This window comes from Pleuronectes platessa, chromosome 1, assembly GCF_947347685.1.
Source record: "Pleuronectes platessa chromosome 1, fPlePla1.1, whole genome shotgun sequence".
NCBI lineage: Eukaryota > Metazoa > Chordata > Actinopteri > Pleuronectiformes > Pleuronectidae > Pleuronectes > Pleuronectes platessa.
Window position 1 is genome coordinate 28,362,837 of NC_070626.1, and position 72,089 is coordinate 28,434,925.

The window sequence follows — 72,089 nt, forward strand, 5'->3', positions numbered from 1 at the left end:
GTTCTACTGGAGTGTGTTTCCAGAGTGTGGTCACTGGTTGTCGCTGGTTGTCGGTGGTTAGGTTCAGGCATGAGAAGCACTTTGGTTGCGGGTCAGAGAGAGTTGTGGTTCTGGTTAGATATAAATGTGTCGTGTTTGAAAACCCTATGAACCATAATCCAAGTGCCTGAGCACAACCATAAGAAAAAAATAATTTAACAGTGCTGCAAGATCTTACTGATATGTTCATTATCCACGTGTTTGCATGTTTGTAACATGTATTTAAATCCATGAAGAGTCAATTTGTTTTTAAATTAAAAAAAGATGTGGACGATTCTGATTGTTGAATAACCTTGGTCACGGCAGATCCTCTTAAACTTTTATTTCCTCTGGTACAACTCCCCGCTGACAGATAATTCAAGTCAGATAATACAGAGTTTGTTTTCCCCAACTGAAATAAATCCGACCACACAGAGCCAGGACGATAATAAGAGGAGTGTTCCTTCTCACCTTCATATGAGGCGTATTCACACATTCGCTGAAACACACAGCTAAGAGAAAAAAGAAAAAAAGCCTCTGGATCCTGTCAAAGGAATCATTGTCTCGGCCGCATTAGTGGAAGGAAGGCAAAGAGTCAAGTTAGTGCTCAGGGTCCAGAGAGAGCAGCCATGGCCGCCCTCTAATGAAGCTGGTGCTTTTATTGCTGCGGCGCAGGGGTCTGCAGCGTGTAATTACACAAGAACACTTATTAGCCACAGGGAAAGGTCACAGATGGTGGGAGTCTGTGCTGAGAGCTTGAACCTGAACCTCCGACTGTTCACCTCCACCCGAGACGCTGCAGTCGTGCCTAATTGGAACATTAATACGTCTCTGAACTACAGCAGAAACAGTATCTGTGGTGAACTCCGCACATTTGTTTCTTCTGTTTTTCATCCCATTTTGGCTTATAGATAGATAGATAGATAGATAGATAGATAGATGGATAGATAGATAGATGGATGGATAGATGGATAGATAGATTGATAGATAGATGGATAGATAGATAGATAGATAGATAGATAGATAGATAGATGGATAGATAGATGGATGGATAGATGGATAGATGGATAGATAGATAGATGGATGGATAGATGGATAGATGGATAGATGGATAGATAGATAGATAGATAGATGGATAGATAGATAGATAGATGGATAGACAGATAGACAGATAGATGGATAGATAGATAGATAGATAGATAGATAGATAGATAGATAGATGGATAGATAGATAGATGGATAGATGGATAGATGGATAGATAGATAGATAGATAGATAGATAGATGGATAGATAGATAGATAGATGGATAGATAGATAGATAAATAGATAGATAGATAGATAGATAGATAGACAGATAGATAGATAGATAGATAGATAGATAGATAGATAGATAGATAGATAGATGGATAGATAATTTATTAATCCCCTGGAGAAATTTAGGTCATCCAGTAGCTTATACACTTATACACATAACCGACATACATACATAAAAAATACATATGAATGGGACGTGAATGGGTCTAACGCTATGGTACAGAATGCAATGATGTGATTGTGTCAGTGTCTAGAATGAAAGTGTTCTTGTGCTGCTGGAGTGGATAGTTCAAACAGATATATCTATAAATATTAAAACAACAATGTATAAATATAAATATATAAATATATAAGAATATGTAAGTGGTAAAAGTAAAAGTCTGTGCATGGGGCTAGTATCGCCAGTAAAGGGATGAAAAGTGGGTTGGTATATGAATAATAAGTAAACAATATGCAAAAAGGCCCTAATGTTGCTTCATCGCATCTTAAAGGGATGATTTAGAAAACCTCTCCCCAGACGATGATCTTAAAGGGAAGCGACGCCGCGTGTGAGCAGGATAATTGTTAAAACCGCTAATGAAACACAGACGTGACTGAAATGTTTTAATTGGATCTTTATATGAGCTGTGCAGCCTCACTGTATATACCGAGGCTTTAAAAAACCTTCCATTCCAACACAGCACAATGGAGGGTTTGAGTCCCTGCCACACGGTCACTTATTGGAGCTCAGCGTGCGTGCATGCTTTCCACATGCTGTAAGCATTTTGTGTGGTGGTTGGCACGGCGGCCCGAACCAGTGCGGTAATCTTTGGGCTACATGAATGGTGGCTGTGGATCTGTGGAGTATCCTGACTGTCTGTGTGGCTGCCAGCTAGACCACAGGAAGGAGCCCATCCCCGCCACTGTCTGTCACTGTTAATGCCCACATTGTACTGAGCAGACTCTGAAGGGTCTGTGCTGTGTGAAACTCTTCTCCTAACTTTGTTTAAAATAAACCAATTTTTTTGGGACAAAATTTTCTACAATTGAACAAGAATAACAATTATTTTAACTAGGGGTGCTGTGGCCTAGAGGGTAGAGTGGTTGTTCTCCAACAAAAAGGTTGCCGGTTCAAACCCCACTCTTCCCCATCTGCATGCCGAAGTGTCCTTGGCAAGATACTGAACCCCTAAATGGCCCCTCTTAAATGTTGAGTGTACTAATTTTAAGTTGCTTTGGACAAAAGCGTTAGCCAAATGACATGTAATTTAATATAATGTAACTATGCAGAAAGGTGCATGTCCTCAATGGACTGTAGGTGGCACTGTTTCTGTTTTACGATGTCCCATCACTACCTGAGATTCTCGTTATCTTGTTTTGCAAGTAGATAAAAAAACGAAAATATTTTGCTGAAATAACAAACTAAGCAATTGCAGGAAAGGAATTGAATTGTCATCTTGTTCCACCACAGCCCAGTCTGGATGCTAAAATAAGACACTTGGAAGAGTCCCGTAAGACGAGGACATTGTGTGTGATGGTTTCAGGACCCGGAATTCAACCACTGGTCCCAGACACGTAGGTGCAGTGAAGAATGTTGGATGTTTTACAGATGATCCGGTGTTCAGGCAGGCAAACAAGAAAAACACAAACTCAGAGAAACCATATCTCCAGATAACAGAGCAGGAGCACGAGGTGGGACGAGGACACAAAGAGACACACACAGGCTAAATACACAAGAGAGACGACGATAACGGCGACAAACAAGACAAAGGCAGGAAATAAACCCAAGATAACAGAGGAAATAATAACAGACATGGTTAAAGCAAAGAGTCACTTAGAGGCAGATATCACCAAAAAAAAGTGTGTTTCACTTTTTGGGTGAAGAGTAAAGTCGATAAACTTCACCTCATGTGCTACTGGAGGATTCCTCTAGAGGGCGCACCAGACCAGCTGGACCGTAGACTTTAAATTAAGACCATTACCCATCAATAAAGCCAAAACACACGGGATACGAGCACTGTCATCTTGCACATCTGAACCCAGAGTCTTTGTATTAGTGATGTGGGGGGGGGGGGGGGATTGAGCAGCAGTCGTCTCAGCTGTCAATGATCACGTGTCACCTCCACAAATTAAATCTAAACTTGCTGAAAAATTAACAACTGAACAAAGATCAGTGTGCTAAGAACCTAAAATGCCAGAAACCAAATTTATTTCCACTAACATGGAGGAGGGGGTGAAATTTAAAAAACATATACCGCAGCCAGCCACCAGGTGGAGATCCAGACACTTTGGCTTCACTTTTTGGAGCCGTCATGTCGTCCATCTTTTTATTCAGTCTACGCTTCCGACATCTCTCACTCACATCCTCATACTGCCCCTACTGTTCATATCAGATATCATGCACATAAATAAAAGCACATACATCTCCGGGCTAAATTATGAATTTCTCTAACAAGATTATTTATAAACTGCAGGTGTGTGAACTTTCCCAGATTCAATACAGAACAGATCAGAGCTACTAACTTTGGCGTGAAGTCTGAGAGAATCCAGGTCTGGAGAACACATGTGCTGACACACTGAGGTGGATGTGTTAGTCCGAAACAGACTTGTGTGTTTCTTCACACACGTAGAATCTGGTGTGACGGACACGCTAACAATCACAGATTACTTTAGATTAGATTAACCCACCGTGTAGAGGCCTTTCAGTGACAAACTCATTCTGTTCAAAGTCATTCTCTACACAAAGATGATTTTTAGAATGAATCTTCAAGTGAGACACATAATCCAGTTGAGGAGACGTGTCATTTTGGTTTTGTAAAGATTAATGAGACACCAACATCCAAACACTTCCAACGTCACCTTCATACAGCCGATCATGAGCGCCACTTCCAAACCTCACCGACCTCATTATGGCTGGTGAAGTATATATTATATAATGACTGTTTGGGTTGGGGGGGGGGGGGATGTTTAGGGAAGGGTCGGAGGTCAAAGAAGTATCCACTACGTCTCCATCCTCTCGTTTCATAAGATGGAAAAAGGCTGTGACAGTCTCCTGCTGTTATTTTCTACATTCCTCAGGACTTCAGCTCCATCCGGACGTTTGGCCATTAAGTGAGAAACACTTAACTTAACGTGTGTGTTGCAGCTCTCGAGACTTTCCTCCGAGGACACTTGAAAACATGCCCGACCGAGCACACACCTTGTAAAACCCGTTTTTTATAGAATAGAGACCTCGTACCTCACTCCTTTATATACTCTGCTTAAGTTTATATATCGTGGTTTTGGCTTTATTGATATTGTGGTTTTCCGGTTTTGCAATTATTTTTTTCTGATAATTTCTACTTTATTTCCTGAGGTAATTTCCTGAGGTTTGGTAAAGAGCTGAAGGAGAAATATATTTTGTAACCTTGGTTGTAAACGCTGGGTGTAAGTCGACTGGTGAATCACCGGCGAAGTGGAAAACGAGCACATGAGGTAAGTACTGTGGTTTTTTAATATCGTGAAACAAAGCTTCTCCAACTCTGTGTTCCCGTCACAAACGAGACCGGGAGCTGAATACACAACTTTTTCCATTTGTCACCGAAGCTGAGTAACGCTGAACAACTCCAGACCCTCGGATGAAACAACTCCCGACCTCACGTCAAACGGACTTTCATGGAAAAGGATTAAATCTACAGGAAAATGTTACCTCGAGGTGAACATTGAGGGATTGGGGAGTTGTGTCATACAGATGCTCAATTAATTGGAGATCTTTAATTTCAATATAGCATATACAATAGATATAAAATTAAGGTATGAGGCAAATTAGCGACATTAGGCATAATGGGGCATAACCTTAATTTAACAAATTTACCAGTCTCTGGTATGTAGATTATTATATTGATGCTGCTTTTGCTTGAAATTGAATACCAACATATGTTTCTGTACAATCATTGCTGTTCCATCATCACAGCATTTCAAATACAGCTTAATACCTCAAAATAACTTTGCTGCACAGTCCCAAGGGGCTAGTATGTATTTTCCACTCCGGCCACTAGATGGCAGCAGAGTGCTTCAAATACCTTCCTTGGTATGTGTAGTATCAGGCATTATCGTCTCCTCGGCAGCATGGGGTTTGAAGCAAATTATTGACATTCGTCCACAAGGGGTTAATAACCCTTCCTAAATATTCACATGGGCTCAAACTTTTCTTGTTTAACAGGCGAAATGTTGCTGTGGAGGCAAGTGACAGATTTCCTCCGACGCCCCGAAGCAGTAAACGTCTCTGGTAGCAAACACAGTAAACCGCAGAATGCCTTCACAATGTTATTATAGTATTAAAAGGGGTTGTTTGAATAAGCTTATTAAAGTATTAACTACATTCACACCACTTTTTTTACCCATCAGTAGTCTGCAGTGTTATATAACGTGCATCGGGCCAGTTTGTGTCAGATCATTAGACTGAGCTGTAATTCAGTTTGTGTATCTGGAGCCTGTGGTCGTATAATCTGAGTTCACAGCAATCACACCTGGGATTGATTCTCCTGAATCGACAGAGTCAGGGGAGGAAGATGAGGAAAGTGCAGCTCGTGATTCCACTTTGGAGAAACTGCTGAAAGAAATGTGACTTTTAATTTGGTCGGGAGTCGAGTTTTCAGGCGAGAGGCGAAGAAACTTTATTACTTCAGTCGGATTCTGGCTTCAGGTCACTCAGAGTCCCGTCTGGGCTGATTTGCAAGCTCATCAATTGCACGTGTAAAATACAATCACAGCATTAATTAGTGGGATTTTACTTTATTGCAAACAAAGACTAATTTGAATGGAACTGAATCTAGTCCACGTTAACAAGGTTTTTATTGCAACAAGGCTTTTATTGTTTTTGCAGGAGCAGAAGAGAACGGATTCTTCTGCTAAGGCCCAACGCAGAGGTGAGTCCTGTATTCTCTCATGTAACCAGCAGGGGTCGACTTCTTTTTCTATAGAAGATCATGAGAAAATGACTCTCCTCACTTGATTTACAACGTCAGTGAACATTTGCCTGAGGAGTTTTACGTCCTCATCTCTTCTTCAAAGTTTTCTTCAATGCAACACGATGGTTTTTATTGTAGATTTATGGAATTTCCAACTGCAGGGTTCAAAACCGCAGCTCACACACGATTGGGTGACGTCACAACGGGTTGTCGTGTGGTTAATGAAAGAAGTAAAAATCCTGGATCAGTTTATCTGGATCTGCTCAAACAAGTGATGGGTTCTTCTTTGGATGATTCGTCTTTTCAGGAGACAGACGGCTATTAAAATTTTCTATGCACAAAAATCTATATTTTCCATGTGCAGGAGGCGACAATCTACGTCTTAAACACATTGTACACACCATGCAGCTCTATAGAGACTTAAACAGGCTGCACAGGAGAAAGGAAGAGAAACTGGTTCACGCCACTTGAGTTGAAATGTTTTGCTGCCGACAGGATGACGTCTGTGAAGACTGTGAAAAATCTCCGGCTTTAAATCTCAGGCCTTCATCCAAGTGAAGCGTCTCCGGCTCAGATTGGACACACCGAGCGTCCAAGACGTGTCAGAGGGACAATGGAAAACGAATCCAACCGATTCCCTTTGTGCATCTTTCAAGATGTTTCTTCTCACAGGTCTTTCTCACTGTTTCCTCTATCGGTCTCGCTGTCTGGGTGAGTCTAGATCTCAGCTCATGACCAGATGGCGAAGTCACATCTGTGGAAGGCCTCAGTTTACGACTGTGTAGAGACGTATCACAGAGGAAAAAGGTCGAGGGTTTAACACCAATTCACCAAAAAAAATGCCTCGTCCTCTTTTACGTCTTCGGGTGTGTGGAGGTTTTGTGTGTTTTGTCGGGCTGAGATCTGGGACCGAGCTGGAACACAGTGTAATATTTCCTGGAGTCACTCGGAGAGTTGAGGCGCCGGGGCCGTGGCACAAAGAGCCGCTGTTACACGCAGTCACAAGAGGTGTTGGCAGAATCTGCTCTTCATCCTTCCACACACCGGACACACTCAGCTGCCGCGCTCATGCACTATTCATAACACTGTAGCATCGTCTTGTTCTTGGACTCGTCCCAAACCAAACACCGTGGATGAAAGAGCCTTTGTTATTCAGGGGCAACAACAAACACGAAATAATTGAGGAAAACAAGAGTGAGTTTTTATTCCCAGCGTGGAATTTTTGAGGGCACTTTATTCTGGATAATGGATTTTGGACTTTGTAGTTATAGAGATTGTTTTTTTCTTTAATTTAAAACACAGCCGTTGCTAAATCCATGTGTTTGTGTGTGTGTTTGTTTGTGTACAAAATAACTCAACAATGCACAATTTAATTTTCACCAAACTTTTGGACTGGACCAATGCAGCGTTGACTAACACCATGAACGCACGGCTTTGTTGTTGCTGCAACTTCTTGTCAAACTCTTGATTTACTTGTTGTTGTTTTGTTGTCGTCCTGAGTTTTACCCTCATACAACCTACACGGACTATGCACTGAATATGTTTGTAGGTTAACTGCTGTGTTGTGTTCACATGACTGTATCTGTATCTGTATCTGCTGATACTCTGCTTGTTTCCTGAGGACAGAGGAATTATAAATGTTAATCTCAATCTTCCTCTTGTCTCGATGCCAGTTTCACTTAAAGAACCAAACACATGGGAACCGCCTGCATTCTGATGTCAACAAACCTCCAGCGCAGCCATTTCCACTTTTCAAATTAAATTAAAGATTAGATCAAATCTAAGACTCAGGTTTTTTCAGACTTTTGGTAGTTTTCTTTTTACTCACAATTTCCTTGGGCCATTGAAACCCTAAACCTTATAAAACCCTAAAATTGATTTTTCTGGTCATTACTATCAAGATTGAACTTTATTTGTCTGTGTTCTCACATTTTCTTGATTTCTTCCATTGTAAATGTGAATCAATGCAAAATGTTAAGGTAAGAATCTCCTGTATTAGATCTTCTGTTGATATTTGTAGTTTTTAAGTCCATAAAAACCACATCTGTCAAAAAAGTATTTGTCACATATTTCTCTGTTCATCTTCAACATCATATCGTCGGTTAGGAAAACTCTCCTTTATTTTATTCATACTTTAATTCATTTTATTGTAGCACTGTTATGATGCAGTTTTATATCATAATTATACTTAGCTGTATGTCAAGTACAGTTTTCATTTCTTCTGATTCATAAACGCTGCTTCTCTACATAATAAAGCTGCTGCTGCTCCTTTGTCCATTCTGTATCTGTCTGTCCTGCAATACTCTTCCTCTCTTCTCACACTCTTCATCAGTCTTTGTCTTTATAAAATATATTTTTTTGTCGGCTGGATCAAAACCTCAGTAACTCACCCGGAGGCTTTAAAGGTCAGTGTGTCGTCATCATGGATCAACGCTCTGTGATCACAGGTGAAGCTGTTGGAGGATGCTGACATCTAGTGGCCGAACGTGCACCAGCAACATCTCATCACTGCTTGAGGAGGAAAAACAGGAAATAAACAAACCATCAGTCCGACGGGACGGGGGACATCTGGAGACACTGAGATGTCCTGCTGTGCCTGAAGTGGACATTCAGTCTCCTGTGACAGAGACGAGTCCACTCTGATCTCATGATTCACTGCAATGGGTCATTTTTCATCATCATCTGTGACAGTTGCTCAAGAAAATATATAATTTATTTGAAGGGTGTTTGCTTTTTTAAATTTTAATGAGAAATTACCAACAGAATAATAAACCTAACCAAGACATAATCTTGTATTTAACAAGTTTAATCTAAGTCATTAACCTCTGTTGATCTTCAGCACACTGTGTCTATTAGATAATACAAAGGCATTAATCATTAGAAACGTGGCACAAATACACTGATGTCTATTTTTACCTCTAAATTGGGATTCATTAAAAATTATATATATAATTTTATCTGCATAGCCCATATTCACAAATCCCAATTTGTCTCAGAGGACTTAACAAGCTGCGACATCATCTGTTCCTAAATAAAAAAGCCATAAATATAAATGATTTGTTTATGAGTTCAAACAATAAAAACGCTATGTGAAGTAAAACCTAAAGAAAAAGTCTCAATTCTCCATCTGTCACATGTTAATAACCTGAAAGCTGAAAAGTGACAGACCACTTTCAGTTTGTCCCTTTTTTAAAATTCCTCGGACGGCCTTTTGAAGAGGACACAACACAATTATGTCCACGGATCTGGACGTCATCTTGATGATTTGTCCTTTTTGAATTATGGTTCAAAACACATCCCCCCCCCCCTCCATCAGTCACCAAAACAAATCGTCCTAAACTCCCTTTAAATGGACCGTAGCCTTCAGAACTGGCGTCTGACGAGAGGATTCAAAGCTGTTACTATCGTCCCGGAGGAGAAAGAAAGGGACAAACAATCATCACAGAATATGGACGTGATGTTTATTTTAGCTGCTGTCACTCAGATGACTCATGAGGTAAATATCAGTTGTCCACATCGAGGCGTGTCTCGGCTTTGTTCGTCATCCGGCTTGTCTTTATTCACTCTCATGCACAGTCGTGATGTCAGTTGTATCAAATATTCAGAACATGCACAGACACACACACACACACACACACACACACACACACACACACACACACACACTCAGACACATGAAGGGTATCTGTGTTGAAGTGTAAAATTGTCTTTTAGTTTAATTCTCTCAGTTTATAGCGGAGGTTTTGCTGTGTGGATTAATATGATCCCTCGAAACCTTAATCTCAACCAATCACAAACTTCGCCCTCTGTGCTAAAAATAGAAACGGGAGAGGCCACGGTTAATAAAAAGCAGCAGCTCAACTCGTCAAACCCGGAGAAGATACAAAGTTAAACTTGACAAAAGGTGAAGTGCGTCATCCGGACTGTGGAACAATGCAACGTGATCGGGGAGAAGAAGAGCCATCGCCAGGGAGGAGCCAATCACCTGCTTCATGAGGCACACACCTGTCTGCATTCAGCAACACACACACACACAACAGATACATCACAAACAAAAGCTCTGCTGCTCCATCTGGCTGCTTTGGTTTCATGACACAATCACTGCATGGTTCAGTCAGTTTCATTTTGAAAATAGAACAGTGAAAGAAAACGTGCACATGGTGCCTTTCTGGCTCCAATGAGGAAAGTGGAGTCTGGATAAAGATCCGGATCTTTTAACCCAGAAGGAAAATCATCACTGCATTATAATAATAGTGATTTGTGATCCTAACTTTAGGATTCCTGATGTTTCCTTTGACGTTCCACTGGCCCTATGGTTCAGAGGAGAGAGCTCCAGGACTTGGGAGGGTTCATATCCAACGTTTGACTTGATGTGATGCATGCTGGACTTAACACAATGCATGGTGGACTTAACACAATGCATGCTGGACTTAACACAATGCATGCTAGACTTAACACAATGCATGCTGGACTTAACACAACGCATGCTGGACTTAACACAATGGAGGTTGGACTCAAAACAAAGCATGATCTATTCTACTGACTAACAAACAAACCAACAAATAAACAGAGAGGGTGAAAACATAACCTCCTTGGGGAAATGGAAGGTGTTTAGGATCAGATTCAAACCTGTGTTATTCACATAGTGAATGTTGCACCGTGTGAATCTGAGGGTTCAACCTATAGAAGATCTCCCGGCCGAGCCAATCAGTTTCCTCTCCTGCCTTCTGGGTCTCACTAGTTTCTGCCAGACACAAACCTGGAGAAGATAATTCAGCTCTGAAGGTGAAGTTTCCTTCACTCACACATGCATGCACAAACACACACACACAGATCACATGCTCTTTGTGGGTTTTAAGAAGGCATCATTAACGCTCTGTGAGCTGACACATGACGGTCAGACACACATACTGTAATGGAGCCCACAGAGAAGACTCAGAGCACAGGGATGTGTAGAAGAAACCAGAGTGTGAGGGAAAACAGCTTTAAACATTCATTTCCACGGTTAACCCCACGTTCTCCTTCAGAAGGCTCCGTCAGAAGCTTCCTGTTGATTTGAACCCCGACTCCTGGGCCTGTGTGCAGGGACGTGTCCGGGATCACTGCTCTTCACAGGATTACATCACATGTTGCTTTATGCAGGCGAACACATCTTTTAGAGATAGTTAACTTTTACGTTTCACTTTCACTGACTCCTCCCTCCTCCTCTCTGAGGAAACCACACAGGATTGGACTCGGTAGAAAAATGATGCACTTTCTTTTACGATCGGCTGAGGAAATAAGTGCGAGGGAGCGGAGTCTGAGTTTTTCATTATTCCTCTCCCAAGGTTTGCTAAAAGTGTTTCTGTAATCCACAGAATCTTTAGCAAGCAGAGAAAACACTCATCAAATGGAATGTTTATCTCGAGCATCGGAGCGATTCAGTTTTAAAAAAAGAAGAAAATCTGCAGAGAAGTTAATTTCAATTCCACGCATTGGAACTTTAATTGATAATCGTCATTATGGGATTGAAATGTAAATTAAAAACTGCTTGTAACAACATGAAAGCACTTTATTGTGAACATACAGACCACCGAGCAATATTCAGACCAATATTTGTTTCTGTGTTTGCAGCCGAGTGAACCTTAGACACATTAAGAGATCACATGAGGCTCCAAACACATCCAGATAAGTGCAGAGCCATTATCTGGTAGTTAGGTGTTCCCTCTCACAGGCCTCTCACATCGAAGCCAAGTCGACCTCAGATCTCTGGAGAAGACGAGTCCTCGTATTAGAATGTATGTAATAACTTTGTTATATGAGAAATAACTTAATGTTAATAAATATGATCACGAAAAATGATGTTTCTGAATCCTCAAACCCAGCAGGTTTCTGTTTTTCAGAAAATATTTTGGTGATTTTAAATCTCCCGTCTGCAAAGTTTTTTTTTTTTAAACATTGACAGTTAAGTCACAGTGTGTAGAAGCAGAGGAGTGACTTAACATAGTATTTATTACTGTACTCACGTATATTTTTCATTTATCTTTATTTTACTTAAGTAGATCTATTACAAAACACAACAGAAAACCAGAAAATACTGCGTTGTATTTTGTATTATGTACATAAAGTAATAAATAACGAGAAGGGAACTAGTTCAATGATCCATCAGAGCGAGCTGACAAACTAGCATATTCATAAGAAAGTACTTAAGTAAAATGTTTTACTTGAGTACATTTTTGTCTAATCATTTGTACTTTTACTTTTACTAAAGTAGAGTGTTAGCTGAAAAGTGAGGAAAATACTGCAAAGTGAACCTTTTCAATAGGTTTTTATATTTATGATTTTATGGGAGCTGGATTATTAATACACTGGGTATAATGGCCTTATAACACCTATTCTGTCTGACTCAGCTTTTTACACATATGTGTGCTTGTGTGACACCATTTTCCTCTGTGGCATGAAATAGAATCCATGAAAGAAACATGTCTGCACAGAAGAACGAGCGAGTTCCCTTCATACGTGTGAAGCATGAACGAGCAGCACACGTGAACGAATGAATGAATGAATGAACCACAAGTTATTTGAATCTGAAGGGGGGAAATCCTTTCTCCTTCCTCCGCTCTCATTATTCAAACTACGAGTGCTGAGCTCGACAGGTTTTCTTTTTTAATGAACGAGGCTCCGAACTGAATTCCTCCTCCTCTATGGAACGTGTCAGTCAAGATAAGAGCTGGTTGGATTCTCCAGATGGAGAAGATGGAGCTTCTCTGACTTTATCTGAGGAAACAGAAGCGTCCAGAGAAGATGTGACTGCAGGAGATGATTTCATTCTTTAATATGTTGTGGGAAATTCAAGAAACAGCTGGAAACATACTGGTTTCTGTGATTTTAAGTTATTTCCCATCACTGATACATTTTCGATTTAACGTTTAACTCTCTCATTCAGCTATCAAAACCCTCGAAGATTACAAAGGGGGAGAATGCAATTTGTTTCATGTTTATTTTCTATCATTCAATCATATACATCCTGATAATGGACCTGGTAAATTCTACTTCCTTCTGCCTCATCTCCGTTATGAAGCTCCTCACAAATGCATCCTGCCGTTTTACTTCTTCACGTCTTTTGTACTCTTCGGTTCTGCACTGAAGTTTGCTGCCTGTTTATCTCCTCTGTTTGAGATTTAGACGTTTTCTATTATTCACGTCCCTGATGAGGCTCGTGATCCCATTAGCCCCGGACGCCGGCGGGCAACGTGAGGTGTCGACGACAAGCTGCCTGCCAGGAACTCTGTGTGCTCTGGACAATAAGCCACTGCTTCACTGCAGCGCTGTTTCAAATCAGTGTCATGTGGTTTACGATAAAGAAAACAAACAGCTTAGTGCACGTGTGCGTCTGTACAGGGACGTGCACTGGTTTATAAAACAGCTCTGAAGATAAACATTAATGTAAAGCTTGAGAACTGAGTCGTCTCTATCGCTGCTCCCGTCCTCCTGTCCCCGAGGCAAACAGGAAGTCAAACTAAAACAGACTCTTACTTAGGTCAAACCCTACCTCCTCCATGTTAGCAGATGAAAAATGAACCACAGTAATAAGTCCAAATACACATCAAGTGATTTATCGACGCTCTAAGAAAGAGGTGAAACGTCATGTTAGACGACTCAGTCTGCAGGCGAGAGCTTCCATCTTTATCTAATCTCAGCCGATGAGTCATGCCGGAGTTCAGGGACCTTTACTGCAGGAGCATGACGGCCTGTAGTCAGGAGTCAGACTCAGCTGATGGAAGACGAGGCCCGGGCTCATGGGGAGTGAGTAAATCCTGGAAACACACAGGGTCATGGTTTGTTTTAGCTATTTGGGCCATCTTCTCCTTTCACCACGTGGGACTCTTTAGGCTTACGTCCATTTTGTTCTGGCCACAAGAAGACCACGTCAGTATCATTGGCTGACGTGGTCCACATCTGTATCTGGGAGAGGGACACCTCTGGAGAGAAACAATCTGTGAAGACGGCAGTGGCTAATGTATGTTTACACTTGGAATACAAGACTTTCTGCAATGCAATGTGCTGATGCCAAGAAATAAACAAATAAACATCTTTTTAAATTGTTGCGTTGTATGTGTGAATTGTGTTTTATTGTGTATTTTATCCTTTTTTGCTCTTATTCTTACTTTATTGCCATGTCAGTTCATGGCCGTGTTGGTCACTTTAAACACAAACATCTCAAACCTTTGTTATGTTTCCTCCTGTATATTCAGCTATAATAAAAACAATAAGCACACGGAATCTACATGTTGTGTTACTTCCTGAAGATACTTTTCAAAGTGTTAGTGGGTTTGGATCGAGGTGGGTGGGGTCCTGTGTCGTACAATGATTCTGAAGACCTCTCAGGGGAATCAGTTGTGTCACTTTGTGTTCGGTTGACGACATATTGTCACTGAGGCCGATCAACACTGGGTGTGGATGCTTCGTGTTTATAATTAGATCTTGTCTATTGTGTGCATGTGTTCAACAGGAAAACATTGCTCATGGGTGTGCTCACGGTTCTTTCGGTGAAAAATCATAAACATTTTTTCAACAATTTCAAGGCGGGACTCGAACTTCTTGGTTTCAACAACAGATCCGAACACCAGGTGAGGCTCCCTGCTCTTCACTTCATCCTCTCACATGAACCCAGCGGCCGCCGGACGACTCAGTTCAACCGAGGGAAGGAGAAGAACAAAAACACAAGGCCGGCTCAGTGTTGTGTTGTTGCACAGTAGGCCTACCTGTGGACCCACAAAGCCACACACACAAACGTCACCTGGTAGCCCGATATGGAGCGGAGACAAAGGGGTGGGGTGGGGGGGGGGGGGGGGATGAAACCCGAGCACGCCAGCCTCCTTTCTGTTGCCATGGCGACAGTGGCTGTTTCCAGAACCTGGGTGAGAGAGAGAGAGAGAGAGAGACTCCCACTAGGGGGCAATTCACAAATCTAACCTGGCAACCCCACAACCTGGCAACCGAATGCAAATAACCATCAATGTATTTAGATGCAACAACGGAATAATGAGGAGGTAATAAATTGGCCGAAGCCCCCCCCGCCCCCCCGGCGCTCTTCCCCTCTTCCTGCCGGGTAATTCACTTCCACCGCCGCTCCTCTGTGGATCAGGGTGTGTGTCTGCTGCTGGCAGGTGAAGAAGCAGGTTGAGCAGGTTGTTCCCTGAATGCCACCTCCCTCCCTCCCTCCCTCCCTCCCTCCCTGCCTCCCCCCCTCCCTCCTGCAGGCCGACTGCTGATTCACTCTCACACGTTGGCAGCTCAGTGAAGAGATTTGTCGCCCGTGCACCTGTTCTCATCCGATACAGCCTGAGAATAAGGTAAGGATTGACTCAGGGAGGATTTATGTCTTTTTCTCTTTCTCAGGACAATGTGCGGCTTTAAAAAATCAAAATGAAGGATTTAATTTTTTGTCTAAACATGTTTGAGTCGTATTTTTGGAGTTGTGTTTTTAATCAAAACAAAAGCAAAATTCTCCACTACTTTAACGGCAATATGTCAAGTTTGAATGATTCATTATTCCATAATCATACATACGTAATTGTTATTATTTCTGTTTTTACTTCGCAAAGGGTGAAATTAGATCCGGAGAATGTGAAAGTATAAAGAGTTCATGGCTTCAGATCATCAAAACAGCAAGTGGCAACCATACTGAAGGAATAACACAACCTGAGCACTGAACACACAGTGCGGCCACACCAGTGTTTGTCACTAACACAATGAATAATGAACCAGGGGGTTAAAGTATCTGACCTACTAGAGTCAGTTGTTTCTCTATGGAGGCCCTCATACATGTGTACAGATCTATTTTCTATATTTCTACTGAGTTATGTGAAATGACAACACAAGTGAAATGTCTCAGAAAGACGATGGATGTGTTTTAAAACCTAATCCTCAATAGTCTTACATATATAATACAAAGTAAGGCCCCTGTCGTATTACTGGGTTATTAATGGACCAAATGGAATCTGCTTCATATACTGTCGATTATGATATATAATTTAAGCTGTGACAATTAAAACGTGAAATAGTTTTAAAATATAAACTGTTAATCTGAAGAGAAACCTTACTTCAGGTGCTTAATCTGTGATAGGATTATTATAATTTATCATATTTTACATTAAATAAATGCAGTGGAATAAAAAGTGTATTATTCCTCTCAGCAGTGCAGTTTATATGAAACTGAGAGCAGCTGGTTCTTTAAGGCAGATTTTCAGGTTGTAAAATGCTGTAAATGCTGTAAATCCACATCCCAGTGGAAAGATGCACTAACCGTTCCCCATACATGTCACATGTCACACACAGGTGTTACACATGTGAGCTTAACACAAACAATGACCAGGTTGTGTGCTCGTGTATCTTTAAGTGTCCCCGTGTGTGACTGTTTCTCTGTGAACCTGCTGAGGTGATAACTGCTTCAGCCTCTGACAGACCGGCACAATGGGAACTCTTCAGCGAGTTGATACTCTGAGTGTGAGAGGGTGAGAGGAACACATCAGCCGGTTTCCTTCCACCTGCCGAGGCCGCCAGACTCGTTGGCCGTGACACTAGCGACCAAATATGTGGGCATATTTGTAACGTGGACAGGAAGTGACACGATGAGTTTTAATCAAAACAGGAAACACTGGTTTTAATATTTTGTGACCCGCACCCTGAACGTCACACAAACAGATGGTAACAGATACTTAAGATTTCTTTAAAACCCCATCGAGCGATGACATGCTTGTACAAATCAAAACAAACCAGTGATTCCACTGAGCTGCCTGTTAAACTGGTTCCACACTCATTTGTTTCATTTACACCAGATTCTCAGATGCCGGCAGCATAATTATACTTTTGTCCTCCACGGAGTTCAGTCCAATGGAGTCCACTCTTCAGGATGATCCTCCAGTTGAAATTAATAATATCATTATGATCATCTATCACCTACTTTTGCCCCAAACTGATATAGAGAAATGCAGCAGAGGTGTTTTAGCCCCAAGGCCTCCGATGACAGGCCCCCAGCAAATCTCCTTTCAAGCTTAATCCTCTGTTTGAGTGACAAGTAGCTGACAAATTAGCCAAGATTTCTTCATCTCATAACCCCGGTTAGACCCAGTGGAAAAGTCACAGCACTGGCAGAAGAGCCGTTTAGAGTTAAAACAGTGAGAACTGGAGTTCACAAAGTCGTTTGTGTTTTCTCACGATGAAAACTTCTCACTGTTCTGCAAATTTGAAATTCCACTGAAGTGTCTGTGTGTCAGTGTTTCTAGCTGCAACTTTCTTTAACAACAAGATCATTCAAAGTTCGGTGAAATTAAATTAAACCTATTAAGCGAAACCCAAACTGGAGAAATATTGGTCGATGGCTTTATTGGACAATACCTACAGTTTTGAGCTGCTGTCTCCATTCAGATAATGCCAGTTAGTTTGTTGCGAATTAGATAAAGTACTAAATTAAAGGATATTCCTAAACTGTGAACAAAACATGATCCATTGTTAGATGTATCCACAATGGGCCAGATTCCAGAGCCGGACGGATTTCACCTGTTGAAGGAAGCACCAGAGCTGTGTCCCAGTTCAGGGGCCTGAGGCCGTCAGGTGCCACGTGGACCAAAGAGCCTGTGTTGCATTTCTTCATCGACCGCATTTGAAGGAGCCTTGGAACAGTCTTCCAACTGTGACTCAAGGGGTCTTCAGATGAAGCCTATGAAGTTTTGTATGTGACTGAATTTCAAGCTCTCTGATTGGATATTTCTTACTTAAAAACATTTTGCGACAACTAAAAATGTTTTTAGTTCATCCAGCGTTGCAGCTGAAAAGTCTCCGGACACAAAGAGACTTTTTGTCACTTTCTTGTTTCCACTGCACTGTTGGACGTTTCTAAATCGTCCTCCCTCTCTGCCCCGTCTCGGTGGATTAGCCCATTTTCTTTAATGACGTGTTCTTAGTGTCGTATCATCAGCAAACGTTAACTGTTAGATTTATACCAGCAGGTTGCACCATTAACAACCCACAGGGTCTCCATTCATTTCCCACAGAGCAGAAAGTCATGTGAGACGATAAACAAACCTTTTCCAGAAACTCACCACTGGAGGACATTCACGTTTCACTTTGGTGATTGACGACAAGTTTCCATCAGTATTTAAAAGAGGCAGATGATTTGCCCCCGGATTATTTCAAAGATATTTATTTTTGATCACATTAAGAGAAAATCAATTGGGGTGTATGGAATGTTCTATTTATTTCCATTTAGCCGTGAACTAGTCGACTATGCAAAACTTGCTGATCTGTCGCCACAGGTAAAACCAGCTTTGCATGTTCAGAAGCTCCGTTTCGCTGCTGAACTCTGAACAAGAAGCAGGTCACCACCAAGCAGCCGGTCAACACAGTGGCCTGGCCGGGGAATAGCTGGAGTCATTTGTGTGTTAGTGTGATGCCGATGGGGACAACACACAACTCCGAGGGCATCGGTGTGTGTTCCCACTGTCAAAATGTCACAGATCTCACAGGAGATTGTGCTGGGACCTGCTGCTGTGTAACAATACAGGGTTGACTGCTTTGAAACTGCACAACAACCTGAGGTAGCAGCCAGATCTGTCAGGTTCACGGTGTTTCGGCCAATGTTCACCACCAACTTCAAGTGGGCGACTCCCAGTAAAGACCCTGGAGGTGTGAGTGTGTCGGGATCAGTCGCTCAGTGATTTACTTCCCGACTCGTGTCAGCGCAGACGACCTGTGCTCTTTAGGCAGGTGATATTGTTGCTGCCGGAAAAATGGGACCAAGCAGAGATGTCTTGATTCACACTGACTCTTTGCATGTGGTCGGGGGGGGGGGGGGGGGGGGGGGGTTGGAGTTTGGAGACTGCGCTGAACACAGATTCAAGTCCTGTGGCTCCGTCCTGAAGGAGCTTAGGGGAAGGAGGTGAACAGAGGTGTCAGTCGCTGAGGGAAAGGAAATACAAAACAACCAAAAACCTCACTTCCTTTTAGTCCTTTTCAATTTCTATATGTTTCATCTCCAAACACAACTAGGAATCATCTCCACCAAGGAGGTTTTGTTTTCCTCCCTGTCCATTGGTTGGTCATTTGGACGACTGTTGGGCGTTGAAGGTGCAGACTATACAGAGTGCTACTCTAGTTACATTGTGGATTAGTTACAAGACATTGGTTTGGAGAAATTACCCAATCACAGTAAATCTATGTTTGCATAATTACTGAACAAGAGTATATGACTTTCATGGAAAATTACTTTCCTCTATGCCCGGAGTGTGTGTGTGTGTGTGTGTGTGTGTGTGTGTGGGGGTGTGTTTGTGTGATCGACTTTCAATGGTCCACTATTAATGCACTATATAACTGCAGTCCATTTGCCATATCATGAATACAGAATACTGTCGAGGGAAGCTAAAGGGAATGTGTGTAATAACTTTCTTATACCTTTGCTACTTGGAAGATGTACTATAGGCACTTTTTCTTTGGCCCTGGAAACAACAGTTCAACACAAAGTCCACTAACATACTTGTTCTGCAGCTCTTTAACAACTTTTCTGTAAAAGTGCTCAGAACAATATGTTGGAGCATCTCCAGTTTCATGTCACCACAGTCTTTATCTGCTGATGAAGGTCATGTGATTCAGTCAATAACTTCCAAACAAGCGAGTAAGTTAACCTCGAGATTATTATTATCTATTTTTTAAAACATCTTTTTCAAGGATCAAGACTAAACAATGAAACTCAACACAAAACAGTTTCTTGAGAAAACTACCTTCAAACCAAACTCTCCACAAGCGAAAACAAAAATGAAAATGTTGTTATTATGTATCGACAATTTCCTGTGAATTATCAATATACTATCAAATTAAATTTAATCGTGTGATGATCTCAAGGTACGACTCAAGACAAAGTTGATAAACAACAAAAGTTATTTATTACATGAAGTCATAATGTGATGAGTTACTTTGAAGACAACAAGCGTATTGTTTTGATTATTAAAATGATGTTTTATGTTCTCTCGTGTGTTTCAGATTGACACCAAAGTGAAAATGGAACATTATTTAAAAATCACGGTGTGCCTCCTCCTGATCGTCCAGACCTGTCAGCTGGCCTCGCTCCCAGAGTCAACCGACTCTCCGGGTCGTACCATCGATAGAGGATGGCTCCGTCAAGTCCACAAAATAAAACAAAAAGGCGGAATTAAAAAGGTTCCGGTCGCTACAGATGAGCCGGGATATGAATCGGAACCGTTTGCAGAGGCTTTGGATTCAAACAATGTTGAAGCTGATGGAATTCCATCGGGCTACATGATGTTTGGGTCGAGTGGTGAATCCAGTGAAAATAAAACATCTGGTAATCCGGTGCTGCCTCCCCAGTTTTCAAATCAGACAGACGAGAAGCCTCAAGTGTCAAACACCACAGCTGCTCCAACCACTACCACAACCAGTCCCTCAAACTCAAGCCAGACAAACATGACAGGAGCTGAGGAGGAACTTCACAACTCAACGATGACCAATCAAACCTCCAGCGCTCATTCCGGTCATCACAACTCAACGATGACCAATCAAACCTCCACAGCTCATTCCAGTCATCACAACCACACCCCTCATAATCGCACTCATTTACACACGACAACCTTGGCTCCAGAGAAGAATGAGGGGTTAGACAACAGCACAGAGGGGAACAACACAACAACCACAACAACCGCAACAACCACAGCGACACCGGGGTCCAATGAGACGTCCCTCACGTCTTCGTCCACGACAGCGGTCCCCTCTGAGACCACAGGAGCCGACCCTGAGCCCACGACCCCTCTCGCTCCCTTCACACCCGAGGTGGCCAACATGACGGACAAAGAAGGAGCCTCGGGCGGCGGCGCAGACAGAGGTACCACTGCAGTTTAAGGTGTCTCAGTGTCTTGGTGTATATTTCTTGTGTCTTTGTGTTCCGCCCTATCAGCCGTCCTATTACTTTACAGACAGTCACCAGGAGAAACATAACGTTAATGTGAAAGTCCCGGCGCTTATAACTGAGTTTGAGGTTTGACAGGTAACACAACGAGAGTTATTGGGCAACAAAACTAGAACAAAAACCCTCTTCAGAGACTTTGAGGCAACACAGGAGCACATATATTTCTGTTGCTTGCTTTGCATATTGTTTTTTATTTCCTCCCTTTCCCTGACCCACATTTGCCTGCATGTATTTTCCCACTGACAGAGGACAAACGGCCATTCTTTCAAAGGAAAAGGTCGGATTTGGGTATCAGGTGCCATCGAGGTGCCTGCGATGACTGAGGGATCGATTACAGGCAACTTCTTAACTAGACAATGAAACACTGTTTGAGGTATAAAAAACAAAAACAACCTGAAGGCAGCCGTCAGGGACCGAGGACAGAGACACTGTTGCCTCTGTGCAGGGGCGAGAGACCAGTCACGCTTGTGGTGTCAAAGAAAAAAAGAGATAGAGGAGATATTAAAAAATATTTTAATCCGATCTGAGAGTCCTGCACCGGATAGAGAGAAGTTCTGAAACAGGTAGTAAATATATTATTTACACAAATGGGTAAAAATAAACTACAGAGAACTACAGAATGTTGTCATGACTTGAGGTATCAGAAATTAAAATGATTGTGCAGCTTATTTAACATGTAAACATTTAACTTGTAAATAAGCTCATATATAACTATTACTACTGAAAACGAGTCACATTCAGAAAATGAATATGATCTCAATGGCTTTGCTGCACTAAAAAAGTGCCATAAAGTAATTTTTTTGTTACCCAAAGATATAGAAATGTTGTTTTTGAGGAAACATACTGATCTATCTATCTATCTATCTATCTATCTATCTATCTATCTATCTATCTATCTATCTATCTATCTATCTATCTATCTATCTATCTATCTATCTGGAAATGCTACTTACATGAGTGAGCTTGCGACAAGAAAAAAAAAAAGTCTTTATCGAGTAACTGCAGAGTTTGGATTAAAATCAAACTCACATCACACAGACAGATGTGGCAGCAGGACATACCACTAACAGGTGAGGGCAATAACCAGTGGGGCAACAGTTGTGAAGCGGTGGGCAACACTGAGGGAGGAAACCTGCCCACAGTTACCGTGACAGGCACAAACGGCTGAGCACAGATAAACGTGGACCCTCTAAATATGGGCGTGCAAGTGCAACAATGCTTTTCCTGACATTAGATAATAAAATAAAAATGAACCACAGCTGCCTGACCTCACTGTACCAGGGTAACATACATACTGTCACACTGGCATCGGGGTGTTTTATGTCGACTCTATATCAGCTCTGTGAGGCGGCGCGGTGCATATTAACATGCTCACAGTGGCAGAGATGTAAATGTCATCAGTTCTTCAGTTATTCTGTAATAAATCAAATACAGTAAACCAGTGGTCTTCAACAGGGGGTCCGCGAGGGTACTGCAGGGGGGTCGCGAAATGTTTGGTTAATAAGAAAAAAAATTTCAATTTTTTTTCAATTTTTTCCCCCCCACAAAATGCACTTCTTCAGAACCAGAATTGTATATATTGTCTTTAGCTACACATTGACATGAATCCAACATATTGTAGCGAACGGATAAATTGAGGCAGAAGACGTTATCTTTCAGTCAGCAATGCACATATTCAGCTACACACAGTAGCTCTCTCAAGCTGGGCACCGGTTCACAGCCCCTTTCATGCAAATACAACAGCACAGGCACTAGCCAATCAGATCGCGTTTATGCTCAACTCTAAACAGTTCGAAGCTAAAAAATAAAAGATGGCGGACCAAACTCCGTAGATGGTCGTATTTGTACCTAAAAGTTGTTTGTTTGCTTAGATTTTTTTTAATTTACCGAGAAATAGACACTGTACAATGTAAAAAAAAACATTACTGTAACTGAAAAATAAGTCTGAGAGGATTTGCGAGCTGTCTGAGCCACCTTTCTAATGTTAGCATGCTACTAACCACAAGGGTAGTATTGAATGCACAATAACAGGGTAGCTATGTTTATACATGGCACTAGGCCCAGAATAAACACTATTTTATGCAATTTATATAGTAGGGGGTCCCTGCTCCATCTCGCCATCAGTTTGAGGGACCTTAGCCTGAAAAACGTTGAAGACCCCTGCAGTAAACAGTCACTGTGTCCCTTGACCTAAATGTCTGCACTGACATTTATGGTAATCTGTCCAACGGTCTAAACCTTCAGCCAAAACCACAAATGTCAACTTTAGGGTGCTGAGAAAAAAAGGAAAGTCAGGGGGTCATTAACGTAAAGATGCTGGACCCTCAGGAGAATTTCACAATAATTCCCCCAATCGTTGTTCGAGCTCCTTCACACTAACAGGCAAACATTAGTGTCCATATCATCAGCATCATCGAAACAACAACAAAAAAACAACAACAACAACAAGGGGATTTGAGTTTGGATAACCAACCAAAAGCTGTCAGGACCAGGCTCAGGCTGGTTTGGACAAGATGTTTCACAATAATGTTCAAACCCAGAGAAATCCCCAATTTTACTCAAAGTAGCGGGATGTTACATTTATCACCTTTTTTATATATTGTATTGTTCACTGGTGGATTATTATATATGATTATTCTTCGCTATTTGCTGCTAAAGTGAATAAAACTTCAGTAAAAGACGTCATCCGTGAACATGAGGTCGAATTTCAACAGCAGTGTTGGAGAAGTCAACAACTCCCATGATCCCACACTGCTTCACAACCTCATCCAATGTTTTTTATTGTTTTGATTGAGAGACCCCTGGTGGCCGAAGTTACATATCATACGTTTATGGGAAAAATTATTATTTTTGACTGATTCTGACTGAGGTTTCTTGTTGTAATAAGGGAGCTTCTGTCTCTTCACTGTTGCTTGAGGTGAAAATGTCTCTATGAGTATCATCAGATCTTGCCTGTGCTCTGTTGAGAGCCTTGAGATAATACACGTTATGATGTAGAGCTAAATAAATAAACCTGACGAGCAATAATGGGAAGTACAGTAATAAGCACAGGCTGCTGCCTTATAAATATTCAAATGTACTCATCAAATCATCATGACTTTGGCATGTTGATTGGATTAATTATGGCGGTGTTAATGAAACAAATCTACACAGCTGACTGGCTGGAGTGGGTGTGAATGCAAAGTGCTCAAAAAACACATTTCAATCATAATCATCTGACAATTAACGCTCGACGACAGCAGCTGATATGAATCATTTTCAGTGTTGACAAATCATTTATTAACTGTCTCTCCCTGCCCCTCGACCCCCCCGCTCCTCCCACACAGGTCTGGCATCAGATCCACACAAGAGCCGCCGGCATGGAGCGTGGGCGGCTGTACTGGGAACCGCAGTGGCCGTGGGCATCGTGGGACTGGTGGCCTACGTCATCCTGAAAAAGAAACACCAAATGGGGTTCTCTCACAGGAAACTGGTGGAGGTGTATCCCTCAGACCCAGGTTAGCAAGCTCCACCAAACACACACACACACACACACACCCTGCTAAATCAATGTGGAACTTTGTTTGCCTGCAGATTTCCCAAATCAGTCCCAGTATAATCTCTCTTATCCGTGATTGCTGGTTTAGGATTGAATTAGGGTTGTACACTTGATCTGACCAAACCTAAAAATGATCATTTTAGTAGGGGACTGCAGATTGCAGTATAATAATAATGGCTGAATTGACGTGATTTTTGTTGTGTAGTGGTGATCGTGGATTTAGTCTCAGCTGTCAATCATGACGAATGACTAATTTAAATTAAACTACCAGGATAAGAAATCACTTGAACCTCTACTGATGTTAAAATAACTATACCTAAATAACTAAAAACCATCTTTATCAGACATTTGTCTAATTCGGGACATTTAATTTTGTTCCATGTCCCATTCACACACATGGAGGAGCCGGGGGTTTATCCGCGATACCGCAGCCAGCCAACAGGGGGTGATCAAGATGTTTTGGCTTCACTCTAGAGTGGTTATCATGTCATTCATCTTTATTCACAGTCTCTATACGAGTCACTCACTGAGTCAGACACTGTTTCCCAGCAGCTCAGAAACAGTCTGATACATTAGCTGCTGGAAATCAAGTGAGACACGTTCACACTCAGTCTCAGAGCTCAGTGGAGGCCACGGGCTGCAGCTCCATAAGAAAGTGGTATTGATCTTCTCATCTAATTCTAAGTGTGTTTCCAAAAATGTTAACCTTTTTCCTTCTAGCCCTCGGTTCCCCCCACACTTAACCTTCTCTTACGGTCCAACTGAAATTTAAACTCCATGCTTTTATTTTTTTCTTCTTTCTGCTGCAGGATACAGGAATCAGACTGAAAGTTAGATGTTTGAGACTCAGCTGTATATTTACTTTATATATTTAAGATAAGTCAGATTCAATCAAGCACTGAAAATGAATGGCCGGATTGTCATGATCACCCCCTAGTGGCTGGCTGCAGCTATGAACCCCTACCTCCACCGTGTTAACAGATGGCAAACAGACTAATCTTTCTCAAAGTTGTTTTCCGTCATATTAGGTTGATCTTATCCCACTAATGTAAGTTCAAGTGTTCACGATTGATATTATTTGATGCTATAGAAATTTCCTGATTGACAGCTGAGACCGACTCGTAACTTTTCAAGCATGTTGATTGGTTAGACTTTGATATTACATCTCCATTCAACTATCACCACCACACAGACTCTGGCTCATCAAAAGCTATATTTTTTTATAAGAGGAAGAAGAGTCCATCTTTATGTACAGTCTTTGGACTATATTATTAACATTATTATTATTATTATTATATACTGTTGCCAATAACTTCCATTGCTATTCAAAGATCCTGTCATGTCAGGATTTGGCATCGTTTATGTCTCACCACTTATCACTGATAGTAAGAAGATAACAACAAATAACTAGAAGCAACAACTCAGTACATCATCACACTGTCATAAATACCTCTAACCTAAATATTTAATGAGGTATTTCCTGACCCACATCACGTAGTTCCACTAAGTGTCGTAGAATTCCGTCCAGTTGCATTTGTGTAGTCTTGCTTATAATCAAACACACCAAACAACACACAGGGTGAACACAATGGCGACAAACCAAACTGTTGGATTAGAACAATAATGTTTTTTTAAATGTTCCTTTTAAAAACAATTGATAACATTCCAGTGGTGATTGTAAAGACTTGCCTGATCTCCAGTCCTCAGATTGGACAACAGCGAACCTTTGGACCTGAACTTTGGAAACAGGGTCTACGACAACCCAGGACTCACGGGGGACAACTTCCAGATGTCCAACTTTCCAGGACATCAGAAAAACTAGAAACACACGGAGACAGTCTGAGTTTTTATTTTGTGTAAATCTTATGTCAGATTGTGTGTCATGCTGAGTAGATTTATCAAACTGAAATAGAGGAATCACTGAAGGCAATTTATCTGAAGTGTGCTGCCGAAGCCAATATGAACAGCCAATTACGTGCGTTGCCAAAGGGAATAAAATGAAGAATATGATTTGCAGTGGATGCAGGGTGTTAAAAAAACGAATCTTTACTGTACATTTTGGGTTTTAAACTTTTAATTTGTTTTATGTGGCTGAGATAAAAATCGGTTAAAAACAAGACATCTGATAAAGAGAAGAAACTAGAAACCAACTCCTGCTGATGCGAAAACCATTTGTGGAAAAAAGGAAAAAGAAAGGAATACGCTGTGTGCAGAATAAATAGCAGATTACACAGGTGGCACACTGAGGCCTGTGCAGCAGAATACTCAGACGCCATGGCGAACAATGACATTATCCATATCAACTGTCACCTGCTGTTACGGCACAAAAATAAAAAAAGTTATATTTAAACTGCACTTTCAGATTTTTCCACTGTCACAGCCGGAGCCTGAGAATTGAACCGTCAAACCGAAAAGACCCGAGTTTGTTTTTCTACAAAGTGACGGAGGTGGAGGGAGAGCCGGCTGCTGTTTTCTTATTCATAGTCTGAGGTTTTTTTGGTATTCATGAATTCAGTGTGTATTTGGTATTAGCTGTGCTCAGTAGCAACATCTGTATCATCCTAATATACTCCTTAAATCTTCTGACCTCCAGGTGTCCCGACAGAAACCTGGGAGAGTCACGTCCTGTAGCGTTTACCTGCAGCAGACACAGATCAAAGCTAGAACACGCCTGATTATAGATTTCTTATAAAGAACTTTACATATTTTCTTATTGTTATTCTGGTCACATGTTTGCTTTGACTTTTAGTGACAACCTCGAGTTAAACATGTGATTCTCTTGTACAACATGGCGGGGCAAGGATCCTGCAATTTAACTTCATACTTTCACTAATGCCTTTGTGAAATAAAATCTAACAATAATTCAGAATTGCTTCATTCTACACGTGTCCTTTTCTTTACTACATATACGATAAATGTATTTTTATAACTGTACATATGAAGAAAATGCATCTGGCAGTGGCATCACTTCCTGACTCCAAGTGGTTTAAAACGTCAGCAGGTGTGAGAAGCATTTTGTCTGACTGATGGAACTGATATTAATATCCAACTCTTGTAATATGTAATGAAACGAGATGATGCATTGATAAACAGCCAGATTTCCTTTCATCATGGTGGGATTTTTATTTAATTCCACAAACGTCATCTTATTTGTTTCACACTCGAACATATGTGTTATTAAGAAGCCCGAGGAAGTGCAGCGGCAAAGTTGGTGCAAATTTAGACACGTGACATGTTTAATATTAATAAACTTCGACTAAACAGGCGACCAGAGCTCTGAAGCTGCAGCACCTGGGAACCATCAACCCAAGTGACTGATCCTCCAGTCCAGGGTTCTTGCGTATCGAGTCGAGCTTCACTGAACTTTGAATAAACAGGTGAACATCTCTTGTTATTCTATCACACACGGACATGCACACACACACAACACTTCTTCAGTATTAAGAACACTTCTTGCACAAGCATTTGTTTCTTTCAATTTATCACAAAAACTTCTCTCTATGCCCGTTTTAATTAAACAACAATTTAGGATGTGATTGTTTGGCAGGCGGCTGAAATCAATTAACTGACGCCCGGCTAAAAGAATGTAAATATTTCACTGGGCCGCTGGTATATGGGCCAGGTTAATTTACACTTCCAGCAGAGCCAAATTAATTTGAATGAAATTAAATGATTGCTATCTAAAATGAGGCCATGCCAAATTTATTATTGACTAAATTCAAATTCATGTTCTTCAAGCCAACTCGCCCGGAAATGAGTTTAACCCGTAAAGCGTAGTTTGGTGTAAAGGCCTAAGTTACTGACTCTTTATCAGATGAGTCGCGGCAACAATTAAATGATCAGAAGAGCCTTATGCTGGAATGTGGAGGTGTTTAATGAACAGCTTCATGGCCGGAGGTTAAAGGTGAAGAGAGCAGAGGAACAGAATCCTGACACGATTTCACACAAACAAAGAAGCAGGAAAACATCTGTGCAATGTTCACACGGGAACTGAAACAACCAAGAGACCCCCCCCGGTCTCTCAGTCCTGCTTTGCTGAATCTGCCCCTATATATCAAGGTCAAAGTGGCGCCAAGGTTGGTATAATACAGCGTCCAGTTGAATGCTATATTCCAGCCAACTGTCCCGCCCAGACCAATCAGGAGCTGGCATGCAGCTTCCTCTGCAGCAGAGAGATCTGCAGTAGAGGAAGCTGCATGCCTCGTCTTCACACCCGTCACCTGCAGGCGATGGCGCCAGAGGAGTCACACAGAGCAACATCCTCCTCAGGGGGCCGAGGCTCCGGCTGCTCATCAAGACCAGGTTTCTTTTAACAGGTGAACAGAGAACTCTCTGTTTCATTTTGAACTAGAGGCGAGAAATAGCGGCACTGCAGACATTGCATTGTTTAGTATTTAGGTTTATATTCAACCTGCTAGTCTCCTGTGATGCTCGTTGGGGTCATAGGCTGCACATGTATCAACCTTTAGTTTGACTGGTTGATGGAATTTTTGCAAATAATAAAATTAAACCTTCAACTCCTGCATTTGAGACAGACTGTTTTAGTGAGGCTTTGAATAAGTAAATTCTTCATCTGAGTTGTGGGTGGGCCAGTGTCCTCTTTGGGTGTCACAGGCTAACCTGTAGCTAAGCCAGAGTTTAATAGTTTCATTGGAGTGTATTTGGCATAATGTAAAATTATAATAATAATAATGAATGAATGAATGATTAGAACATTATCCCCCAGAAAGGGTGGAAAACTGCCTTTGGTTGAGCAGTAAAACATGAAATCATATATATTAATGTAAAGACAATAGATTAAAAGTAAAAAATGAATACTAATACTACTAATAACAACGTATCATACCTACATCAGCATGATTGTTTCTCTTTTATTAACATTTGGAGGCCAAAGGGGAAATATATATAGGTTAGCAGCTGCCATATTTCACTGCTCAGACACTATTGTCTGTTCTTCTATTGGGAAAAGTAGAAAAGTATAAGTTTATAATTGCTCAAACAAAAAGTATGTAGAGTTTGACTTCAGTTGCTTTAATGTAGGGATTTCTTCTACAGAATGAAAACAGTCCGTGGCGTGACTGAAGATCAGAAGACTTCACGTCAGTTTCTTCTTTTGTTCTCGCTGATGAGCCACGTTGAACTTAATGAACAGCATCTTCTAATAAGAACGCCAGCTCTCTGCCGTGAGTCATCGGAAACATCCTGACAGGCCACACATTCCCAAGTTTTTGCTTAATAACGGAGGAATGAGGGAGGGATGAAAAATGAGGGAGGAATGAAAGCAGTGGCATATGGAGGCTGATGTGCAGCTGCTGTTTGTGCCTCTGTTGCCCAGAAAACCAGGCCTCGCTAATCCCCCGATACGAATTCTGGTGTAGGAGGAAAAAAGCTGGAGCCCCAGTTTGGGCTTTAACTGGTGTGCAGACATTTTTTCTCTACTGGTTTTCGTGGATTCTGTCCAGCAACCTGGTGCTTGTTAAGTTTGGATGAATGGCAATTAAATCACAGTAGAGCTGAAGTTTGCAGGTGCATTTAGAATAATTCAATCTGGATGCTGTCTAATAATTGGACAAACTAACTTCTATTACCGATATTGTGTTAAACTGACCAATAGGATGTGTTTCTGGGCGTGTGTTACACCTACCTACAGCTCAGATGGCTGCCAGAGGTTCCTGTGAGGGATTTAAAGCTGACTCAGAGGAAAATGACACAGTGTGAGATTCGGGGCCAAGCAGCAGGTTAACATTCCTCCTCTGTCACCGTCTTGCTGCACATTTAGGTCGCTCTCTGCAGCTTATACATTAACCATGGGTCTGACAGCGGATTGTCTGTCAGAGGTCTTTCACACACTGGTTGCTGCGGCTGTTGGGTCACTGGGTCGGATCTGAAAGGTCAGCCCCCCTCCTCTGACAGAGCCCGTTCTGCAAAAGACAAATAGGAAAGGTTTCCGAAAAAAATACTGATGAGACCGGGGGAGTAATATTTGCAAAGACAGGACATGAATACTTAAACGCAGTGTATGAAACAAATCTGTGCCTAGATCAGTTGTAAGGGAAATTCAGACACCTGTCAGACATCTGTAGAAGATGTGGAGCGTGGTATTCAATGCATGATACAGTTTTGGACTAAGACAGTTTTCCCAGCGGGCACAGTTCCCCCGAGAGAAGAGAAGTTTGAGAAGTGGCTTTTCACTGAAACTTAACTTCACTTGTAAAACCTGTTCATCTTCTTGGCTGTAACAACACCTGCACTGATTCAAACATTAGAGCAAAAGAGTAGGACATACTTTCCTTTTTCTTTTCCCTTTCACAATAAAAGCCCACAAGTCAAGACAGAGGTTGAATGTAAAGAATCTGCAAAATATGATTGTTATTTTAACGCTGATTGAAAACAAGTGACAATAGAGTTTTGAATATATAATCACCAAATCCTGTTAATCCAATTACTGACATGATAAAACAGCAGAGTAGCAAATTAGTGCATGAACGAATTTGATGCCCCTCTGTGACTTTCCTTTTCTTTTTCTTTATAATATCTATATATTGTGGTTATTAGCATTTTGTTGTATTTGCTTTTTGTTTATAAATATGTATAGTAGAAAAAAAGACGTTAGTTTAAACTGTATAATATCTCTCCTTTCTACAAAGGTTACTCCATCTTAGGAATCAGTGCTGAATAAAACCCCACATCTGCTTGCGACTACATTATAGTGACTTATGAAGCCTTTATTAAATTCATCCATTTACTGCCATTAAATGCTAAAGACTGGGATTTAAGATGTGATTAAAGAAATGGTGACCTCCTGAATAAAGGTCCTGGAAAAGTGTTTGAAAGGATTCTGTGTGAGGAGAACAATGCTACAGGTTGAAGGTGCTGGAGCTCATCATGAACTGAATTTACTAATGAGAATGAAATGAAACAAAAGAGCAGAAATAATAATAAAGAGAAGAGGTGAACTGTGTGGGTTGGTTACAGAATAATTCACATAAAATGCCTGATGCTGTGAAATTTAGAAACACAGTTATTGTACTGAGAGAATAAGTCAAAAATAAACTCCCTGCTTCATTTTATCAAGATGACAGGTCAAGATTCCCTAAAGGGTGAAATGCAAATTTAATTTTACAACAAAAAACACTTAGAAATGTCCCTCATGTCTCTCCGTCCCTGACAAAAATGATCAGGCAGCTTGGGGACAAAAGTCAAACCATTAGCAGCAGAGTATTGAAAAGCTCCTTTATGTAACTTTGTAAGGACTCAAGGCAAAGTGGATAATACGTAGGAGTGTGAATATAGCATTAACCAAACGTTGCACACATATAATTTAAAAGACATGAAATGGCCAAGATTGGATTTAGGAATAAAACAGGGCCCGGTGGCTGCTCTACGAGGAGAGAGAGAGAGTGCCAGGCAACTCTTGCATAAAAGGAACAGTAATAAATGAGCTCTCAGTCCCGTTAAAAGGCTGTAAGGCCCCGTAATAAAGCCTCACAGCCGAAGATAATGACTAAATGCTTTCATCAAACCCCTGTGATCAGTCAGGCACGAGGGATGATAATAAGGGTGAATGTGGAAATGGTCCTGTGGGTCTGTCTTAACATCACCACATTACTCTAACCCACTTCCAGGACAGGGCCGGGCCGGGTCGTACCACGATGGCGTTTTAATAAGTTCAGAGGTGACAGAGGAGCAGGTTTCCTTCGAGGCGCTGGAGGCAGCTGCCAGCTTGTCGCAGGCGAGATCTCTTGGCCTGTTTCCAGATGCTTTGAAGCACAAGTGTCTCTGCAAAGTACACAACGGGATGAGGAGGGAGCTGCACTGGAGCGAGCAGATGGAACCGACGGGGACGTGAAGGGCTTTGTTTGTTACGCAACGCTATGAAACTTCGTAATGTGCATGAGATGTATTCCCGAAAAAGCTATTTGGCATTTCTTCGTATATTTAAACGTTTCCAGGCTGAAGCTTAGAATGACTTCTGTGTCTTTTTTACCTGATCTACAGTTCAGCATTACTCTGAACCTGAATCTGACTTCATGCTGAAACTACCGGTCAGTTAAACACTTTTTAACACAAAGGCAATTTCTCAACTAATGTTAAAACTTGTTGTTTTGCTGTCGCCCGACGTCTGAGGTGCATGTTGGGTCCAATTCTTTATCACACCCCTCTCATTTTCCTCTCACGGGTGTTTAACCACCAGCAGGGACTCATGCAGTGGATCCAGATCTCACAGATCAACAACTTACTGTATTTATTAGACAGAAAAAAGGTTTAGATAGATAGATAGATGGATGAATACTTTATTAATCCCGTGGGAAATTCAGATCGTCCAGTAGCTTGTACACTTAACACATCACTGAGATACAAACATAAATCACATACAGAGAACATATTTACAGATACAGGAATGGAATGCAATGATGTGATTGTGTTAGTGTCCAGTAGGAAAGTGTTCTTGTGCGGCTGGAGGAGATAGTACAATTAAATATAAAATGTATATACATATAAAAACAGAAGAAAACTATATATATATGTAAATATCTAAATATATAAGAATATGTAGTGGTAAAGTCTGTGCATGGGGCTAGTATAGCCAGTAAAGGGATGGACAGTGGGTTGGTATATAATAATGAGATGAGAAGAGAAGAAACCAGGTTGGCAGATACCCTGTCGAGATTGTCTTGTATCTTAAAGCGAGGGGTGTTAGAGCTGTGGGCCCCTCTCCATCATGTTCTCCACTTTTGATTGGTGGAACATCACGCTCTGTTGGAGATGTGGTTCCTGACCGCTCCCTTCCTGTCGGACCTGGAGAGGCTCCGACTCTCTGATCAGGATAAGGAGTGAGAATCAAAACGGCACCAATATCCATATTCCAAGTCAGCATTACATAAAATAAATCTGAAGCTGCTATTTGAACGTAAAAAAAAAAAAAGGCTCTCAAGACCGGTTCTAGTCGGAGCCTTCAAAATGTACGACATGTTAATTAGTGAGCGTTCGGAGGCACTTCACCGTTTTTGACACGAGTTCATTTACCCACCTCCTGACATGATTTACATTACTACACCAAACCTGCTTTACGATATAACTTTATCACGAGGACATGACAGCGGTATTGCTTCTGGTCTCACCCCCTTGACGAGAGAGCAAATAGGCATATTTGTCAAAATGTCAAACTCACGCTCGCACATTAAAACATATATTCCACATAAGGAGGAGGAGGCCGGTGGAGCGGAGAGAGAGAGAGAGGAGGCAGGGAGCCGAGCTGGTGTGATGCACATCGGCCGAGTTATCGTGAGTAAGCGTCAGTTTACAAAACGCTGACGCCGCCAGTTTACATAAATATGACAAGACGTTTCCAGTAGCACAGACTGGGGATGCACCAGTGGCTGTAAAGCACGAGCGAGGCAGCTAATTTACTGGTGTACTGCATCTGCACGTCCATGCAAATCTAGCCTTGATAAATGCACAAACATAACATTACCAAACACTTGATTCCTCCTTTACACCTTCATGTTAACCGTCAGCTCACTGCAATTTGGAAATGTAATTATTTTGGTTCACTTTAATCACACTCACCGCACGTTCGATTCCCTCAGGTGCAGCTTTCAGCCATTATCAATGATACAACTTCCCTCTACTGTGCAAATCAAGGTGAGAGACCAGTGTATGAATAAACTGAAGCCTTAAACAGTGACAGGGCCAGATATGGTCATAAAGAGCAAAAAGGAACATGGATATTTGATATATATTTCTAAAACTCCAGAAATAGGATCTAGAGCCTGACCCCTATGGTTTTGTGGGAGCTAATACCAATAATGATATTATGGAGTTAAATAAAATGGCTTAGAATAAAAGATTGGACTTAGAAAAGATGTTTATTAATGAACTTTATAAAACAAAGAGTCGTCCTCCTCCTGTGATATTTCAGACGACTGTCTATTCACAGCTTGATCTTAGCGTGTCTCCGGTTCCTCTGCACAGCCTGAGCTCGTGTGGACAGATGTTTTCACCATGGTTCCAAATGTCCAATACTTACATCATGATTGCTCGGATCTTCCTCGATGAAAATCCAAAGTTTGCCGGCGAACCAACTGCCAACAACACTTTGGAGGAAGTCACGACTGTTTACAAAGGATTATGCAAGTCAGGAGGAGCCAGATGGCGCTCTGGCATCAGAAGAGCCGGGTGTGGACAGGCTGGTGTCCGGGTGTGATTCCCTCATTCATCTCTAACCAGATATGTAATTCTCACTATATGTATTTTAATAAAAAAACTTAACGACAGTGGTGATTACTGCTCGTTCCGCTGATCTGAACGTATCAGTTTAGCTTCAGTGAGGACATGATTCACTTTGCAGCAGAGCCAAGCGAGTGTTAAAATATATGTACAGGGAGTACGTCAGCAGATAAAATGCTAATTACAAAAGGCAGGCAAATGAAGTCAAGATTAAATTGGATGGATATTTTATGGGAACGCGTTCACAGGCAGGATGGTCACAGGTCGACAGCAGCAGCAGCTCTGTGTACTTAAACGGGGCTAAACCTAATGTTCTGGAGGCTTTCCAGCTCAAAAGCTGCAAAACAGCCTGATTAGTGAGAAATTCAACAGTGAGCGGAGCCAATCAAAACCAATTATTTCCTCGTTCCTTTAGTGGAGTTAATCCGAGGCCGTCAACAGCGCGTTTTGGAATGTAAGCGTTTGAAACAGCACATCTGCCTGAAAAGCTGGATGGAGATTTCAAGTAAAAATAATCAGGGTTGTAATTTAGTCCATTTTCCATATTTAGCTAATTCCCTGCAAAACAATAATAATGTATGGATACAGATGGATGTTTGTATCAAGTTTGTCCAGTTGTTAATTAACTTTAATAGAATGAACTTTATTGGCTAATGAAGTTAAAATCCACAAAAAGGAACAGCCCCACATCCGGGGAAATTTAATAATTAGCTTAGTTATTTCGAGGATTAGAATAAAATATCACAGACATATTTGTCCTTTACTTACAGTATTATAATAATAATTATGAAAATTTACCATAGAATAGTTTTAAATCAAACCTGATGGAGAGATGGGGCTCAGGACTTTTCCTAAAGCATTTTTATAAATTGCTCAAAACACATTACATCATCTGCACACTTTGATGCAGATCATCCAACTGCTTCTTCTTCTACTCATTCATTTGATCACTGTGAGATCTAGACAGACATGTGTAGGATTGTCCGGCCCTGGTGGAGGTGAGAGCTCTACTGAGCCATGCAGTGATTACCGAGCACTCTGCAGTGATTACCTCGTTCTGAGTGTGAAGACATGAGTAGTAGATAAAAGTGACCCTCCTTGTTATAGACGTGGCTCTGGACAGACTGTGGGAATCATCCACTGCTGAAGACGTTTCCAGAGCCGCTAATTTACACCTCGCAATGAATCAAGGGGAGTTCACTCGTGAGCTCTGCCGTTTGTGAGTTGTGTTGAGTTGCTGCTGAGTCAGAGCTTGTGCACTTTTCTTCTTTTATGTCTCGTCCTCCTGACAATGTTTTGTGGTTTTGGCAGATAAACGGGCAACAGAATAAAACAACAGATGGTTTGTGCCGTCCAAAGAGCCTCTTCAACAATAAAATGTTATTCCTCTGTTCCCCCCCCCCCCCTCTGTTTGTGCCCTGCTAGCATGACTGCACACACACACACACACACACACACACACACACACACACACACACACACACACAAACACACACACACACACACACACACACACACACACACACACACACACACACACACACACACACATACACACACACAAGATCTGAGGCATGAGAACTGCAAGGCAAGCAAAAACTATGCCTCTGGTCCTCTTCATCTTCGCTCCTCTGCAGCTCAGCTGAGGCCTGTTCACATCTGAGCGGCTATAAAAAATAGTTTTATCCAAAAACCTTGCGGGAATCAATGAGCAATTTAGTAAAGGACATAAAAGCAGATGCTCGAGGTTCAATGAGGTCCCAATCCACGTTGAACCCTCAGAATTTACTGATATTAAGCGTTCTTTAATATCATCTTCCCAACATACGGTGCTGCAGTCCATCCTCCAGGAAAAAACCACTGATTTTGATGCTTCTTGGAAACTTTAATGGGGACATGTTGATCCTTTAACATATTTCCAGATGTCCGATGTCATTCAGGGGTGAAAAACTGGTTTTCATTCCCACATACGGGGTTTAAGTCAGACAGGATCTGCCCCTGCAGGTTCTGCACCGATTAATTTCTCAGCAAAGGAGCGTTACATCCTCATATCGGCCCCGGACCGAGTGTGATGCATGGAAGCCGCACACCTCAGCATCTCGTGAACAGCTCAATGAAAAATGTGAGTATCGTATATAGGGTGAGCTCTCTGGGGAGAATGTGGAGCAAAAGTAATCAATTATCCAACCTCCCCCCCCCCAGCCCGTCCCACGCAGAGGCCCCTTGATTATTTAAGGGAATTAGCTATCGATCAGCTGAGTGAGTCAGCGGGACGGCCACCGGCCAACTAGCCGGTCAGCAACACATGACTAAGCTCCCCTCCACCACTCATCTGCAGGAGAAGGCTGGTTAAGCACTTGCCATTTACAACTTGGCATCTGACTCGGGATGACTGGGGGGGGGGGAGTGGGCAATGCAGATATAAACAGGTGCTGATTATATATGGGAGGCAGGTAGGCTCAAATCAAGGTCAACAAATGTTGGGGAGGCTTGGAAGTCCCTCACCATATGCCAGGCTGCTGGAAGCGAGGTGTGCTCGGAGCGGAGTCCCAGTGTGTCCCCGGCCCATTATCACCACTATCATCCGGGGGGGGGGGGGGGGGGGTGTCTACTCGTGACGAACAGTTAACAACAACACGCAGCTTCGTGAAAAGAGGCTGACGTCCTGCCGCCGATGTGAATCTTCCGGGAGAACTCTCTGTTACGACGGTTTTCCATCTCTGAGCCGGAAACACAGACCTTATTTTTACCAGAGCAATAAAAATGCTGGAAATGAAACTCTGCAAAACCAATATGTTGAGGAGATAGCATCAGCGACTTTATTTCGGGAGAGGCTGAACGTCAACATTATGCTGTGTTATATGAATGGGCCGTGGAAGGTGAGTCATGTAAATGGGAAAAGTCTGCAGGAAATCTACAAACACGTCTGACTAACACTGACGCTTCTTGGTTTCCAGTAGCTGAGTTGTTATCACGTTTAAGATCATGTTCTTTTAAGCTACTTCTATGTCATGCTAATAATATAATGTGATGTTTAAAGGTCGCACAAATTGACTCTGGAAATAGGTGGTCTTTGTGGTAGTTTTATCAAATTAAACATTCAGATCTCAACTCCAACGTAAGATAGTTTGCAGCTGATCAACTTTGCATATAAAAGCTTAACTCTGACAGGTGTATCCAAATGAGGAGTTGTGAAGATCAAATGAAGATGTAACCAGGCTCAATATAATAGTGAAACCAAGAACATTATACCTAACCGAAACAAAGCTAAAGATCTAGCTGCTAAGAACCAGGAGTTTCTCTGGAGGTGGTGGAGACCAAACCAGAGCTATAATCAGAATGAAAGTTGCTCCCCCAGAATTAAAACTCTACTCTCTCCACAGCAATGAATATCAATTGTTAACAGCACGTTTGCCACAGCCACTTCCCAAGCTACAGGTGTCAGATGGTTTTACTGTCTTTCAGCTTTCATCAAATCTGTCGCCCAAGATGCCACCGTTTGTCATTTGACTGCTGAAAGCTTGTTTTGCAATCCAGACGACAATCTGAGTTGATTGCAAAGTAGCCACTGCAGAAACCGCTGAAGCCGAGATGAGCATGATGGGACCCAGTGTGGCCACATCTCCTGAGCAGGCGGCATTTCACATGAGCAGTTGCGGCTAATTAGCGGTTGATAGTTTTATTTTGAAAAAAAATAAATCTCCTGCTGTATCCAGGGCACAGATTTCAGAGATTCAGGGTTTGACAAACAAGAAAACAGCTTCTACCAGAAGTGTTCAGAAACTTCAAGACTGATCTCGCAGAGCGTGAGTGGAGATAAACGGACACTTGTCTCGTGGTCCCTGTGATAATTGATGCCCTGCGTTATGAAATCCTCAGCGTCAATCAGTCACTCGGCGTCCCGGGGTCCCGATGCTCTCGTGGTGCGTATCGTGCTGTTCTGGGTCTGAGCCGAGGAAACTGATTAAAATCGACCACAGCCCAGTGAACAGAGGACACTCACTCCTGTCCCGCAATGCAGAGGATGAGGCTTCTTCTCCACTTTCTCCCGCTGTCATCAACCCAAATACACTTTGTTTTTTTCGAGTGTTCTCTTCCCGCTGTATTTCAATGTCTCTGTAATGAAGAGGGGGGGTGGGGGTGGGTCGGGGGGGGGGGGGGGGGGGGGAGGAAAATGTCTTTGAAGGACTTCAAAGTGGGAACTGAAGAGGCAGAATCTATTTCGGTGAGACAAAGACTTAAGACAGGTATATCTCGACAGACGGGGCAAACACCACAGCCATTTTTCTTCCGACAGGATGTGATTACATGCCGCATTACCGAGCGACTCATTACCGCTTATGGCGAATTAATTACATGCCTCTCAGCCGAACTAAATTAAAGCCTGCTTGGTCGTGATACTCAACAGAAAGACTGATGAAAAAAGGCTAATCTGATAATTGACTGTGTTAAAAAAAAACTAAAGGCTGTTAGAGAAGCTAAAGGTACCATTAGTTACACTCTGGAAAAAATAGCTGTTACTGCTCAGTTCATGAGGATGAGGCGGACAGAAATAGCGATAATGGATAGCTCTCCGTCTTTCTCAGCGTCAACCAATATCGTAGATTTTAAACCGAAATCACAGCCCCCCCCATTTCATACACCTATAAACCACGTATCCTCTGGGGGGGTTGCAGGAGGAGCTGGTGCCAATAGTGCATATGGTCAATTTAAAGTCTCCAATTAACCCTAATCTGCATGTCTTTGGACTGTGGCAAGCATACTCCACAAATATAAACCCTGACCAATCCAGGACTCATACCGCAAACCACCTTGGGTGCTAACCACCACACCACCGTGCCATCCACCCCCTTTTTGTAACCCTTAAAAAAGTATTATCTATTAGGAAATAGCAGTACAAATACCAGGGTTGTTTGTTGCCCTCTGATTAATATAAGTTCAGTATTTGCCCTCTCAGGTTTTTTTTTTCCATGGGTGAATTCGACGTCCCCCTCTGAGACGGATGCATGTGCAGAGCAGTAGATCAACAGCCTCACAGTGCTTACGGTTCCCATAACTGTGTACGCACCCTGTTTGGTAATTGAACAGATTTATTCCCGGGACACACTGATCACGCTCTTCTTTCACATGCTCACTCAGAGGGAACATTTTGCAACTTCCTCCTCCTTATTTAATGCTTCTCAAGGTCTCCGGCAATTGCGGTTTCGCTGACTGTATTCACATTCCCAAAAGTGATATTATCTGCCAGCTCTCTCCACCACATTTCCCATAGTTTTATTGCATTGCTGCCAATTACCATGTCAACAATGGCAATTTCCTGTGTACCTGGAAATACTCCGTGAGAGGCAATCTCTGGGCTCTAGGGTGAAACAAAACTATCAATATATTTCACTAGATCTCAGCACATATACAAATGTGAAGTCACTGTATGTCTCATTGCAGGATTCGCCTTCACCTTGTTTGTTTTGTTTCCAATTAAACATGGTCAAACGAGGTTAAACCTAGGGGCGGCTATTCTTAATGCTCTCAAAAGCCTAAAGTTTGATGAGTGAAATCTAATTCCAATCCTTCCTGATTTTACATACAGGTTCCAGTGGTAGTTAATCACAGAACAGCATGATGAACAGAGAGACGTATAATCATAACTTCAAAAAGCAGACCCCTTTAAACTCCTTTAACTCAAATCAACGGCCAATTTACTGCACAACTCAGTAGGTGACTTTCGCTCCTGTAGACTTGAAAGGGCCATTTCAGTCGAGGGCTACTGGGCAGTAAATTAGGTATACAAGAAACTGAGAGAATAATTATAATAATTATTAGGTAGAGCGGTGCAGAGCGGCTGGATGAAAGGAAAGATCATTACATAAATAAATGTCATACAGAGTCTGACCAATGCTGAAACTGAATCAAAGTCTGCAGAGGTTGAAATAATGGTTTGGAAATCTTAACTGGTAGAGCTGTAACGATTCTCCAAAAACTGAGGCCAGCTCATCTGGCTAAAAAACGGAGGTTTGAACCAAACCCAGTTTGGATTTGGAGAATCGTTACACTAGTAACTGGTGATGCTTCCCAGTTAGCTCGCTCCCATTGGCTGTGGCAGGTTTCTGCTAACTTGCCATATACTTTAATCTGGATAATGTCCAGGAGAGCCCATGTGAGGTCACAGCAGGAGAAACAGAGAGAAGACAAATATCTCAGGAGGTAAAAAGAAGACGCCGACAAACACGTCAACTGGGAAAGACGAGGAGATTCGAGAGCTCTGAGGGAAAAGGATCAACATGAGCGTTGACGTGCTGCAAACAAAAAACACCGGATGGCAGAATTGATATGTTACGTCCTTCCTCCTGCGTGCTGCTCCACCCCTCACCTGAACACTCCAGAGGTTTGTGTGTTGTTGTGAATGTGTCTGTTCTGATAAAGTCCGGCTGCATTCTCCATAGGTGAAAGGACATTCTCCGAACTTCACGTCTGTAAACGGGTTAAGATTATGTGTGGGAAATCTGACTGAGGACCAGGGTCAGATGCTCCCGTGTGCATTAGTCACTTCCCACAGCAACAACATTTGTTAATTCAGTCACATCCGCTCTATGAGGACAATCTCTGTAAATCAATGTGTCGTCTGCCTGATCCCATCGATCAGCATCATGGGATTTTTCCATTACGTGATCTTGTCAGCGGCTGAAAAACAATATGATCATTGATTTAAGTTGCTCGGAAACAGTCGCCTGATCGCCGACACATTTATTTTCATCAAGAGAACAAGTGAAGTAGCGAAGCCGTAACTTTTTTTCCCACTAATTGAATTATGGGGATGTATAGTTGTGTCTATGTCATAACATCCATTACAAGCAGACTTACAGTGTCACCAAATTAGCTTCAAGGTAGCTGCCAAAAATAACTGTGAAGCGCCCAGTGAGCAGGTGAACTGAGGGCGAACCCACAGCCGTACATCACTTTCCCTGTCAGCGAGCCGTACTGGGCTGAGGTCAGTAAATCCAAACTGTGAGCGGCTCAACGGCACAAACAACAATCAGCTTGAGAAGGTAAATAAGATGGAAATTATTATAAATTGGCTGACATACATGTTTGTGGTAATCAGCACAGTGACAGCTTGAGACAAACCCTGTTTAAAAATTATGAATATACTGGATGTTTTTGTACTTATACTGAAAACCAGTTTAAAATTAGTCATGGTAATTACCATTCGAACTTGGTAAACATGTCTTAAAGTGACATTCACAAACACATGGAGAGGAGAATCTCAGCAACTGTACCTGAACTCTTCAATCAGCTCTAAATTTGTGTCTTTTCATCAAATCGTTCATCGTGCAGCAGTGGAACAAAGATAACATTTGTTATGAAAGACGATTGAAATGTGTGGCAGAGAATAAATACATATAATCACAGGGTATTGAATACATATTGAATAATGTTATTGCAGCCAGACAAACCCAGGCACATTGGATTGAGCTCATAAACACTTAATATAAATCAAACTCACATTGTTTTCATTGTGCTTCATAATCAAGAATAACGCAATATAATGTAACACAAATTAATATTCTATATTGTCCACATGATTATATGTCTACTTATGTAAAAGGAAGGTCACATTCTGAACCATCTCCTCTGCCTGTGTGCTGCTGATTGGAAAGTAGAGCATGCTGAACATGACAGTAACATTTCACCATATTTAGCTCAGAAGTGTTTTTTAAAAGCTGCATATATTGAAAATAAACTGATTTATAGCAATATTTATAAACTAAGTGATATTTCCTTTTTTCGTAACTAAAAAAATATATCTGAGATAATCAATGAATGTTAAATCTAAATATCAAATTTGAAACTTAATATCAAATTTAAATCTAAACATTAAATCTAAATGCAAAGATTTAGAGCATCAATGCAAAGATTTAGAGCATCAAATAACTAATTAAAATCATCTACATCAAAAGACAGAAACCATATTTGACATTATTTAACATAATTTTTAATTTGACCCATGTTCCATCTGTTAACATGGAGGAGGCAGTATTTATGACCTATACTGTAGCCAGGGACTGAGATGTTTTGACTTCTCTTTTGGAAGTGGCCATGTTTTTCATCGTCATACACAGACTATAGTCTATCATATGATTCTTCTGTCTGTCTATGCTATGAGTTTTATTTGATTTAGTGTGAAGAATTTAACTTTTTCAACTAGTTAATGAGTTGAAAGTAATGTGCACATGACAAATTAACATACACATTAATTTGTTCCAGATATACGTCACCAACAGGGCGAGATAAGAGTGAACCACGGTCAGGACCTGAACATGAGCCTGTAATTGTAACATCAGTGGGAAACATCATGTTCCCTCTACATCCTCCAAGATAGGTTTTTCTATTGCTCCGGTAATAACCCTGAGACTTTGAGAGATGGAGAAAATCATCATTAATAGTTCTGGCAAAATCACAACATGACTTTGCCGCGACAGTTCTGTGCACAGAGCAGGAAATGACATGTTATGTTTGTGCCTTCAGGGAAAGCGCATTTCATTAGAGGTAACAGTGTGTGGATATGTATTCCGACCTGTCACCTCAGCGGGTCATTTCATTGATTGGTTATTTATCCTGTGAAATTAGCTGATGTGGCGGAAGTGAAAACCTGCAGACTGGAGTCCCCTTTGGTTTCCCATGTCTGATTTATGGACTGTCAACTGGACCCAGACAGTGGTTAAGCAGCAACATATTCCAGCAGCTGTGAACACAATAATTAATACAACCCCCAGTTCCAAAAAGGGTTTGGATGCTTTGTAAAACGGAACAGAATCATTTATAAATCCTGTATTCTGTTAATTACAGTACAAAGAAAGGAAATTAAACTGACCTGTTAATAGTTTTTTGTAAACATGCTCTCACTCTTATACAAAACGTCCTAAAGCAGTTGGCACAGGGGCTTGTTTACCCGTGTGTTACATCAGCCTGTTCTGTAAAACACACCGAGGACAGTGATTGTTCATGTTTTGAAAAGGAAATTCCTGTAAAAGCAGAAAAAAAAAAACAGTTTTTCACTTCTTTTTCCAACATATTTTGTGTTTACAATAGAATCTGAGGGGGAAGCAGTTCAGCCTTAAAGTGAAGAATCAGGTCAACGAGCCCCTGAAGCAGCATCATCGTGGTTCTGTCGACAAAACCAGCTCCTCTTGGACCAGGGCCTCAACAGCTTAAACCATTAGAGCTGCAGTTTTTCAAGATTTTACCATCGACCATCTCTCACAGAATAGAAAGAGACTCAATAGAGAGAATACCTTCACAAGGTCTAACTCTCTGATTTATGAAGTGTTGTTAAAGAAAGTGATAAATCCTTAGATCTGCCACTTTCTTCAGAGCTGCACCCAAATGGAACTGGTTCTTCCTCGGACATGTCCCACTCTTTCACCAATTCCTATGGAATCAACCGACCAAAGTATCCACCCCAGACGGGGGTAAAAACATAACCTCCTAGGTTGAGGCAGCAAAGCATTTAGGTCCAATTTATGATGCCTGATACAAAATGTTCCAAATCTATGTGATACTTGTAAAATGTACTTACATAGAACAATGTTCACTGTCCTTGTATTTAACTTTTCATCAGCTTTGGTCAGCTAATGAAGGCCAAAGCCACAAAGTGTCCACCTAGCCATGTAAGCTAACGCTAACCCTAGACTAATCCACCATTATAGGTCTTCATTAGTGACATTTTTACCCACAGTGGGGGTCTCCCACTGACACCTGATCGGATGATTATACAAACTCACTGGAACCTCTCTGGTCTGAACTGATCCGTTTTTTGGATTTAACAGAAACGCTCAGATTGCAATCAGTCATCAATCAGAAAATCCAATTGTTCTATAAACTTGTTATTGTGTCTTTAAAAGGCCAATCTGTTTGTAAAATATGTAAACAATGTAATTAACTCAAAATGTACATATCTGCTCATGACTTTAAATCATTTCATGGTCATGCTGTATCTTAATTATATCTCTTATGCCTAAGTCTCTTAAAGGAGTAGAGCAGCGGTGCCAGCAGTGTCCCACGCTCGGTGGGGCCTGAGGCAAAGTGCCAGGGACATGTTACCAATCACCTCAGTGAAGGACACCTTCAAATGTGTCATTTATATATATAGAGGTTCCATATTGCATCATTTGCATAAATCCGGATAAAATGCTCATGTTAGTGCATATTATCGTAAAAGAAGATTTGATTATACAGAAGCTTAATTTGCCCCAGTTTTCATGTACTACACAAAGTTTGATCTATTTCCAAAATGTGTGATATTTACAGTTTTCAGTTTTTTAGTTGGGATGAAAAAATATGAACACAAGTAAAAATGTGGATTTCCAATATCAAAACAGTAACAACACAGCAACAGGCCTTACGTGGGATTTCATGGCCTCAGTCTGAGTGCGTTTGATAAAACATGAATCTGCTGTTTCCTCTGTGGACCACGTGTGGAGCTCTGATCTGCACTTTTTCCACGGGACTGAAGCGAAAGTCGTGAAGAAACGTGAAGATACAGATCAAGATGTTGTTCAGATCTACGATTATGATGACTCGTGCAGAGGCGATGAGGAACCCAGTTGCGACCACATGCTGCTGCAGACTAATTGGCTTCCGGATTCGAGTGCAGCGTCGGGGGGGGGGGGGGGGGGGGGGGGGGGGGGGGGGGGCGAGCTGCTCCAAACGCAGGGACGGCACTTTCAAAGACTCTTTGAAACAACAGGGACGAGGGAGATTATTCACATATTGAAGGACACAGTTAGGGATTCATTTAGGAGCATTTTTGGGGAAATATTCTTTTGTTCCCAGGCTCCCTGATAAAACAAAACCTTTCATTTTTGTGCAGTTCATTATATTAGTGTATTTTCTTTCAAGGAACCCTTGAGTAGTGAAAGTTTAGTTTCTTTTTACTTTTAACAGCCAGCACCTCAGCGTTGTCTAATGTGCTTGAGACACATTCGCATTATGATTTAATGATTTAGCAAAAAACCTTTTAATGTATAAGGCTTTGAGCAGGCATCTAAACAAGCTATTAAAGAAATATAAAAAACAATCAAGAACAAAGTGAAAACTTTGGCAAGCACAAAAATGATAATGATCATATAGCATTAGACTAATAATTGTTGGTGTTAGACGAGTTGCAACTTCCTCATCTTTGTCTCACAGGAGCAGAAGAGAGAACATATTTTGTGAGAAGGTTTCACATCAGCAAAGCAGCAACACAGTCTTTCTATATAAATCTGAATCCATCTCTTTGTGGGCTTTAACCCTGCCAGTGGGACACTGCTCTGAAGACAGAGGCTGTTCCTTCTGGATTGAACATGCTTTTCTCCAAGATTAAAGACTTTCCCTTTGCAACCAGAGCATCACATTTGTCTTGGAGATACCGAAACGAAAACAACACATGAATAAAATACAAATCCGGCACATGTACCGTGAGTCAGCAGGGATTACAGCCAGAGAAGATCTTAGCAATAAGCTTGACTTTTGTTGAATTAAGGTCTTTCTCTAAAAGAAACATAAGGATTTTGCAGTGTTTCTTTCCTCTGGTGTGTTATATAGGTTTTTGAGAATGTAAAAAATTCTACAAAGTTAATAAGCTCAAAGTCAGGGAGCTCCTCTTCCCCACAGAAAACATTTAAGCTCCTGAAATCAGTTGTCCCGTCAATACTTCCTAGGAATCCTGATGTCTTGTGAAATCACAATTCCCCGTACGTGCATAGCTCACGCCTAGTGTCTATGGCCCCTGATAAGATCAGATAAAGCGAGAGGAGAGTCCGACATTTCTTATATTCAATTGAAGTGGTTGACCTATCAGAACAAAGTGGGCCAGCTGGCCAATCAGAGCAGGCTTCATCAGGAGGGAGGGCCTTAAAGAGATAGGAGCTAAAACCAAGTGTTTCAGACAGAGGATGAAAAGAGGAGCTGCAGCGATGGATTGTTTGAGGAAAGTCGTGTTTTTTCCGAACATAAGAACATGTAAAGCTTTTTAAGTAATATCACATATGAGCAGAATATGTCAATTTTAAAATAATCTAGAAGAATGTTGTCTGAGTATGCAGAGCCTTATACAAGTAAATGACTCAACAACTACAGTATGGTTACAATTTGGACAATGGTGCAGGTATGGGAAATAAAATATGACTACCATATTTTTGAGGTCAGGTATCTTTGTGGTTATCAAACATTAATTGAAGTGTCCACCTCCCTGTTGACTCAGACTCGTTAAAGACCCAGTCACCGCTCCCTCCTCCAAACCTTCACTTTCTCCTACATGAAGGACACAGTTGCTGCAGTGGCACTGAACCCTTGTATTGTGTGCAAATAGACACAGCACTGCCCTAACTGATATCTCATTACTTCACACTCTTCTGAAATCCCTTTACTTTGTTCCACCCTCCTCTTTATTTGCAGCTCAGACATCAAACAGCCCAGCTGTCCGAAAAGATGACATTTTGCCGTGACTCCCCCCGAATCTTCGCCTCTGGCTTCCACTTCCTGTTGCATCCCTGACAAGGAATCATTTTATAATTGCTATGAGATAGATGGTGGTCGTGTCAGAACCAGCAAAACATGTTCTGCTTACATCGATTTAAATTGGTCTGTCTGGAGCTCGGGAACGGACATGAGGTTGAGTTTCCTGTTGACAAGTTGGGGGGAGGGAGGGGGGGGATTGCTGCAGCCTCCTCACATGCAGATAGATGTATTTTTTGTATTTATCCACGGGAGAGAAATAGTATATCAGAACAATGAATTATAACATTTCCTTTGAGGCCAGCTGGATGTGAATATGAATATTATACTTTGTGTAATACAAAGTATATGAATTGGAAATAGATTTTTCATACTGTTCATCAGGTGAAAAGCATTTGAAAGCACATACAGTGTGTTAATGTAATGAAAAATGAAAGAAAGAAATTCAATAATCTTTCATCTAAAATACCTTTGCATTTTTTGCCAGACGTCTTCAGGAAACTCTTACAGGGATTTACTGAAGTATACAGAAGAGTATAAAATGTTTTTTTACTACATAAATAAAGGAATAAATCAGCTCCAGATTCTGTGTCTCCTAAGCTAACTTAGAATAAACAGTTGGTGTTGACAAAATAGTCCCATTAACTTTTTACCTCAGCCTTAATGAATTTGATATTTCAAGTTGTAGAAACCTCAATCCTACGACATTGGGTGATTAACAGAAATAAAAATACTTGTACAGAGATGTTGAGTTGAACATGCTTAATCTTAAAAGTTGACTCAACTAAGCATCTTGTTGAATTAACTTCAAAAGACTTAAACAGGATTGTTTTCCCACATGAGATGAGGTTGTGTTTTCTGAGCCTTCAACACAGAAAAGATTCATTAAGATCCCAAAACATTCAGAATATGAATTAATTTGATGTCACAACAGTGAATCTACTTTGTATGAAAAAAACTAACATGAAGTATATTTAACATATTTGCAACAGTACATACATGTTGCTCCATCTTATTTCTTACAGTAGTAGAATCCATGCCTCTCTGCCTCTGCCTCTCTACCTCTGTCTCTCTTGTCCTCTTCCATCCATCATTCCAGTTTCAAACCACTCATGTTGCTCATCCCGTCCTCCTCTAATCCTTTAGCGCCGGGGAAACTCATTCTCCTCACTTTTCATGTAGGAAGCATGTATTTGCATTTTATTACACTCCACCTTTTTTTCCTTTTGAGAGTTCAGGCGCCTGCTCCGCTGGACGTCACGACTCCGCTTTGTGGTTGCAAGGCAGGTGGGGAAATCATTGCACCGCTCCACCGTGATTCATTGATTTCATTTGACCAGTGCATATCCCATCCGGTACTTCAGGGTGTTCTGCATGATCCTGCTGGAGAGTACAAGCAGAGACTTGCTCCACGTAACAGCTGTCCACCGAGATAACGGACTCAAAGAAGGTAATGAATGAGTGAGTGTTTGGTTCAACCTGCACATAAAGCTGAGTCAAGCTGCTGTCCATGTCCAGGCTGCAGGTATTCATGCTACATCCTCTGAAGTAACGTCTCTTTCTTATTTCTCCGAGCGTGTGGTATCGATTATTCACGATTGCATTCCTGTCTTGCTTTTGATCTCCTGCCAGACTCCTGCTATTCCTTCCATGTTTCCCCGAGTTTAAATGCTCAGCTTGTACCGACGTGTTTTACTTGTGAGAGAGTTTTCTCTGTAGAACTTATGAGTTGTTGTATTTTGCCTTTTATTGTTATGGTCTATTAATAATGTATCTATCTTAAAAGCGCCGCGGCTGCTCTGCGAAGGGCTGCCAGTGAATCAAATGAATCCCTAACTTCATCATCGCAGGGTAGGAACTTTATTTCCTGTCTCTTGAGATGAGGAACATGATTCTGTACCCTGGTCCCGTGTCCCCTGTGAGATAACGTTACATATATGATGTTAAACTTCTCTGTGTATAGTGAGCATGTGTAGGGTCCAGCGGAGAGTTAAATCTGTTTGCTTCACTTTAAGAAGCCACATCATAGATAGATAGATAGATAGATGGATACCTTATTAATCCCGAGGTAAATTCAGATCATCATGGTTTTGTCCTGGTGTTAGCTGATTCACTTTACATAACGACTTACCGGTTTCTACCTCAATCCATGCTCTAAGGATCTGAAAGGTTTCCCCCTCATGCACCTTCGAAAGCAGCCGTGGTTTTCATTCTTTTTCTGCAATGTGTGAGAATCAGTTTGCAGAGACTTGAAGCCCAGTTAGAAGAAATAAAAATCAAATTGCACTTAGCAAAAATGTGAAGTCAGGGAGTGCAATAATGAATTTCCCTGATTGCTTACTGTGCAACCTGCAAGATGACTTTAAAACTGTGGAGCAATGAAAACATGAGGAGGCGAAGGAAGTCTAAAACACACACAAACACACACACACACACACACACACAAACTTTGGACTGAAAAGATTTAGTATATGATTGGACTGTGTTTTGTCCATCTACACATCTGGCCATCCATCTATTATGTACAGTAGACCTGCTCAGAGTCTTCAGTCAACCTCACCCCAGTCTGCCTGTCTTTGGACTCCAAACTTCCCACAACGGCCTATGGCTGAACTGGGATTCAAACCAGGGACCTTGGTTCAGTGCTAACCACATTACTACCATTTAAAGGGACAGTGCTCATTAATCACAGATAAAATACTGTAAATTAAACCAAAGTTAGCTGAACAGGCAACTTTTCATCTATTGTTACTAAAGCCAGTTCTTTAAAGGCAAAGTGCAATTGAATAAAATGGCCATATATCATATATATAATTACAGAAATCTATGGATAATAAATGTGGTCAGGGTACCCAGAACAATACAGTGCATAATATCCAGACTGTTTACAATACAATGCAACAAACAGATACTATACAAAGCCATTAATATGAATGTTATCTACAAAATACATAAAATATATTTTTTATTACAAAAGTTGGTTTGCTGGGAGCCGTGTCTTTAGTTTTTATCATCTCTTAGGAGATAGTAGAAGAAACAAGTATTTATCTGAGCACACTGCTCTACTGCTGTGAGCATATTAAACTTTACATTTCTGTGCATTTACTGACAATTTTTCATTTTCTCTTGTCGATAAAATCCCTGTAGTGTCACCGATATAGAAACAGAGAGATATTCTCAGCACAGCAGCATCAATATCTTGCTTTGCACAGGCTTCATCTGCATATACTACCCCCCACCCCCCCTACACACACACACACACACACACACTGACACACAGACCCACACTCGACACACAACATGTTTGTTCCTCTCCTCCCACCTGTGCAGCATCCAAATATACAATCAGCCAAAACAAATTCAGGAAGCGGTCGGAGCACTGCTTACGTCACGCCATTCTAATCTGTGACTGGAGGCCCCCCCCCCACCTCGCTCTCACTGAAACAACAATCAGGAAGCCAAGCAATTCACAAAAAGCTTAAGATGGGGGGTGAGGTAGCTTCTTATTAGCATCACCGACACGTGTAAATAAAGTCGTCTTGCACTCTGGAGTCACAAGTACAGATGTGTAACTTTACCTCGTGTTCTATGAGCACATACTTTCAGTCGCAGGCTCCGAGTTATGTGGGTGGAATTTGTGAATATGTGGAAAAACACTGAAGTTCATCAAGTGTATGTTTTAGTCCCCCTGATGGTGTCCCACAGTTTATTAGGAAACCAGGATATAATTACTTATTTTTAACAACCACTTTGGCACAAGATTTAAACGTGACATTTAATGGAGGAAGTATATTCTGCTGCAAACTGTATTAAAGACCGAGCTGCAAGAGGACGATTAAATGCCCAAATATAAAATATATTTGGGCTGTACTTTTTTATTCGGCCCATACTCCCATAAAGGAGGCAGGGTTTATATACCGCAGCCTGACACCAGGGGGCAACCAGATGGTTTGGGGAGATGTCCTGTTCTGGTGTGTGATATACGCATCATTAAAATGTCCACGTGTTGTAGCCCTCAGATAACTGAATTCAAATTCATCTGGAACAGAAAAGAAGAGACAGGATTTGTTTTTGTCTCTCAAAGAGATTTAAAACCTTCGAGGAATATGATGAATACACAAAAGAGGAGAGAGATATATTCTTAGCAGAGTTGCCATAGACCAAAGTTGAAGGCAGATGCTAAAACTGTGATAAGACCCCCACAGGCAGGACGGATTCATTAATGGAACTTGAGGGAAAACGACCTTGAAACAGTTGAAGACAAATTTGCACCTTCACTTGTTATCCTGGTTTTTACATGTGGCCTCATTGTTTCATGCTCTGAAACATTTCCCCCTCAAGTCTGCTTTATCTCCTGCTTTTCCAATTGTGGCTCGCAGTCACCACACTTTATTTATTTTTTCATTTAGCTATAAAAGACAAAAAAAACCCCAGATTATTTCTCTCATTTGAACAGTAACTGTGTTCCTGATTTACAGTTTGCTTAAAAAAACATATTTCATCCCCTTCTCCACGTGTGAGAACACAACCCTGGAGAGGTTAGACAAACTTTCTTGTTATTTCTATATGTGAAGTTCAATATTACAATCATTACACATTATGCTACTGTGCTGTGCAGAGCCAGGACTGCACACAAAGCAGGAAGCGGCCTAAACCTGCCTTGGGATTAAAAAGCAGGCTTTGCATAGCTGAACAGTGAGAACCCTTGAAGCTGCCAGTCTTTCCCGTGTGCCAGCCTCGCAAATCAATACTGACATCAGATGTGACAGCTATAGATTCAACCGCTTCGCCTGCATCTCAAAGACGGAAAGTTGACTTCGGTTTGTCTTCGGTGTCCCACGCGGCGGGGGGAGGAGGAGGGGGGGGGGGGGGGGGGGCTATTGAATTGCTATTCTTTCCCTTAATCTCCACTCTCTGCTGCTTTGTGAAATCATCAGCTCTTCCAGCTCCTGCAGCTGCTTTTCTCAGGCTGCGCCGCTCTTCGTTAATATTGTAAACACACGTTATCTATTGGAAATCTCTTTCACTTCACCCCCCCCCCCCCCCCCACCCCACCCCCTCTCTCTCCCCCCAAACTCGAATCATCCCGTAATAAATATGGTGAGAGGAAAACAGTCCAGCGGGAGGAGAACAGGAAGTGATTGCCAGAGGTGCTTGTAGAATTTTAAAGATCCATTATCTCAAACTGGCCTGATTTAATAAGCACTGGGGGACACTGGATTATTAAATCTATCTGTGCTTTAATGAAAAATTTCTCCTGAATTATGTCGCTTTCCCACAGAAGGCTCTTCCTCCGGCTCCACCCTGAATATGTTTCGGTAAATCACAGTCCATAGGAGGCCCCGGCGACATGAGGCATTTCCATATCGGAGAGAAAGTGACAGATTGTTGCTGCTGATTCAGCCGAGTTGATGCAGAGATGATTTTATAAAGATGCGTTTCTCCACGTGTCTGTGTCAGCAGAGGTGGAGAGCATGAAATAATTGCTCCAATCTTTTATGGATTCTGACAAATCGTGTGTGGCTTGTCGACTGCTAAACATTTAAATCACACACCACTCAAACAAGCACTTTCTCTCAAAGCTGGAGCGCCCTCACATCTCCCTCCCGCCCAATCCTCGCTCTGACTTCACATCCACAATACTGCTGCTGCAGAAGAGTGGACTCTACGCCCCCACACCTCCTTTACATAAATGAAATAGTCCTGTCTTCGAGCTCTGCAGCTGACAGCTCATAAGCATATGAATTTACATCACTGAGCTGCACACAAGGAGAGAAAGGGGGCAGTTTGCCATTTGAGAGGGAGCAGCTCCTCGAATCGTGTCATTTAGAGGAGCAGTTTAACATCCACGTGTTTTAATGTAAAACTGTTTATTACATTTTATTCCCAGTGTATGGAAGTGAAGGAATACCGATATTAAAAGGTGACACGTCATCCAATTTTAACATTCTCCATTTGTATGGGCTGAGTAAATCAAACAAGAGGAGCTGGTGCAAATAGACTCAAGGAGGATTTGACCTATTTCCTATGAAGAGTAATTAACTTTTTTATAATATTGCATTTAATTTTTTATTAATATATAAAAAAATACTGGCAGCCCTGGACTTCCAAACTGTGGTAATAGTACAAATCAGTAGCATTAGTATTATTATAAGTACTTACAGCTCGTTACATGTTCTCTTCTTTTGCTAGATATTAAAATCCTGCCTGAATTATGTATTGCAAATGCTCAACAGTATGTATGTATGTATAGTAAGTACAGTATGTAGAGTAATACTTATACAACAGTGTAACTATACATTCTGTTTGTGGTTCTAATCCACTCAGAGTCCAGAGTCTCTTCTTCACAGAGACAAAAATAAAACTTGATTTGCTATTTATTATCTCCGAACCTGCTGTGGGCTCTCTCCGACTCCGGTGCCTGCCAGTAAAGTGAGTCTGCTCCCCAGATTGCACGAAGCGTCTCAGCCTGTAATGGGTTTAGAAGACATCCTACCTGTGTAGCCCGAAGCTGCATCACAGACTCTGAACATCTAATCAGACACATCCAGTTGTCTTTAACCCCCGAGACCTGCTTCCCTGAACTGAGCGAGCTGCGTCTCCTCGTGTGCACGATTACATTCGGCTCTTGGAAACTAGGAATGTGTCACGTCTGTCTCCTCTTTCCCCTGAGACGGATTTTCTTTTGTCCTGAACTCGTCGACCATCTCGTGTTTTGCTGCATTGTTTTGTTTTTGTCTCTCGGACAGTTGCGAGCTGCGGAGGCGTTTGAAGTGTGTCTCACGCCGCCACTCGAATACTGATGCTTCATCTGCACCGATCAATGAATCAATCTGCGGCGAATGAAACAAAAGTGACACTTCATCTCCTCCTGCGTGTTTTTCTTCCGTTCTACTTAACTGCTTATGATTCCCCACACAGTTCCTAAATGCTGGGAGTTCTACTCATCTTCCTTCCTCCCAATTCATCTCTCAACAACACTGTGACCAAGCAATCTATTAGGTTTGTTTCTATTATTAAAGAACAACAGTTACTCATATGCTCTGATGGTGTGTACTCTTCTATGAGCTTGAATAGCCAGGGGTTTTTTCATCCCAAAGCCATAATTCATGAGTGAAATTACAGCCAGCAGCTGTAATGTAATTTGTCTGCTCTGATTACCTCGACGTGCTGAAGTCCCCTCAAATCATCTGCAGCCTCCCCATACTGTAGATTAGAAATGACAGGAAAGAGAATAACTCAAGCACGGGAAGATTCTCCTGCAGTTTCTAAATGTGTTTCATTATCGCTCTCCGGTTCTTTATTTGGACTCGTCATTTATCTGTGTTTTAATTACCACATTTATTTGCCGTCCGCGCTACAAACCCACATAGAGTCAGGTGATGTGACCGCGGACGAGAGAATCCAAATGCCAACAGACAAATCCTGGTGAGGAGCTGAACAACTGGAGATGCATCAAATGAAAAGGGAAAATCAAATTGAATTAGAAAGGGCCTTTGTGGGCGGGATGGCATTTTGTGTGAATGCAAGTATGACAAACAGCCTCTATAAGCTGTGACAGAATTGCCATGATGAGTTTATACCCACGTACTGAAGCCCATAACTTGAAATAATTAAAACTTCTCCAAGTGATAATGTGAGATAAATAAACCAGAAGCACATAAGGCCACGGAGGAGAGCTCATCTATAGTTAATGATTTCTAGCATGTTGTTAACACGACATCGGTGGTTTGACATTGCTAAATGACTTCTTATACTGTAAAAGCTAAGTTATGATTATGATTATGATTATTTCTGTCTTGGCTGTTAATTAAAGTCAATATAGATAACATTTTGAAATAGCCCATTGACCCCGAGTATATATAAATAAACTGTTAACTAAACGAATAGAGTATTAATAAGAGGCCTCATTTTTGGTCTCTGGTCGAATCACTTTCAAGGATACATATCTTCATATTTCTAAAATCCTATTCGTAGGTTGGCATTTACTAATTTAAGCTTGAAAAACTGAATTACTGATAAAAATTTTATGACAAAATTGTTGAGCGATGACACTAGAGCTTTGGCCTGATGGGCTATTAGACAATTTGTAAAAAATTTAAAATTACTCCCCACAAAAAACGAAACTAGACTAATGGCCTGCCTCCCAAAATTATACTTATTTTTATAGTTTCTTATCTTGTTAATAACTTTTGCGATACCTAAGTTTTATCTTTTGACCTCCTGATCCCCAGGTAGAGAACCAGTATCGCTGTGGCTAGATTGGAATTGATTATTTAGAAGTGTACAAATTGAATACTGGCTCCATTTTCTATATTAATTAGTGCCAAATCACACACTCCTTTCCAAGGACCTTTCCTGGCAATTATGTGCAAACACCAGTTTAAAGTGCTGGGCGACCAGGATGTCAGGTCCACTGGTAAACTCCCTCACATTATTAGACTAAGGTTATTTTACCGGCTGAGCTATTTATTTTCCCGCTGACTAATCTGCTGACATTCAGTCGCTCAGTGACATTCACAGAGGAAGTGCATTTGTTGACAAAGTGCTGGTATAATGCACGAAGGTTACATTTGGCCAGAGACAGCGGCTCACTGGTGACAGCCCCCCCCGCACACAGCACTCTCTCAGGCCGTCTGGTATAATTACTTTGGGGGTTAATTGTGTGTATCTACAGAATATTCTTCTGTTCCAGGTACTCGGGGAAAGTGGCATGTGGGAGTAATGAGTCATCATTCAGATCCACTTTTAAAAAAATGCTCTGAAGGACAATTTTCTGTTTCCTGTTCTTGACAAGGACAGAACTATTCCAGGGGCAGATATTCAACTAAGACTGCAGTAAAATGTTTCTATGTTTTCAGGACACGGGGCTGAACATTTGTCATTCTGAATCCGTCTGAAACCTAATTAGTGAGCATCCTTCACAACAGGAAGAGCCACAGTCCACTTTATGTCTTTGAGGAGTTTAGCAGGACGGATATCTGGGGGATTGGAAGTCTGCTTCAAATGTAGAACAGGATTCTCCAGGGAGAACAGTGAGGGATGGAGAGAAGGGCCAGTCCTTGGGCCAGACCCACATTATCAATAGTCTGAATTGGATGATCTATATAACAAGGCGTGAAAGATGATACAAGGAGAAACTTTGTTTGTATAAAAGTCAAGGGGCAGACAAGCAATAAAAATCAAAGTGTACAGAATGTGTCTTTGATCTTCATCCACCTTCAGAGTAATGTTCTGTACACAAAGATCCAACTTGTGGGAATTCTAGATTTCAGGCCGTTAGATAATGGCCTTGATTTAAAGATGCATTGTTCATATCAGGTTTAGCATTTAAAAGAAGAAATTATTTTGTATTTATCCTAAAACATGGGAACCACTGCTGAATATGGAAATATGTCATAAATAAGTCATTCTAAACGTTTTGTTATATTTTATTAATCATTCTTAAAAACAGTAACTCTGCAGATTGACCCCATAACACAGCATTCATTTGTTTGCCGCATATTTTCATATGTTTAATACATGATCATTTATGTTAATACAATAGTTTTTCTTTAATTATTACTGAATTGTGCAACAATTACAACCACATTTAGGACAGTGTGCTAAAATTAAAGATTAACGAAGGCTATTTATTATGTTTTATCAATGTTTACAGCAGCAGACAGTGTCATGAGAGTATATGAGGAGTTATGTGGAGCATTGAGAATACAACAGTGTGAGTTAGGGATCAAAACAAGGATATTGACTTGCTAGTGGGCGGCTCCTGGATGTGACATTTCACTGACACCTTTGTTTGAGCTTTAAAATCACAAACAGCTGAATTTCAGTAATAAGCACTAGGCTAAGTCTTAATTCTATAACGTGGCAGTTTGTACGGCAGTGAGATGATGTTATGTCTCTGGAAAGTCTCGTATTTTGGAAGATGCATATATTAGAGTAATGCAGTCAATAGATTTTAGTGCAGGGACTTCACTGGGGCCTGGGAGAGACATGGTTCACCGACTCCCATTAACTTGACTGAGTGAATCGTGGAAGTCTTCTGTACCTTTGATAAAATAAACTGAGCAATATCTTGCACACATTAATGTGTTCTGAGGGTTTTGGTGCTGATGTTAATTACCGAGCCAGTTAAGAAACAAAATCCCAAAGCTCACTGTAGCCACGTCTTTAAGGTTCAACACGTAGTGAATCCATCTGATGAAGGTTCATTTAACATAGAACCTTCAGGTCACATTTTCCCACATGTACAGGTTTGTGCATGCACCATAGACATTTTCATCAGGATGGGGTCTGAGTATTTAAGTGCTTAGCAGGCCTACACACATTTCCAACACCATTAACCGCTATGGTATGCAGAATTCCTACTGGTACTTCATGCAGGAAGGAAGAAGCTAGATTCAGCAAGAAAGAACAAGATGTCTCTTTGCCATGACAGCTAACCGTTAGCATGACCTAGGTTCTGTATAGCCGCATGCTTCATATCCTTCCACACTTGTCTATGACTCATAGGCCTTGATCGAGACACACTGACTGACACCACAGGCTGTACATGAAGACAGACGACAGGTCATAAATCCCACTATCTCCATGTTAGTGGATGGGACATGGCATAAACAAAACAACACGTCAAATAATTTAAAGATGGTTTTAGTTGTTTGATGCTATAAAAGTGTGTTAAAACATCACAAACTGGAGTTGAGAAAGACTGAGTCTTGATTGGTCGAGCCCATGTATTGATGAGATCTTGCTACAACCACTGATGGCTACTGGAAAGATTCTGGCTTCGAAGTTCTGGAGAGTGGGGGGGACGTAGAGACACGTCGTCAGTCAAAGCCTACAACTAAAATACATTGATTGACACATGTACAGACCAATCAGTGTATGATGTGTGTTTATGTCTTATAATGGATTATGTAATAATGTGGGGGACAGATACAGAAACTGTTTTCATCAGTGACTCTGTAAATGATCTTTTCTCTGAATACAGAGCAGAATCTGTTGATATGTGGCAGAGCCTAAGCTAACAAAACTAGCTATCTAGATAGAGCTTGAGCCCCTGAGCCGTTATCTGTGTGTAAGTGTTTATCCTCCACAACTTCTCCTTTTATCAGAACAGAACTGCCAGAGTCATATCACAGTCCATCTGAGCCTGGGGACGGGTTTAAAGGACAGACCGGGAAGTAAGGAGGTGATTTTCAACTTCTGCCATTCAAAACCCTAACCCTGTTACAGTTTATATCTATAAAAGTTAATTTTTCAATTATTCACACACACGCAACGCAAAAAAATGCATAGACATGACAGAGAGAGCCTCTGAAGAAAAACACACAAAGGACAACATCTAAAAATCCTCATCCTCCATCAGGTAATTCTTGCCTTTGCGTCTGCTCAAAATAAACTATTCCCTGTGAAAAATTGAATTAATATTTATTAATTTTCAAAATGTTCACGTTGTTAAATAACATGGACAAATCAAATCCACCGCAGCCACACGTCAGTTTGCAGGATTTGTTTTTCCTGACACGAGTTCCTTTTCCTTCCGGTCTATTTATTCAGTTTGCTTTCTTTTAAAATGGGATGAAAGCAGCGGACATGATCGACCGGTACTGAAGTGCCTCACTCTGTGTTCCTTTTCTTTAATAAGGTTTCCGGCCTGTTTTCCATGTTGTGTACTTTGCTGTGCTCTCAGAACATTATCGATAGCAGCCGCGTGAAATTGCCCGAGTGCTGCACTTGTGACTCCTTTCTTCTGCGTCTTAAGGCTCTGCAATCATTTAAGTATTACATTGATGGAGTCTGAACCACATGCACAGAGAATAAGGAAGTTCTCCAGCAGCACTCTAAGTAGTGCACACATTACTCTTGTGGTTATTTGAAAAAAGGTCTCAGTTTTACGTACATCCTCCAGCATCAGTAACAAACGTACAGGTAATATCCTGTTGTGACCTTTTCTTAATTTTTTTTAACACTTCTATCATAATTAAACAAACTGGTGGCTGCAGCATAATTAAATATCTCGCTGACAGTAAAGCTAAACGCTGCCTGAAACAACCTGACACTAATATCCACTGATGCAGAAACAGCCTCTGCTTTTCGCATAAAGCCCGTTATTAGTGTTTAAGGGGAAATTTGGTGATTGTCTGTGACAAAGTCGACCACTTAAAATAATCGCCCGCTTACCTGCAGCTCTGAAACACTTTGAAGTGGATGTGGATGAAGTTCCCGTCTGCAGGAGGAGATGAGAGCAGCGGCATAAGAATGCATAAAATGTGATATTTATCTGGATATGCTCATCTTCTTTACCTTCCTCTAAAACATTTATAATTTTGTTTGTCTCTAAACAGGAAGAGAAATGCCTGCAGTTCCTCAGATTCCTCCATTTTGGATATAACAGAAACTTTAGAGACAAAACTTCAGGTTATAAGTGACATCACAGTTCTCGTATCTTGAAGAAGGATTAATGATGCATAGGCGACATCAAATTGCATTTGGGGATCTTCAGTTATCTGTGTTTAAATGTCAGAGTGATGGAACAAACTGTAGTTTATGAATGAATAATGGTTTTAAAAAAGTGATATTTTTGCCCAGAGCACAAGCGCACAACGCAGCAGGGAACACGACTTAAAACAAAATAGTGCTGTTAAAAGGTTTGTAATTGTATCTTCTCCGTGCTCCTCTAGAAGCCTTTTTTGTGACATGTTATTTTAACCATAAAATATGTAAAAGTGTGAGAGTTCAGTGTTTCCTGACTGAGTTTAATGTACTATAGAGGAAAAACACATATTTATATTTGTTAGGTCAAACCAAGATGTTTTTAGAACACGTATAAAGGCAAGAAGTGTAAAATGGAAATTAAAAAACCGACGATACAAGAAGGGAAACACGGAAGCACAGAAATTATATTCACAAGGAACAAATTGGGCGGGAAAGAGAATCACAACGACAGCCAACCGGAGTGAGACAGGAAGTAGTAAAACTTCAATGGACTCGCTGCAACCATAAAGTGGATTATAACATGAGACAAGAAATGTTTCATGTCAACTTCAGCTGTGTTTAACTTTGTTGCGGTTTACCAACTTCAGGCCGTCTTCACCGAGATGACGAGAAAGCTGCAGAGCTGGGTGAGTAGAAAAATGGAGGAAGCCTCTCTCTAGTGTGAACAACTGATTCTCTACTGGTGTTTTGGGTGTGTCCTATTAAATGATGAATGGGCGAACACTCAAACATGATATATTAATGGCTGCGTCCTTTTAAATGATGAATGTTTGTCGTAGTCACTAAAACATCACCAGTTATCCACTTTAATTTAATGTAGTAAAATAATAACCAGTGAATACTTTTTATAAGCTTGTGTTTTAGAGTGCTGTACATGCAGCTGGATGCTTACTGACTTTCACAATAAAAAAACAATCAGAGAGCGTCCTGCCTCGTTCTCTGTGCACAGCCGACATGGGAACTGGTAATGACCGACTGTTGGAGTTTTGAATGATTCAACAGTAGCTGTGGGTTTTTCAGTGTGGAACATTCACCCCCATCAATTTAAAATGAGCTGTTTCTCAGTAACAGCGGTCATTGCATCGTGAAAGGTGGATGAATGATTCATTTCTCCGCATCACAGAGAGCTTTGGTTGTGTGGGTTTTTTTCATCTGACAGCGCGTTATTCCCCGGCAGCGCTGGGACTTCAGAGACTCTATATAGGTCAATAGAATGAGTTATGGCCCCTGCTCCCGTGATCAGAACCTCTGATTCCCCATTAAGCCTCCTTGACGTTCCGCCTGATTCGTCGCCACATCGTGATCAAGTGACAAAATAATAAAAAAAAACGTATTTACATTTTGAAAGTGCACGTTCAGATGAGCTCTGTGACCTCAGGATCAACTTTGAACAGACAGCCGCTCTGGAAGAATTCACATTCCGGACCAGAGACCGTTATTGATTTTCACAGTCTTGCCATCAATACTTAAGAAGAAATCTTACATATGAAAAAAAACTTTAAAGGAAATGAGCTGAGAGAAACAAAGAGGGAAGGATGGAAGGCGTCTTAAAAAATGTAAGTTGATCATTAAATAGATCTTTTCAGGGACTTGACGCTGCCTATTGGAATTCATGTGATGTGTTTCAACAGGGTTCAAGAAGCCAACGAGGCTGGAGAGCCCTCGCTGACACATTATATATTTTTAAATGAAGTTGCAAAAACACGTGAAAACTGTTGGAGAAATGCAGTCGGGAGCTTTTCACACCGCAGCAGTCTGGGCACGTATCGTGAAATGAACTCCAGGCTCTTTAATATCATATCACTCTCCATTAGATTTGGAAAGTGAAACCAAGCAATTGACTTTAAGCCCGGCAGCTGATTGTCAATATGAATTAGAGGTGAAATTCCAGATGGAGAGTAAAAATCATTTAGCCGCGAGGTAAAGATTTAAAACTGCCCTGAGAAAATATACTTGTCCTAGTCAATTCTCAGGCTACTGTGTGTGAACAGTTGGTCATATAGAACAATAACTGAATCAAATGTACAGTGGACTGAAGCAGAGGCAAACAGAGAAACTGTCATATTTTGTTTCTTGGTCTCTTTTGTTTGACCAGTGAAGTAAGACTCACTTTAGCTTCTTATTTCCATACTTCAGGCGAATGTACACATGTCCAAGCCTCACAGGGATGTAAAGCCAATGTTTTATTGTAATGTGAAAAAACAATCAAATAATTCATGTTTTCCCTTCCACACATTTTACTGTCTGATCAATTTAGGGGCTGGAGAACCGGGAAAGACGCTTTCATCACAGGTTAGATGGTCACATTGCTTTTATTTTGAAGTGCAATTTGCCACAACGCTATCAGAGCAAAAAATTGAAAAAGGAAAAGTCCATCAAAAAAGACTGAAAATTACATATTACGAGTATGAATCAGGTTTGTGTTCAGCAAGTTGAGGATGTTATTATGGTTTTTCATTGGAACACAGAAACATCATGTGCTGTCCAGAATAAAAACCCTACACATGATTAAATATGTTTGCAGCATCGCTGAAAGCTGCCAGTGTCAGACCTTTCCTGGCAAAGATAAACTGGATGCTTCCGCTAATCATATACCTTCACAATCATAATGTTGAGAAGGTAATTTCAAGTAATTTCGTTGGGGCCTAAGTGCATTTATCTGATAGGAAAATATAGACAATTGATGCAGGGAAAGAAAGCAGGGCTACGAGGTGGTGTGAATGATCCAGGTGGTGGAACCAGAAACTCACTGCTCATGGTACCTTTGCACCTTATCCCATAATTTCCTGCAGATGAATGACTTACCTGGTAGCTTTCAATCCAGATTCCACTCAGATTTTAAAAGCCATTCACTTGAATTATGATCCAGGGAACAGTCCTGGTGTCGTTGATCTTAGCTTTTGACACTGGATCCTAAAACACCTCAAAATAGCAGTTTTCAAAATATTTGTTCCTGCTCCTTATGGTGAGCAGGTAAGAACGCCTGTGACAACTGCATAATTAAATGATATTCAATATTTAAATTGCGACAATATATATATATTAATATACGTTTATCTATAATATTTAGCCTGGACACTTGTAAGATATGAAACTGCGGCTGTTCTGATCAGGAAGAAGAGGATTGTGGGTAAAATCCAGGGTTTAATTGTGTTTCATTTCAGTGGGCGGAATGTACACACTCAGACCTCCACTGAACACACTGAGAGATTTTTTTTTTTTTTTGTCTCGTGAAAACTTAATTGGCTCGGACACAGAGCCCAACAGAATGAATCAACCTGTGTGCCTGCAGAGGGCGCTGTTCCTTATTAAAAGTTACATAGTGTTGCTTTTTAAGCAGCGTATACAAAACATAAATGAAAAAATTACTTACACTCACTGGTTTATGTGTATTACAACATTAACAATAAGTTAATCATTTTATATTCTGGCTCAGAAAAAAAGTTGACAGGTCTTTACATCCTTTATATCACCGCTCACCGGTAAGATGTAAATTCACCTCCATTACACTGCAGTACAGTCATCACCATTTGTCACTGATGATTCCTGTTTATGAACATTATGATTTTATTAACACGTCAGTGCAGACAAACGCTGTACATGAGCATTTGAGAGGAGTGAACCCGGCAGACGGAACCTGTGCATGACTTATTCTGTTTCATACTTCATTTCTATGCCTCCCTCCCTCACAGACACACACACACACACACACACACAGACACACACACACACACATGCTTTCGACTCCTCTGTGACTGTCATCAAACATGCTCTTTCTCAGCCATCTTTTATTCTCTGTACTCATTGTCAAGCTGCCATGACATTGTCGAGTACAATCCACCTAAAATATGCATCGCCCCGCGTCAAATGGAGTTCAAAGTGTGTTTGTGACTCAGAGCTGCAGAAGAGAATATGGGGCTTGAACAGGCGCCTTGTGTGAAGAGCTATGAACTGACCACAACCTTGATCTCTAATATATATAAATATATATATAAGTATAACAAGGACTTCAAAGTGGTGAGGCCACGTGTGTCACAGGTTCCCATTCGCTTTCATTCTGGGATCAACAGAAGATCCACTTTTTGTGCCAGTCTGGGCTTTTTGTTTCTCTTTGATCGTGAGAGGGCAGGTTCTCATATAATCTGCTCTACCTCCACGGCCGGGAATAGCAATGGAGCAGGTGTCACGCTCGTCTGACAGCAGGTTTACTCAACTCATCGGAAAAATCCATTCAGCCCTTTTGTGTTTGACATCTAATAAGCCCAGACTTAAATTAAAAGCCCATTAATGCCGGGTAATCGGGTTCTGGCCATGCTCTCTGTACCAGCCCCCATCGCACTGTCTCCTCCGGGAATTAGTCTGGGCTGTTGGAGTGTGACTCGCCGGTAAGTTCTCACTGCACAGCTCCAAAGATCAGTCCATTTAAAAAGTTTCAGAGGTGGATGGAAGGAAGATTAGATGGTGCTGTAACAGAGATCTGCAAAGGTGGTTATTACAGACCACTCTCCTGCAGATTGTTTACCTTACGACATTCACAACTGGTATGAACCATAAAGCATCATCTGATCTGGATAAAGAAATGAAACCTGCAGATCAACCACCTCCACAGTAAAAGACTTGTCCTCTCCTTGTGTTTTGGTTCAGTCTCCTCCCACCAATCTCCTCCCCAGCTCCCGAACCTCCTCCTGAGACAATCACCTTATTCACCTGCCAGCAGTTTATAAGGAAGCAGATCGAAACTCTGCTACTCTGCCACAGGGTTGTGGGTTCCTCGCCTGAACCAACCTCCGCTACACCCAGTGAATTTGAGAATCTTGGCTTTCTGATGCTCGGCCTGAACTCTAATCCTGCTTTTGTTTTTTACCTTTCCGATCAGGAACTTCCACTCACCCTCGGCCTCCTATCCTGCTCAGCCTCACTACTTCATAGACTCCCATCTGATTACATCTGTTCTGATCCACTGAAACCCGACTCTGCTCTTCCCCGGACTGATCCCTGAAAGCTTCTTTACTAATACCTGGACCCCATTTTTCGGAAAAATCACATTTGATTCATTGTTTTTTAAAACTTATTAAAGTCCGATTTACAATATTCAGGGTTATAGGGGCAACAAGGTCACACGATGAAACAGTGATGATTCACTACACACCATCCATCAACACAATCTCTTCACCCTCTCGTTTTGTCTCACTATATAAAAACTCATAGATTGGTTTTCAAAATAAAGGTAGCTCCAAGGGACACTGTTGTATTTGTCCCTACAGAGGATCCTCCATCGCTTCCCTCTATGTTTTTTTTTTTGCATTCATATTTTTCATAAAGCGATATATACATAAAACACTATCCCTTGCACCCCTTTATTTTTCCTTATCTATAATGTACTTAGAAAAATAAAGGTGAACTGATCCGGGTTAGTGTATGAGCCGCATCTTTCATTACATCTTTTTTTTGAGTAACTTATACAAGGACACGTCCTCCAGAGTAATCTACAGATCTGAGGTAAAACTAAATGTCATTTAATTAATTACGTAAGATTATGAATCATTCCTCTGACGGAGAATGTCAAAACCTCACGACCTTCAGTTTAATGTTATTCTCCATTCAGTTCCGAGTTGTGGTGAGGAAACGCTTCTCACGGTGAATTTCTCTCGGCGCAAGACAGCAATGACAAAGTGCCACTTAACCTATTGCTTTGAAACACATCAGAGAAAAATAATGCTTTGTGGCACATCTAATTCATCAATGCACCACTGCACTCCCTTTTTCTTTCCAGCTTCAATGGGCGATGCAGTTTTTTTTTTCCCAGGCTGCCTCTGCGGGAATCAATCTACAGAAGAGCAGAGACTCTTAACATGTTCCGTCCCAGTGGTTTGACCCGGTCGATTATCTTTCAGCTCAACTTATTAGCGGCTCTCGAAGGGATGGTTCACCCCAAAAATGAAAATTCACTCACCGTCTACTCACCACTATGCGGATGGAGGGGTTCTGACCCTCCGGAGCTGTGTTCATGTTCGTGCACAAGCACCACACAACCTCTCGCCTCTTTACCCTCGACCAAGGGGCAGGTGACAACATCAACGAGAACTTGCGACAGCTGCAGTATTGATGATGTTGTCCTGTGTCCCTTGGTCGAGAGTATAGAGGCGAGAGGTTGTGCGTTGTATGTGTGAGCGTGAACACAGCTTCCTGATGAAGATATTAGGCAGACATTTAGGCTAAGAACACGGTGTATATGTGTATGGGGTCCAGTTTGAATGTGGTGTCTTACGGACACTTGGACGACACCACAGGAGCCGTATGGAGGGATTTAAAGAATCGACAGTTACTTCAATTCTATTGGATTTGGCTGCAACAATTTATACCCCTGAATGTCCATTAGAGGTTTGTGGACTCAAACACTTCACCCAACTCTCCTTCGGCGTAATGATCAGTGGATAAAAGGTGATTTCTCACTTTTGGGGTGAACTCTCCCTTGAAGCTTCAATCGAATCATTGAAAATCCGTCTTCATAATCCAGCTTGCAGGGGAGCGTTCACCTAAAGGCCCCAGTGTGCCTGACCCAGATGACCACTGATCCTCTGCAGAGTTACCTGCACCCCCCCCCCCCCCCCCCCCCTTCAGAGCCGCCTCCCTTCAAACACATTACACACCAGGAATCCGCCAGAGACGTTTCTGAGCTTGTGGTGAAAATCGGGAGCCTGCTCTTGATGGGCTTTTTAACGGTGGCAGGTGAGTGAGTCTGCAGGTTTTTTATACGAGCCCATTGCTTCATCAGCTCACTATTCAATTCACCTTTAACCAGGTGACAGGCACCGATTATTAAAATCAGTAGCTATACAATTTGGGTGGAATTAAATCTCCACAGTGAAGGAAGCTGCTGGAAGAAATGTCAGCAGCCTCGAGAAACCTCGGCTCAGACACAACTGAAATCCTCGTGTTACCTTCCATCTGCTTTGGCCGGGTTCTCGGCTGCCTTTAAATTATTTAGAAGACTCATCATCTAGATGCCCTCTGCCTGTAATCGTTTGACCCTTTATAGCACATAAATTGAGCTTTATTGTGTACCGTAAAGTACCTATTGCTCTCACTGTGCTCGTCTCCCTGTGGTTAAGTGGGAGCAATGTAATTAGCCCGGCCCGGTATCTAGTGTGCGTTTATGTAGCATCGTGGAAAATAAGGTGTTGGAGGTCAGGTTGGTGGATGGGCACGTAGTGTTCCTTATTTTCATGCATCAGAGGACGGTGTGTGTCCCGTCACAGCTTTAGAATTGATGTCCTTACCCTTTTCTAACCATTACTGCAGAAGTACCTCGAGTGTTCCAGGGTAAAGATGCCTAAATTTCACACAGTAGTATTTATCCTTACAATAAATAAAAGCTTCTGAAAGTTTAAAGGAGTTGTTGAAGACTGACGTTGTTGTTTTTAATAGAATTGTGTCAAAAAACACTTTCTATATGGACTGAAAGTGAATTGTGCGGCAGGAGTGAATTTAAACACACATATTTTTGCTGGTGAGTGAGTGTTCATATGATTCTGTTTGACCTTGCATTGTCATTTTATTCATGCAAAGCAAAACAGTCCAGTTTGAATTAAACATGTCTCTCGTGCAGTCAAGCAAAGGCTGAATACTTTCAGCTTTAACGTGTCTGTATACTATGTGTGTGAGAAAATAACAGTAAAGAGGTTTATCTATTCGAGGTTAGAGTATTCATTTTAAATAATTTCTTGTGAAGAATACTGCGTTGTGTATGTTATCAACACATTCCTGTGATTGTGTGTCCAATGCACGGACTGTATATAAAGATGGACGCAGCAAGGTCATACATCAGCTGTCAGTCATGAAGGTTAATCTGCTTTTTATATCGAATCAAATTCTCAAATATCAAAAGAAAGACTTGATCAGTGGGATATGAACTACATCAAATATAAGAAACCATCTTTGAGAATCATTGATTTAATGGTTACTTCACCTTTAATTTGACCCCATCCCATTCATTATGGAGGAGGTTTGATTTGTGACCAAAGCTGTAGCCAGCCATCAGGTATCAATCAAAATGGTTTGACTCGACTTATGGGGAGTATTCACAGCCGCTGGTCCCATATCATCATTGTTTAAAGTGTTTAAATAGTCGTAGCTGCTCTTTCTGCTCCAAATAAACATTTTATTTTTGATGTTTTACAAGTATAAAGTCTCCAAACATGGGAATAGTTAATCAAAAAGGCTCAGAACTTACTATAACTGCAGTTTGGTGAAGCAGAGGAGTGAATGTACATAGTGACTTTAAACCTCTGCCAATCTCTTCACAGACTTCAAACACAAACGAATACAATCAGTGAAAGAACAGCAGACAAAAGATGCTCTTTAATCTGGAGCGAGTGGAGAACGTCCTGGAGGAGCTGATATGTGACAACACCAGTTTTCTGTCAAAACACACAAGAGGAAGACGTATTTGACCCCCCCCCCCCCCCCCCCCCCCCCGCCCCCCCATCCCACACTCCTCCGTCTCCTGTGCTCTTTGAAGCTCAGACTGCAGTCGACACACACGTGAGATTCTGGGTTGTATGAAATTAGACGGTTCTCACGAGCATCAGCCGACACGTCGTCTCTCGGGGGGGGGGGGGGGGGGGGTGCAGGGGTACTTTACTGCATGGAGACAACTCTATCTGTTTAATTACCCTCCTCTGAGGCAGCAACACATCTCTGCTGCCAACCCCCACCCCCCCCCCACACACCTCTCATGAATTAATGATGCGCATCCCTGGCTGTTATTAGCGAGCTGCATTGGGAGGCAGACCGGTCGAAGTTAATTTGAGGTGGTTGTTTGTGTTTTCACTGTAGTGACTGAACCACAGACAACAGATTGGGTCCCTCACGTGTCTCAACACGGCGCGTGGCCCTTCAGGGACCCGGTGGAGACGGGGCCAGCTGGCACCGGTGGCTCCTCGTCTTGACAGGTAGTCAGGCTGGATATTTGGAGAAAGCCGAATTAACCGGCAACACCTTGGAAGTGTAGGAGCTCAGAAGTGGTCCTGGGTGGATTCGAGAGGATTTCTAGGTCAGTGTGTGACAACGGCTGCAATTAATGCAGCAGATGTGAAATCCTGCTGAGGTAGGTCAAGTCAACACGTTAATCACTTGTCGCTCTTGTTGCTGTGCTGCCTGATGTTAAAGCTCATCTTTGAATAAAGCATCTTCATTTTAAAACTCATATTAAATGATATTCATGGGATTTTCAGGAAGAGTTTCAGTGTTGTAAAGTCTTAATTTGTCAAATTAAGTCAAAAAAACATACTTACATGAACTGGATATGTAACAGTGTACATTAAATAAACATAAGAAAACAGGCAATCCTCTGTTAAATATAAATATCTATTTATTTTTATTTGACAGGGACAGTTGTCATTGATTAGACAACATGTTCTGTATGAGCCAGAGTTACCTGTTTATTTCCATCTGTTGTCTCCAGTCAGCTTTTAAAATTCAGCGTTAGATCAGGAAAACATCAATGTCTCTTTTCCAATCAGCTGCCTGTGGATGTTTTTGCATCAATCTCAATCAGCCAATCATGTTGTTAATGCAAACATTTGAATTAGCTTGGTCCCTCCTCCTCCTCCTCCTCATCTCACTCAGATCCCCAGCATCTCCCCCCCCCATCAGCCACGACCAGTGTCTAGACCCTGGTGATGGTTTCCTATAGTACAGACACTCTTCACCCCCTTTAAACCTTGATGACGTCACAAGGGGTCACCTGCAGATATTTTTGTTGTTGTTTATTATAATGCAAAACTAATAAATAGAAACATATAGTGAAAATGGTGGTAAAAGATGCAAAGAGCAGTTCTATTGCTGAAATGCTTCCAACCTGTATATTTTATCTCCCTGCTCTTCTTCTGTTTCTTTGTGCATGGACTCGACGCCTTGAACTCAGCAGAAGCTCCGTGTCACTGGCAGATTGATAAAAGTTTCATTGTCTCTTCTTAATCCACTTTACTTTCACTTTAGAAAGTTGTATATATCCTCTTGTGGAGATAAGGTCCCGATCAGAATGTGAGAGCCACCTCTTCTGTCATCTTGATGTAGCCCTGCGCTCTCGAGAAAAGCCGCTCGGAGGATGTGGAGGTGTGGGGGGGGGGGGGGGGGGGGTGATGCATTTACAAGGATTACCGGGTAATTCTTAACGGAGCTTATTCAATACAAATCCAGCTCGCTCTAACAAAGGAGAAATTACTGAGACATGATGAGAGGTGATTTCAGATCATCCAGAGCATCGGTGTCAGCGAGCAATTTCTCAAATGATACCAGGATCTGTTTTCTGTCGACTGACGTGCTGGGTCTCCGCAGGTTTGAACTGATCTCAGTGCAGCGGCGGCGTGTCGCTCCAGAGGTGTCGGATGCTTCCTGATTACTTACAGGTGAGCCCTTCTATTCCAATAGCTTTGTTTATTATGTGATGTTTTCCGACTCTGAGTATGATGTGATGAAAATTAGCAGATGGCCAATTGTTGAACGGTAAGTAGGTTGTCATCACATCTAATGCATCGGGTGCTTGTTTAATACACACGTACCTGAAGAGCCCACTGTGTGTTTATCCAGTGCAACACAATCCTTTTAAAAGAGATCAAGGAGCACTCTGTGTTTACAATGTTGTACAACGTGGTAAGAACCTTGATCACAGTGCAGATACAGTTTATGGGAAAGTTGCATTATGCTATATTTCTCTCGCTGATAACATCTGAAGGTGACACACAATCTTTTTCAAATAAGCTCTTTCATTTTCTTTTTCAGCAGGTGTGAATCTGACAGTGTGTAGTATGTGAGAGAGACAGGAAACCAGGGCAGAGACGGGCGGGGGGTGGGGGGGGGGGGGGGGGGGACATCAACTCAGGTTCCGCTGGCTGGGTCACATCCCATGACTGGGTCTCCATCTTCACCAGGAGACCGGAGGCCGCCATGAAATGAATTCAGATTTCTCCTCAGTTTTTTTTAATAGAGACAGAAATACTGAGCTGTGATCATGGTGTGTGTGTGTGTGTGTGTGTGTGTGTGTGTGTGCATTTATTTGAATAGTCATTGTCATCATCATTAAATCACTCCTTAAAACCCATTTCGATAGTATTGCTTTCAAGTGATGTTTTTACGTTTTTTTATGGTTATCTTTTCAACTTATATTTTACATGTTTATTTATATTTATCGTGATATATCTGCTTTAACGTGTTGAAGTTTTCATTCCACATTTGTTGATTTAATACCTCAATTTTATTATATTTACTTTTCTTGTATTGCTTTCAAAGCAGCGTGATTGAAATCTGAAAATACAAGAGGCTGGAACACCAAATTTGTCTTTGTGTATTTTAATAGGGGCTTTCTGCAGAAAGGATAAAAACAGAAAGTCACAGGGATCTCAGAGTGAAGATGCAGGACAGTTAAATGCAAGGATCTTATATAGGAGAACTTAGGCTGTTTGTCTGAACCAGTTCAGACTGGTTCTGTAGGCGCAGTTTGAAACAGGAATCAAAACACAGAAAACTGATTTACATATGTTTCCTTTGGAGATGGAGCAGACATAAATTCAGTTCTCTGGAGAGTAAATAAGGTTTCAGGTCATAAAAATTTAGATCATAAACAGTTCAGAAAGTATTCAGACTGGTCTGCAAAAACTTAACTTTTTAACTACAAAATAGGTTTCAACCACACTTTGTTATTTTTCCACTACAGCACTTTGGAAAATCATTTTTCCTTTAGCTCTCCCGTAATCTATTTAAATGTAGAATTGGACTATAAAATTGATTTAATAACTCAATTGACTCCTAAACTTAGACATATATGTGAGTTCAGTGTGTATATGATGCCACTATACGTTTCTAGGGGTCAGTGGGATCAGATCAGATTGGAAGTGTCTAGTCCCGACGACAAAGCTGCAAAGAAAAGCTTGAGTGACTCCACAATTTCCCCCAATCAATTCTCCTTGATATTCTGGGAGAATTACCAGCGAGAGAAAAGACGAAGTTCACTCATGCCTGTCGAGGAGCTGCGAGCAAAACACATTACAATTCAAGAGTGAATTGGCAGCCAATACCCCTGATTACTTGTTCTCATTTAAAATACCCTGG

General features: G+C 41.5%; 1 protein-coding gene across 2 annotated transcripts; it reads left to right on the top strand.

Annotated features, from left to right (window-relative positions):
• The first annotated feature begins 15,515 nt into the window (after positions 1 to 15,515).
• Positions 15,516 to 27,624, top strand: muc15 (mucin 15, cell surface associated). Of its 2 annotated transcripts, XM_053424834.1 has the most exons (5): positions 15,516 to 15,596; positions 20,280 to 20,768; positions 20,817 to 21,133; positions 24,544 to 24,714; positions 26,456 to 27,624. In XM_053424834.1, the coding sequence occupies exons 2-5, from the start codon at positions 20,296 to 20,298 to the stop codon at positions 26,575 to 26,577; spliced, it is 1,083 nt and encodes a 360-aa protein (XP_053280809.1). In that variant the 5' UTR covers positions 15,516 to 15,596; positions 20,280 to 20,295; the 3' UTR covers positions 26,578 to 27,624. The 2 variants fall into 2 exon arrangements, with proteins under 2 accessions (XP_053280809.1, XP_053280800.1); XM_053424825.1 differs by having other exon boundaries at positions 20,280 to 21,133.
• Positions 27,625 to 72,089: the final 44,465 nt, after the last annotated feature.

Excerpts from the sequence above, each read along its gene's own strand:
- muc15 (XM_053424825.1), top strand. The coding sequence starts at position 20,296 with ATGGAACATTATTTAAAAATCACGGTGTGCCTCCTCCTGATCGTCCAG. Across the intron at positions 21,134-24,543 it reads GGGCGGCGGCGCAGACAGAG|GTCTGGCATCAGATCCACAC; the intron begins GTACCACTGCAG and ends CCTCCCACACAG. Across the intron at positions 24,715-26,455 it reads GGTGTATCCCTCAGACCCAG|TCCTCAGATTGGACAACAGC; the intron begins GTTAGCAAGCTC and ends CCTGATCTCCAG.